Raw genomic sequence first — 72,089 nt, forward strand, 5'->3', positions numbered from 1 at the left:
CGATTTATCCTTTCCTCTAATGAAACCTTCCGTTCTGCCCCCCCCCCCCCCTTTTTTTTTTTCCGGTGCAGTAATGTGTAATTTGCGTGTTGGCGGTCGAGGAGTTCTGCCGCTCCATGTTAAATCACACAGCAGGTTATTCTGTTTTCCCAACGCCCGCACTATAATTTCGGCCGTAAAGAAAAAGTTTGACGGCAACGTCACGAGCGAGGGAATGTCGGGAGGCGGAAGCGCCCTAATCCTTTCAGCTAAAACAAATATCACATTTTTCTTTTGTTGTTTCACTTTAGCCCAAACAATCTCTGACAGGAAAAAAAAAAAAAAAAACCCGGCAAACGGCGGCGGCGCGGTTTCCCGAAGAACGAGCAAAAAAAAAAAAAGAAATTCCTCCACATCGCATCTCATTGGGGGGGGGGGGTGAAAATGGAAGTATTATTTGCCCGTAGTCCGAGCGGACCACTTAAACATTTATATTATTGATAGTGGCGATACCGTGGAAACCCCTGCTCCACGTCCTTCACTACGTCGTTAACCGCGGCTTCCAGCCTCCCACTCGGCTGGGAAATCCATTACCCACACAGAACGCAAAACGCATTAGCAGGACGGGGGGAGCGCAAGGAAAGGAAAGGAGAAAGGAAAGGAGGAAAGGGAGAGGGGTTGGGGGCAATCATTTTCCCTTTCGTCCGGGCCCATTACAACACCGACCCCGCCGGCTTCAAAGTAACGGCGACGGCGTCGGTGTCATCGCGGGGGCCCCGGGCCGCCCCCCCCCCGTCACCGCCGCCTCCCCACTAAGAGGGTCCTTGTTTGATCACGCAGGCGGCGGGCGGCACATGTCACGCCCGGTTATTCCCAAAGTTAATATTCTTTCATAACCCGCCACGCGCGCCGAACTTGATTATTTTGGCGCCCGGGCCAAAACAGCGTCGGCTTTTCAGGTGGCGCGCGCACTATCAGAGACCCCCGGTCACCAGGGTGATCTATTCGCTGAAAAGGCAGCGTTCTGGCAAAAGACTCAGCACCTCGGAGTAATGAAGCCAGAGCGCGGGCAGAGCGGGTTACATTAGAAATGCATGAGGGGCAATAGGTGGTTACCTCCGCTCCGCTCCAACCCATTTATATTCCATCAACCCATATCAAAGCTTTTTTTATATATATATATATATATATATATATATATATATATATATATAAATTTTTTATTTATTTATATTTTTGGGAGAGGGAGCAAAAAAAAAAAAAAGGAACGCGGAGTTAGGGGGGCGGCGAGGAGAGCTCCGTCGCAATTCCTCGGATATCGACAGAAAATGCAGAGGCGCTCGTCGAATATCAAAGCGCGGGAAAAACGTTCCTGACGGCGACGGCGGGAGGGGCGGGCGAGGGAGGGACGCCGGTCTTGGGACCGCTCCCGCCGCGGGCGGGGGCGTAATGGGACATAGCATGTATAATTCGGCTTTGGACGGATAATGAAGCCTTCCTTTTGACAACACTTAGGAAAATAAATAAATCTAATTAAAAGAGGTTCTTCTTCTTCTTCTTCTTCTCATTTTTTTCCCATTAATTTATTTATTTTTTTATTTTTTAACTACGCCGCCTCATTACCAGTGTCCAGTTGGCAGAAGAGAGAGAGCGCGCTGCCCAGAATGGAGGCTTGAACCTGGGCAACTTTCCTACTGTCTGCCCACCCACCCACGCACCCACCCATCCACCTAACCGCCCATCCACCCCTCTCGGCGGTTCGCTTCCTCTCCCTCAGACTTAGTTCTTACTTAATCATGATTAATCGCTGCCTGGATAATCAGATACAACATCAAAAGGTTGGAGATGACAGTCCAAGGACGCTAGGGAGGAAACAAGGTATACCAGGCATTCATTAGCTTTGGCGTGGCAGTCATACATTAGCCCATAACCCTTTATTGTCCTAATTAGGCTGGATAGGGGTTGCTCCATTAACACGACCGATATTATGCACATACATTGGTCCGGGATATTAGTTTCTCAACCTTCAACTGCGCCGCGCGGAGCACGCCGTTACCTCCCCTCCCCAAAAGGGTGCCTGTCTTCTTCTTCTTCTTCTTCTTCTTCTTCTTCTTCTTCTTCTCCTGGTCCATTACGTGTTCTCACATCCGGCTGCTGAGGCGCTTTTCGCTTTTGCGATTCGCCGCCGCTTACGGGGGGGACGGACATTAGAGGGGCTTCCCTGTCCTCCATTATCTTACTCATCTCACTTCACACCGTGAAGGTGTGACCCGTACTGTACATTTCATTTCTTTTTCTCCCCCTCCGCCACCGCCACCAGCACCACCACCACCCATCCCCCAACACCCACCCCCACCGCCCCCACCCCCGTTCCCCCTTCCTCTGTTTTTTAAGTCTCCCTGGATGGAAGCCTGGCTCGCGGTGAACCGTTTTCCCAGCTACAGTAGCAGCGGTGCTGGGCCCCGTTCAACCCCATTATTTCTCGGAGCCAAATTCCCATGGTCCCAGGAACAGGCGTGCCAGCTCTGCCGTCTTGGCTCCCTTCCCTCGTATTGTTTCCTTTGTTACATCCAGAGCTGCATTTCAGTCTGTTAATGTTTGCACTGGGAGGTCTAAATTCCCAGTGTGCAGCTTTAGAAAAAGGTAACTTGAAGTTCAGAACGCAACCGTTTCCTTCCCCCCTTTTTTATTTTTCATTGGGAAATTGTGATTTTTTTTTTTTTTTTTTTTTGGGGGGGGGGGGTTATTTATTTTCATTTTCTCACTTTTTTTTTTTTTGTCGTACGGGGTGCCGGTGCTAGTTGTGCCGTGAAAGTGTTCCAAATTCCGCTTACGATACGTAAATAACCGGAAACTAGCTCGAGCTCACGGCTGCACCATGTGTGGGGGTCGCTCGGTGAAGGGTTTTTGCGAATCTTCGTTGATTGGATTCCGTCGTTGTTTAACTATGAGTAGCACGTGAGAGGGGAAAGCTTCCTGGGGCCCAGCCGCTCCGGGGGGCCCATTCTGCGCGATCAGAGCGTCTCCTAATAAAAATAATGAAAGACTGTAAATAAAATAAAAACAGCGCATAAAAACAGTGTGTTTTTATTGTAGATGTATTTATTTTAATCCTTTCCCCAACTGAGTTAAACAAAACAAGCACTGTGACAACAGTGCCACCACCCCCGCTGGACCTTCTCAGGAGCCAAGCCATTTCTATGGGCAGGCCTGATTAGTAGGCCATATTAAAAGGGCGGTTCTGTATGTTTGGGATGTTTTTAGCGGTTAACGGGACATTGCGATCATTTCATTGTGAAGAGTGTGTTGTGGCAAAGAAAATGCTTGGGAAAAACCCCTGAGCACGAACTTGTTGGGGGTTAAAATCTTGCATACAGTACCCCTCATAAATCAGCTGCCTCCTAATTTACGGGCACTGTAAAAACATTGATTTCATTCTATGTGCGTTTAAACTCAATAATGAACCAAATATGAACGTATTGAAGATAACCGCCGGCATTACAGTGCGTGAGGCCGTGTTGTTAAAAACTCTTGGAAATCAGGTGATGAAGATACGTTCTGCTACGAACACGGCTGATCCAACGTCTATGGATTAACCCCACCCCCGCCCGCCCGAAAACGGCAACCGCCGAACAGATAGCACCACTCCTCACGACCCCTCCATTCAGCCGCGACGGCATTCCGCCATTAGTAATCCACTTTAGCAGCCGCCGCGCGCGGCCAGAGCCGCCGTAACTCCCTTTCTGTGATGTCAACCCGTGTCGCCGTCGCGGCGGCTCACACGTGGGATTAAACGCAGGGTTTGTTGGCTCAGCGCAGCGTGGAGGCGGCGCCTTCTGACTGATGTTGGCTGTTCCGCTCCGAAACCCCGGCGCTCGTCTCCCAGCGCGCCGACACGACGGTGTCAGGTAATTCTCTGAGGAAGAGCCACACGGCCCCCGCCGAGAGCGACGGGGGAGCCTGTATCACATCTCAGGAGTTGTAATAGCGGCTTTGAAGACTCCGGCCCCGCTAATCCCACATCATGCGATCATGTGTCTAATAGACCGGCTCCGAAATTCACAGCCTTGCGGGGTGGATTTTTTTCATATTCGTTGGCACCACCACCGGCGGCGGCGGCGGCGGCGGCGGCTTACAGTTTGAGAAGTGTTATATTTTGTTGGGGGGGGAAGGAAAAAAAAACTGCCACCACACACTCTCACTTTTCCAAAACTGTTCCTCAAGTGGTCTGAAACGAGGTCTTTGTCTGGAACAAAACGCATAGACTATGACAAAAAAGCGAGAGGAAAAAAAAAAAAAAAAAAAAAATGAAAAGTTTGAAGAGCCCGCATTAGGTATGATCAGTGGCGGCATCTCTGGTGAGGCCGCTTCCCCTCCTCGTTAGGAAATTCCGAAATCGGAGGCGTCAAGAGCTGTCAAAGCTCGGAGAGCGGGGAGGGGGAGGGAGAGGGGCCGTGTGTGATCGTCGCTCGGTGCCCAGGTCTGCCGAGGGGTGCTGCCGCATGTTCTTTCACTTCCCCCGATCATCTCCGAGGAAGGTGCTACGTGCACATTAAATGGCACCGAGTTAGCCTCAGCAGCCGGCGGTGTGTGTGCGGGTGTGCGCGGGTGTGTGTGTAATCCCGGTTTTCCAGTTTGATATTGACACTAGTGATCAAATGCTAAATCCTAAACTCTGATAGGTTGCCCCTCTGGGGGGGGGGGGGGGGCAACAAATGGGGGGGAACAAATGAAGCATCGCCAGATTGATGAGAAATGAGTGCTCTGTTAATTGTGTGTGTGTGTGTTTATGCATGCACGTGCGTCTGTCCGTCCGTCCGTGTGTGTGCGCGCGTGTGTGTACTTTGTTCTCTTGCAGGGGATACCGCAAAGCCAATCAATTAATACTTAAAGTGGAACCAATTCTTGTTCCACTTGGGAACTCAGCGAGGGCTTTGCCCCCTTCATTTTCATACCAGGGTCTGCATTCCTAATTACGAACAGCGCAAATGGATGTTAAGCCATGCCAAATTAAATCTTAGTTCATTAGATATAAGCTCTTTAAAGATTGAAGGAAAATATTTGAATTTTTAAAAAGTTTCAACGCGCCGGCGTCCCATTTTTAATGAGGACGTTTGCGAATGTGAAGTCGGGAGGGTGGGGTTGTGGGGGGGTGGGGGGGGGGGGGAATGGTCTTTGTGTGGATGAATAATCTAACCAATATGAAATATTAAGTCACTGTTTTACCCGCTGATTCTCCTCAGGCTGCAGTGTTAGGGCTGGATAATAGAAGATTTTCCTTTATGTGAGCGTCGGCTTTGAATAAAATACAGAGGTGCGCGAGAGGGGGGAGGGAGGGGAGGGAAGGGGGGGGGGGAGAGAGAGAGAGAGAGAGAGAGAGAGAGAGAGAGAGAGAGAGAGAGAGAGAGGGAGCTCAATCGTCTGGAGGCCGCCGGGGTTCTGAATTACATTGTAAATATATTCATTATTCCTGGAGAAAGAGAAGGGAGGATAAAAAAAAAAAAGAGGAAGAGGAGGAAAAAAGGGAAAACAGCGTTGTTGTTGACAGACGTCAGTTTCACCGCGAGACGTTGTTGTAAATAAGTAAACTCCCTTTGTTTTGGGTTTTTTTACGAGGTGGGGGGGGGGGCATTTGTTTTTTTCAACCGTGTTTGCTTAGTTACCCCAACGTGGGCCGCCGGGGAATCAAAAATGAAGGAACGCCGGTGATCCTAACGGGGGGGGGGGGGGGGGACCCGGTCGGCCCGCCGGAGTGCACCGGAGGGCCGACCGCGCCGCCCGCCGTTGGCCGCCCCCCGAAGGAGGGAGACCTTCCCCAACCGGTCCAGCGCGCGATTTACACCGGGTCCCAGTCTTCGAGAAAACGGTGAAAAGGTGAAAGGGTGGAGGGGTGAAAGGGTGGAGCCCAATCAATGCGTAGGAGATAAGGCAGCGGAGGGAAGCCACTTGGGCAAAAACATGCGTTTGAATTTGTCAAAACACACGTTTGGTTTGTGGTTTCGAGGTGCGTTTCTCACCGGGCTGTGAGAGTTTTCCAGAACCCCAACAAAACCGGAGACAATATCCCAAAAAAATCCAGAAATATATCTTGGAAAATGGTAAAGTAAAGCAAAATGGCTAAAACTCCATTGGACACCGATTGGTACCGCCCCTTAATTCAGGTCCTGTCCACGCGTACTGTACTGTATATGGATATTTTGGAAAACATAGTATTTTCTCTGCGTTTTGCCCCAAAAAAACAACAGCGCCTTTTTTACGTCACGTCTTCGAAGCAAAACTCATCGTCGCAAAAGGAACGTTCTCCCGGACGCCCCGGGAACGCTCTCCCGCGGCTGTTTTGAGTCTCATCATCTCAGTGCATCATCTCTCTTCTTCTTCTTTTTCCTCTTCTCCTTCTTCCTCTTCTTCTTCTTCTTCTTCTTCTTCCGTTTTTTTCGACGGGGGATCTCCGCGCTTTCCCCCTCTCGTAATTGGCTGCGGCGGAGGCTCCGAGGGTTTACACGGCGTCCATTGTGTAACATGTGTAAAACACACAGAGCAAAATGATGATTATTAACTCGGCACGCCGCTCCGCCGCCGCTGATTAAGCGGAGGAATCCCAGAACAACCTCTGGATTTTGGCCAATAACCTTGGAGCGAGATGGTTGATTGAAAACAGCGGCGCGAACCCAGGTCGGCCATTACGCCGGAACAAAGACAGACCGGAGCGGGTAATCTGACTGTGGATTCCAGCGCCATTTTTTTATTATTACTATTATTTTAACACGGAGAAGTGGGGGGGGAGACCTAATCCCCGCCGCCGAGCTCTTCAAACGCCGCTCCCGGCGAAAACCGCAAACCCAGTCAGTTTGCTTTCACCGTCACACCCGGATTGGGCTCATGAAAAGGAAAATAGTTGGCTTTGGATTTGCAACCTGCTGGAGAATCTTTATTATTGTTTATTTATTTTTCGTTCATGTTATTCGCACCTTTACCTGTTGGAAAATGTTGAATTTCCTCCGGTGCGTTTCAGAATGATATGACACCCAAAACCCTGGAGTGATGCGGTGTCTCTCTCTCTCTCTCTCTCTCTCTCTCTCTCTCTCTCTCTCTCTCTCTCTCTCTCTCTCTCTCCCCCCGCAGGAGAGACAGAGGAGACGATTTGTTGAGGAGCCCCCCTGGGGAGTTGCTTTGCCTTGAAAACAGGTGGCGCAACATCGCGCCGCGCCGCCGTGCCTTCGGGGAATATTTGTAGATATTCGGGGAAACTAAAAAAAGAAAAGAAATAAAAATAAAACAGCAAAAAAAAAATACAAATAATAACACCCCCCCCAAAAAAAACCAACAAAAAAACACCGCCGCCCCAGCCGGAGGACCCGGAGTGGGGCAATAAACTTTGCTCTCGATCTCTCACCGGCCTCCCTCCAAGTTTATTTGAGCGGGAGGTGGAAAAGGCAGAGGAAAAAGCGACGCCATGTTTCACGGGGCGTTTTTTTTTTTGACGAATGCCATATTATGGGGTTTAGCGCTAACGCGGTCGACGTGAGCGACGGCGAGGCGCGACTAATGTGTGTCTCTCTCTCTCTCTCCCCCACCGCGCCCCGTTCGCGCCGGACCCCGCCAATTGAGTCGCTCCGCCGCCGCCGCCGCCCGCCGCTGCCCGGCCCGCCGCCGCGACGGGTCAGCGAGCGCAATTTCTTCATTTTGACAAATCACTCGGAAATGTATTAGCGGAGGGAGCGGGAACTGTCAATCCGGGCCGCCCAGAGGTCCGTCCAGGGCCTTCTGGTGGCTCTGAAAAACGATGTAATCAGCCCGTCCTTCCTTCTTAGCGGGGCTCCATCCATCCTCTCTAAAGGCCCGGTCCCCTTGGCCTCGCTCTGGATCAAGTCCCCCCGTAAGGCCCCCGTGACCCCGTTAGAGAGGCGCATGATGGGCGGCCCTGTCACTTCAAATGGCCGCCGCGCTCCGGCTCCGGGAGCCGCCCCTCGCTGTGAGTAAACCTCGGCGTTATTTCTGTTTTATGGGCTGCGGGGCGGGGGTAACTGCGCGCGATGGATGCGGACAACTCAGTTATTGTCACTCAGCGCGGAGGGGGCGAATGTAGTTACCGGGTGGGGGGCGCGGGGAAGAAGAAAAAAAAAAAAAAAAGTTTAGGCGCCGTACTTTCTCGCCGCGACAAAAGTCGGCCCCGCTTTTTTTTTTTTTTTTTTTTTCTTTCTTCCTTCTTCCGGGTCGGACGCGCCGCTGCCACGCCGACGCGGCGTTGCATATTTGGCCGCAGCTTTGCCAAAGGCGATGTTCAAAGGAGTTATTTAAATTTCATGGAAGACGGAGGGGCTCGCGTACGATGTGAATTTTCACTTCTGGAGAGCCCTCCGCCTTTGATGGGGAAAAGGGGGGAAGACGTGGGTTTGTTATTGAAGTAAAGAATAATAAGGCCACTGCGTGTTGGCCGCCTCTCGCCGTCCACAGACCTTGATATGAATCCAATGCACTATGTATGGCCCCTCAGAACGGGCGGGGGGGATACAGGAAAGCATGTGGCTTTTGATCCTGTTTTCCGTCTGTTGTCTTTCATCTGACCCGTCCTCGCAAAAAAAAAGTTGTCACTCGAGCCCCGGCACAAGACAGAGAATACGAGGCGGCTAATGTGACCCTCAGGGGCCGCAATTGTTTCTCAACGTCCGTCTCCACTTTTTAAAATATACTTGAATGCCTTTTTTTTTTTTTTCTTTCCCCTCCCTCGTTAATCCTGCGAGAAGTTTGGTCGAGCCGCGGGGTTTTTCGCCCGAGTAGGCGGGCCGCCGAAAACCCTTAACGCGACTCCACTAACTTTCGATGTTTTGGACCTACAACGTTGGCTTTTTTTTTCCTCGATCGAGTTACCTCTTTTTGAAAAAAATAAATAAATAAAAAAGAAGGGGAAGGGGAAACATTTTTCCACCGGTAAGCTGATATCGCCCACTCTTCGAAAAAGGCTGCGGAGGTCGGCCACGGTGCCGGCTCTCGCGGCCTCGCCCTCGGAGGGAGGGGAAAGCGTCTTTCTGCTCTCGCCCATTAGTGCATCCGCGGCGAACGTGTCAGCAAATTACGCTGCGCGAGACACCTGATCGGGGCTACGGCGAGGAGGGCATACCCAAAGATAATATGTTTTGGTTTGGAGGCGATCCGCTGAACGTACGTTTTTTTTAATTTTTATTTTTTCCCTCCCACACAAATTTTCCACGGGTCCAGCCTTCGGCCGGCGGCAGATCTACCCCGCCGAAAGCCGTAGCGCCGCCTTAAATCTCCGGATTCAGCACTTCAACTGTACAAATGTTATCCCTCTCACCTAAGGGTAGCATTCATAATCAGGGACGCCGCTTTGCTTAGCTGTACTCTGTGTGTGTGTGTGTGTGTGTGTGTGTGTGTGTGTGTGTGTGTGTGTGTGCGCGCGCGGTAAATGATCCGTGCGGAAGTTTTTAGTGCTCGCCAACTGCGACCGCTGAAGGGGGGGGGGGCGGCGGGGAGAGGGGTTTCACTAGTTAGCGAGGGAGCCGCTCTGGACATTTATAATGTCGTGGGCGGCTTTGATTCCCTGCGATTTTGTCCGCCGGTACAAATCTTTATGAATAATCGGCCTCAAAGTTTGTCTCTGAAAGCGCAAGTTTTTGGGCTTCTTTGTTGTTTTTTTTTGCCGTACCTACCCAAGTTGTATTAATTTATTTATTTATTTTTGCATCCGCTTCAAATCTCCGCGTTTGCTTGTCCGTTCTGGCGAGGGCGCCGCGTCGCCCGGTGATTTATGTTATACATATAAAAAAGGGGCTTTTACTCTCCGATGCGGCACTCCAGAAAGGCTATTATGCCAGTCTTCCATATCGATTTATGGCAACCTCTCCACTTCCCGGGGTAACGGCATGGTATTCATATTATAATAATCATAATATGTCAAGTATCTCCAGACATCAGAGATGCTAGTCTCAGTTTAATGATTCTGGGAAATTGAGGATTACCTCGGATATGAGAGCGAGCCTACAGTTCTCATATAGTGTGGGAGGTTGCAGGGCTCTGTATTAGTAATCACAGGGGAGAGCTGAGAGGTGGGAGAGAAAATCTGCTTCTCCTCTCCTCCCATTCATCATAGCGGGTCCTCTGGTGAGGAAACATGGCAAATGGCCAAATGAATGCACTTCATAAAGCACAAATGTCTCCTCTGATGTGCCGCTCGCCGAGGATCCGGGAGAGTGGGGGTGGGGTGGGGGTGGGGGCGGGCGCGGGCGGGGGGAGGGGAGGGGGGAGATTTCCACAGATATATTATTGTCAAACTCTGCTGCCCCCGCTTCCAAGTGTTATTATGATATTGTCGGAGATTTTTTTACAATAAGATTTGGTGACTCCGCCCGAGCGGCTGCCGTAACCGCGTTACAACGTGGCAGTTCTCAACGACGGTCCAAAATTAAATGAAGCATATTGTCAGAATACATAATAAGTTTCCCTCCCTCCCTCCCTCCCTCCCAACCCCACCCTCCTCCAACCAGCTTTCTCTCCCTTTTTTTTTTTTTTTTTTCTCGCTCAAACTAACGGGTAGAGTTTCAAATCTTAGTCTAAAAATGCAAAGTGGATTTCCTCCCTCCGCACACGAGGCATGATGAGTGCTGCCGAGCGCACAATTAGATTGGCGGCGCCGCGGGGAGGTGCTATGGAACTGTAACCCCGTAGCAACGCCACCGTTATTCAAACACAACCAACACCTGGCTCCTGCAATACCAGCCCGGTTTGACCCTTCACAGATTGTTGGGATAATTTCACAAAAGTGTGAATAATTACCATCACGCCATTACTGTATAAATTACTGTATATGTATATATATATATATATATATATATATACATATATATTTAATAGTTGTATTGGTAACACTATGTTTGCTCTCTCACTTAATGATGAATTACATAACAATAATGAATATCATTTCCTTATTATAAATATTTGTAATTGGTAGTGCATCATTAGTAATTCCAGCACTGCAAACAGTAATGAACCCTGTGACGGCAAAGTAATTAGAATAAAGAGACTTCCACTAAAATTGGTTGGAGGGGGCGTGTGGGGGGGGGGGGGCGTAATGACAGTCAATTCTGATGCAAAAGTATGATTTTTATTAAATTAATGTGATCACTGATAAACTGCTACTCACAGATATTAATATAAAATATCACAAATGTTAATATAATACACAAATCTGTAGTGTAACCAAATCGATATTATTGTCAAATTTGTCATTAAGTATAATAGTATAATAGGTTGTTCGGTTATAGGTTCCAAAGATGAATAACCTTCAAGGGAGAGAAATGCTGATCAAAGTATTACACTCAATGAAACAGTTTTTTTTTTAGTTTAAAAAAAGCAAATAAAATAGCACAGACAATAAATTGGTAAATAAACTAAAATAAATAAATGAAAAACACAAAGATTGATAGTACAAAAAGAATGGGGTTTTCACACATGTCTGTTTTCTACAAATTTCTTGACATGAAGTATTTAAGCTGCAAATATTTGAATACTTAAATAATAAAATAAGCAATCCGTTTTGAAGGAAACATTTTTTATTTATTGAACTATTTAAAAAAAATGCAAAAAAAAACCTGACTGAAGGTAATTACAAATGATTGTTGTATTATTATTTATTTATTTATTTATTTACATTTTTTTTCTTTCATATTCCAAACATTCATTTTAAACATAGAGCAATATCACCGAACGTTGCTCGGCTAAATGCACAAATGTTTTGCTCAAACGAATTGCAAAGCGACTCGGGAGAAAGCCCGGGCTAATTGAGGAGAAGTCAATTTGAGTCAACTCAAAAAAAATAATAATAATAAATAAAAGTTTAGATAATGACACGACCAGGATACCGGGGGGAACGTCTTTACAAGTCTCTCGCGCTCGTGTGGTTGGAGCAATTATGTTGCTGTTGTTTTGGGTTTTTTTTGGTTTGTTTTTTTTTTTTTTTTTTGGCCCTTTTTGTATCACTGAATAAATTACAGCGTAGCATTCCCATGAAGCGCGGAACACATTTACCACTTAACCGTGGGTTTTGAAATAGTTTGATTGCTAAATAAAAAACGCTCCCCGTAACTCCTTTGAAGAATGGATATGAAGAAGAACAATAGGCGTGAAAACACTGTTCAGGAAACTTTTATTTCAGAGCCGTCGTTACAATTCTAAATCCAGAATAGAGTGTTTGTGAAATGCATATAGGCCATACTCTATTTTAATTATTAACAGTATAAATTTGATAATGCACGATATTGCATGTTAAAATGAGATTCGTTAATAGTCCTTAATAATACCAACTGCCAATAGTGAGTTCTGATAAATGTGTAATGTGATAATTTCCAAAAAACCCTTAATAAATACATAAATTAATAATGCATAATTAATGCCCATACCAATAACCTATCCTATGCATAGAATCGCATTTGTACATATATTCTGTATACTTTTATAGATTTTACTATCCCTGTTTTGTATTTTCCGGCTGTGTGTGTATTTGGCAATTTAAAAAACAAAAACGTTTACTCTACTTTTTTATTCAATTACACTTTATGAGATTGCATTTTTAAAATTATTTTCAAATTTCTCTCAGACCGTAAGGCTTTTTTTCAAAAATGCCAATCGTCTGTAGATACGCACCAGTGACAAGCGCCACGCGTTCCTGCTACATTGCATGTCAACGCACCTGGATCAACAATCCCAAATCTGACTGTGATTGTGTGACTCACACACGGTGTTTCCAGGCGGTGCGGCGCACGGCGGGCGTTGTGGGACGTCCGACATCTGGGCCGCGAGGGGAAGCGACCAGAAAAAAAAGGAGGAGGAGAAGGAGAAGAAGGAGAAGAAAAACAACAACAAGAACAAGAACAAGGAGAGCAAGAAGAAGAAGGAGAAGGGCATCGTATGTAATTACAGTTGTCAGGGCGCCATATTTACCGTTTGTGGCGGCGAGGTCGCGCCTTCTGTCGCGGCGGAGTACGAAAAGCCAATTACGGCTCACCGGGCGACCTTTTAACAACTATTACCACATCCTATCAACACATTATCATTACGGGGGCGGGGGGAGGCGGGGGAGCCGGGTGCGAGGGGGGGGGGGGCTGCGGCGATGAAACAGGGCTCTCACCGGGTCATTGAGGTGCTTGAAGCGCTTGAATTTTCGTCCTCATCAATGTAAGCACTGGAATACATTGGATATAGCCGCCTTTTTGTGCTGAAGTGCTTGAAAAGTCCTTGGAAAAATCATGGAAAAGGCGTGATATTCCCCCCCGGCTTTGTTGTTCAAATCGCAACGTAATAAAATGAAAAAAGCCAGGATTGCTTTTTTTTTTCCGACGTGGATGACGCAGGGAAACCTACAGTACGGCAGCAGATAAAAAGTAACAACGGTAATAGATATAGAGGTAAAACAATATAAAAAGTCGACAATGAGGGTTTAGATTTTAATTCAGGGAGATCGCGCGGAGAAAATGAACACCATGTGTCTGGCGTGAAGCCCTCGAAAATGAAAAAATAAATAGTGCTTGCACTTGAAAATCCTCGACTCGCATTCCGTCGCGCCGGGACGGACCCGGGCGACGCATCCCGGGGAAAAATCGTCGGAAAATGAAATCGAATTGTAATGATAATTAAAAAAAATAAAAATAAAAACAACGAGAGAGAGAGAGAGAGAGAGAGAGAGAGAGAGAGAGAGAGGGTGGAGGGGAGCGGGGGGCGGGGGCTGGTGGGTTGGGTGGGGGTGGGGGGGGGTGGCAGAACAATAGCCCGAGTACAGTACATTAGCCGTGGATGTCAAGCACCCCGGTCGTTCCCGATGAAAAGCACAACAAATAAGACGTCGGCCTGTTTGTATTCATTATCAGTCGGCGCATGCCCCGGCTCCTGCATTAAACATTAGACTGCCTCTGATGTCTGCTTAACAGTTTAATTCCCTCCCCGCCGCTCAGCCTGTCATAATAAACCCAGCGAAGCACACACAAAGTCAAATAAGAGTGCGAGGGGGTGTGTGCGCGTATTGTGTGTGTGTGTGTGTGTGTGTGTGTGTGTGTGTGTGTGTGTGTGTGTGTGTGTGTGTGTGTGTGTGTGTGTGTGTGTGTGTGTGTGTGTGTGTGTGTGTGTACGTCCTGGTGTTTGCTCTTACGGGGCGGTGTTGAGCGACAGACAGATCGTTCATTACGGTCCGCGCTCCTGCCTTTATCGTAGCTTATCTGATGGCAGATTAAGTAGATGGTCGATAAGGGGGTCTCTTCACACACACACACACACGCACGCACACACACACACACACACACACACACACACACACACACACACTCACGCTGCCCCACACCAAACACGTGTTTATGTTTTCTTACATCTATGTTACGTGCCTATTTTGTGGCGCGTGTGCATTTATTGTGTGTCTAATTCGTCCCACTCGCCCCGCTCTCCCTGTATATGTGTGTGTGTGTGTGTGTGTGTGTGTGTGTGTGTGTGTGTGTGTGCGTGTGTGTGTGCGTGCGCGTCTGCGTGCGTGCGTGCGCCCCTATCTCTGCCGCAGCAGCCAGAGGTTGGCACGCACGCCACATGGTCATAACAGTCTCCTTGAGAGAAGGGAGGGGGGGGGGGGGCGACCGGCCTCTTAGGCTGGCAGGCCCGGCCGCCTGGCACAAAGAGGGAAATCTTTATCAGAAAAAAAAAAAAAAAAAAAACGAGTGGAGAGGGAGAGAGCGAGAGAGAGAGAGGGGGAGAGAGGGAGAGGGAGCAACGGGCGCAGAAATCCCCGCCCTCCCCCACACACATTCAAAGGAGATGACGGGATTAATTAGATAAATCCACTGTATCCAATGCAATTGTGGGCCGTCCAGAAATATGTTCCTGTTATTGGTAAAGGTACGGCCCCCTGACACCGGCGTTCACACGCTAACGCTGGCATAAGGGTGACCATCTGCTTCCTAATCTGACGGGGGGGGCGGGTGGGGTGGGGTGGGGTGGGCGGGGGGTGTTGGGGGTGGAAAACACCAAGTCACTTCACTTCCAACGAGGCGGGCCGGGCGTTTTTAGTTGTTCTGTTGGTTATTTTTTTTTTTCGGTCATTTTTTTCTTTCCTTCCATTTCCTCAACTTTGATCGTTTTGGTTTTCGGTTTCGCCCCCGAAAAAAATCACTGCAACGAAAAAAGCCGTCTTCTGATATTTAATAAATCACAAGCGGCGGTGCGCTGTAAATGCATCAGCAGCAAACGCTATCAAAGAAAGGGGGAGGGTTTTTACTTATTTCCCCTCTCCCAGGGAAAATATTGTAATTACCCCTTGGCGTTGTAAGAAAGCAGAACAGTTTGAGGGTTTTTACTTTTTCATGACATTTGAACAAGGATCTAAAATTAGAAAAAAAAAAAAAAAAAAGGAGGCGGGGTGTTCAATGGTTGTCTATAATTCATATGCTAATGCTGTGTACTCCCCTGAAAAGGGTGCGACATTAGTAATTCAACACATTATTATTATTATTATTATTATTATTATCATCATAATAATTACAATAATAATAATAATAATAATAATAATAATAATAATTATTATTATTATTATTATTATTATTATTATTATTATTATTATCATTATTATTATTATTATTATTATTATTAATATTATTATTTTTCGGCTCGTCTTTCTTTCTTTTTTTTTTGTTCCTGGTGGAAAAGCTTTATTTGTCTAGTAAAGGAGAAAAGACTAATACAATGCTGGTATGTCTTTTAAAAGGCATGTTTAGCCAGCAGAATGTTAACTAAGGTGAGCGGCGCTGCCTCTGCCCCTCAGTAACCACGCCAATTATCTGTAAACTTCGGGGTTTTTTTTTCCTGCTTTCTTTTTTTTTTTTTTTTTTTTTTCCTTTCGACTTCCATGCATACTTAATGTATCCCCTGTTTCCCTCTTGCCATCTGCCCCCCCCCCCCATACTCCAGCCCCCCCCCCGCCCCTTCTCCAACATTCTGGAATTTTTATGAGATAGGACAAAAATGGGCACTTCCCTTATTAACATCTCACAGTGGAAATCAAATATGCAAGGAAAGTAGTGTATCTACTAATTAGGGCTGAATTCATAATTACTGTGCTCATTGATGGAGATACATTTGAATACGTTCATTTCCTCGGGGAGAGAGGGAGGCAGGCTGTCCGGGATAGACTGGGAGAGGGGTGGGGTTGGGGGGGGGTGGTGGGGAATAAAAAATAAATAAAAAAAGAAAGAGAAAGAAACCCCCCCCCCCCCACACACCCTGCCCCTGCCCTCCCTTCTTCTCTTTTGGAAATTAGGGATCCGTGGCACATGGCGATGCTACCAGACTAAGATCCGAAGTGCCCGCAATTTTCTTCAGATATAATTAATCAAGTGGAGCGTGTAACCTAATGAATGTGTTTGATATCCGCTGCTATTCAAATATGGGCTTTATCGCGATGTGGAGCCGGAGCCGCTCGGAGGCGAGGCGCAGACAGTGACATCGCCTGGAAATGTTCTCGAACACGTTCTCTTTGCGTGTAAACAATATCCATGCTTGTCAAGGCATGGAAAAAAAAAGGGTAAAAAAAAATGAAAAAAAAAAAAATAAGCGGAAAAAAATAAAAAAAACAGACAGACAGAGAGAGAGAGAGAGAGAGAGGGTGAGCGAGCGAGCAGGAGAGAGAGAGACACATTTTAATTGCAGTAAATTAATAACAATTAAGCCGCGGGATGCTGGGTGACTCTGACAGTAGCTTTTGTTGTTGCCCCGGAGATCATTTCACCGGCGTCTCCGGAGTCTGCCAGGCAGGTGAAGTGGCGGGAAAGAGACAAATTCACCCCGGTTATCAATGTCAAAGCCAAGATAAAAACCGCTGGCGCTTTAATTTGGTGGGGAAGATTGAAGAAATATTGACAAAGTGCGAAGAAAAAAAAAGGGAACGACTTTGGGAGAATCTTCCAAGAAAACCTGATGGATGGCTCTCACGCGGAATCGAAGAGCTGTCCGACGCGGGGACCGGGACGTGAAAAATGTGGCGCCGCGCGGAGGCAGACACAGCAGCGCCGGGCGGGTGGGGGCGGGCGGGGCGGGGCGGGGTGGGGCGGGGCGGGCGGGCGGGACGGACAGACAGAGGGAGGGAGGGACGGACGCCGCGGGAGACGGATCCATAAGTCCTCAGCGTGACCTCAGAGTGTCGGCGCGGGCCCAGTCACGTGGCGGACGGGTCTCTCTAATTAACAGCGAGGACTCTGGGAAGGCCCCCGCGCCGTAATGAGGCACCACGCCGAACGGTGCGGTGGGGGGGGGGGGGGGGGCCTCCAACGCGGCACTCGGGCCCATATGCGGGGCCGGCGTGGCAGGAATTTACATACCGCGGGTCAATTGAACATATGCACGCTCCAAACTGACTAATGACTTCCATGGCGCCCGTTCTATTCCGAAAAAGGAAGGGACGAAAAGAACTTAATGAGGATTACACAGTTGGAGGACGGAGGGACGGAGGGAAGGAACCGGCCCCACGACTTATTCTTCCTTCTTCCGTGTAACCGGTCCGGACCGATCCAGGGCCACGGCGGGGAGCAGGAGCGGGGGGGGGGGGGGGGGCATCTGTGTGTGGCCGCATGCGGGTGCGGTGGAGTGTGTGTGTGTGTGTGTGTGTGTGTGTGTGTGTGTGTGTGTGTGTGTGTGTGTGTGTGTGTGTGTATGTGTGTGTGTGCGTGCGTGTGTGCTCGCATGTCTGCGGTGGTGTGGGGCGGTGGTGGTTGGAGGGTGTTAAAAGTAGGAGTAGTTGTGGCTGCTGCGACTGCTGCTGGTAGTGGGTGGGTTAGTGGGTGGGGGTGGCGGGGGTGGTGGTGGGGTTGGGTGGGGTGGGGGTGGCGAGGGGGTTGGCTCTTATTTGGCTGGGTGTAAAAAAATGCCCCCAGGTCTCCTGATGGAAGAGACAGGTATTAGCTCTGAGACCTCCACAGTCCCAGCTTGCCATTAGTTTCCTCTCCAGCTGCACCAGGATCTGGACTATGAATCTGCCACGGCTGGTCATTCATCAGTTTCACAGTCCGCACCAGCACACACACACACACACACACACACACACACACACACACACACACACACACACACGCATTCCAATAACAACACTGTGAAATAGTGAGTGAGTGAGTGTGTGAGTGAGTAAGGGAAAGAGAGAGAGAGAGAGAGAGAGAGAGAGAGAGAGAGAGAGAGAGAGAGAGAGAGAGAGAGAGAGAGAGCTAGGGAGATAGAGAGGGGTGCGTGCGAAATATATCTTGTCACACTGAGACTCACTTCGGCCGCCATGTACTGCACCGCGCGCTCTCCCTCCGACGCCCGCCGCCGGTTCTCGGAGAGGGGCCCGCGCAGCCAGGCTGGAATATTTATCTCCGTCCGGCGGCGCTCTGACGGTGGTCGCGGCCTTTGACGGGGAGGTGATGAGACCCCGGCGATATAAATTAGGGCGGTCTGCTACGCGCCGCTGTTTCGCACGGTCGAACGCCGGCCCCCTCTCGGAGCCGCGGAGCGATGTGGAACTTCCCGTCCAACAGGAAGCGTTTTTTTTTTTTTTTTTTTTGTAATGTTGGGCCGGAGAGTCATGGAGCGAGCTGTGGAAACATGTGGGGGGCGGGGTTGGGGGGGGGTCAACTCCGTGGGACTTTTCGAATCCTCGCGATGCCTCCTCCTCCTACTCCTCCTCCTCCTCCACCTCCTCCTCTCCGCGGCGGGTCCTTCAGGGTGACCTCCGTCCACGTTGTTTTAACAGCAAATCATTTGAGAGCCAACCAAGGGGTTCCCAACCTTATTTTCTTCCCAAACCCCGCCCGATTGTGAAAAAATAAGTGATGTATTCCTTCCGTTTTTTTTATGGCAGAGGGACCAAGGTTTTCAGGCCGTACAATAAATGAGAACATATATAGTCACAGATTGAGACCCAATTTACATTTGAGCTGACAGTCACGTGGATCTTCGAGCCAATATTTGAATAAAAGGAAACAAAAAAAAAAAATCCTCAAAATCGTCCCCCCCGAGCGATCACGGGCGACCCCCTTCGGGGGGCCCAGCACCGCAGGTTGGGGACTGCGCGATTTCGGTTCCGGAAGAAAACATTCAAAAAAAGACGGCATTTGCATTTTTATTTTTTTCCCCCCTCCGCGTACTAAAATTGTAATTACATTCAAAGGACGGGAAAGCGAAAGGAGAAGATGATGACATCTGAAGCGGAGAACCCGGCGGAAAAAAACTAAAAAAAAACAACCCAAAAAAAAACCCCAAAAAAAAAACCACGAAACCCCGCTACCTCTTGTCCGGCCCCCGGGCGGGCGCCAAGGCCACCAGCTCTGTCATGTAGTGTATATGCTAACTCAAAAGGAAGGACAGGTCCGAGCGATTCGGTCGCTTGGGTTGATGTGACCGGGACACGGCCATGGCAGCAGTGAAAGCCCGGTTGAGCCGCGGTGACACGTCGTTTCCATCCATCTTCAGTCTGAAACATTTTACGCTAACTGACAGAGCGTGGCGCTTGCTTACCCACCTCCCAGAGGAAACGGTCCAGACTGGTGTCTTCCTGACATGCACTAAAGAGTGAGCAGTCCGGGGGTCCGGAGGGGCATTGTGTATTCAGCCCCGAGACAAAAGGTTAGATCTTCTGAGGAGGAGGAAAACCAGAGTTTGCCAAAGTGACAACAATGGCTGGGCTTTTTGTTTGTTTGTTTGTTTGTTTGGTTGTTTGGTTGTTTGTTTGTTGTGTGTCCTTTTCCCACTCTGATATTCCAGTAAATAAACAATACAGTCAGAGCTTGTGTTGATGGCCATGCCTCCGATTGCTGCTTTGTCTGTGTGCGTGCGTGTGCGCGTGCGTGTGTGTGTGTGTGTGTGTGTGTGTGTGTGTGTGTGTGTGTGTGTGTGTGTGTGTGTGTGTGTGTGTGTGTGTGTGTGCGTGCGTGTACGCGTGCGTGTGCGTGTGTGTGTGCGTGTGTGTGTGTGTGTGTGTGTGTGTGTGTGTGTGTGTGTGTGTGTGTGTGTGTGTGTGTGTAAGTGTTTGTGTGTGTGTGCGTGTGTGTGTGTGTGTCCAAGCATGCTATGTAAATATAGTATATAGTATTCAATATATACTGTGTATATATATAAATACATGAATAAATAATATAGGTATATGCATATATATGTATATATGTATATAGAGATATATTTATATACTGTATAGATGTATGTATAGTATATACATATATTCAGTACATATAAATTATTTATATTAATAATACATTATATTAATAATACATGATATATACAGTATATACATATGTACAGTCTATATAAATGATTTCTATTCATATACATTCTATACACAGTATATACAAATATAAACTATATAGAAATTATTTATATTAATATACATTATATATACTGTATATGCAAGCAAACACTGTTTTTAAAGACCTGGATATTATACCTCTTTATAAACTCATTCATCTTAATTACATAGTTTAATTAAAAAGGAAGATATTCGTTATAAAACACAAATGCAACAGAACACACACACACACACACACACACACACACACACGTGCTCATCTCTGCGCCTCACACTGTAATTCCTTTTCTGTTCTTCACGGAGGTCAATCCACGCAGGGTTTAAACATCCAAATGAAGCGGTAGCAGTATCGTCAAAACAGATGTACGCCGCCAAAAAACACCGACACGTGAGGAATTTCTCTCCCTTTCTTTTTTTTTTCCCCTCTTTTTTCCTTTTTTGTGTGCGTGTGTGTGTCGGCCGCACTGTTCACATCCCGTATCTCGGTCAGGTACCAAAAAGAAAAAGAGCAGGAGGGGGGAGGGTGGCGGTGAGATGAGGGGGGTGCGGGGGTGGTTCGGAAAAAGAGAATTGAGCAGTGGCTGTAGTAATAAATCACAGGATCGCTGGTGACATTCATACAATACGGATACAGTGTTAACTCAATGAGTCGGACAGCCCTAGCCTGTTCCTCCATCCTGACCTTGCCTCCCTGTCGTAATCAATCATGTTGGCACGGCACACACGCTCCTTATTTATTATTACTCCGGACCGGCATGTACAGTAAACAATGAGTAGAATACATTGGAAGGAGTAAGGGGCCGATGGGGCGGGGTCGCTTTTATAACAGGGGGGAGGAAGAGGTCCGACGGAATAACCACGGGGCTTATGTGTCCGGAGAACAAAAAAAACAAAACAAAAAAAAAAACAACCATCAACAGCCGCCGGGGCAGAGCGAGCGCTCGGAGGTCACGGAATTGTGTCTAGTTGAAATTTACAAGCACCGTCGGTCGTTTTTCGGCTACTGCTTCCGTGCCGCTGCACCGGGTGATCGTAACCGTTTACATCAGGACTCCTACGCCCGGCGAGAGATTGGAGGAGAGGGACGCGCTGTCAAAAAAAAAAAAAGAGCGAGAAGAAGAAGAAAAGGAAGAAGAAGAAGAAGAAGGGTTTATCTTTTTTTCCGGTGACCGGTGTTTAAACAGACTTGCGGCGACGCGGTGCTGGAAACGCCGTCGGGCCCTCGGGGGGGGGGGTTTGAGATTTTTTTTAACCTGTTTAACCGGACCAAAAGTAAATCAATTTTGAGGTTTGCGGGCGTATATTTGGAGTGGCATGTTATCCAAACAGCTTTTTTAAGGTGTGAGTGAATGAACGCCCCCGCCGCCCGACGGGGAAAGAAAGCACCGCCAACAGCGGCGCGGGAAACCCGGCCGAGCCAGACCGTAACACGGCCCCATATGTAGCGCATGCAGGGGGCCTGTCTTGGCAACGAAATAGGGCCCCCGATGTACAGCGGAGGGGCCCCTCAACTGCTCATGAAGGATGGCTGGCTCCGAGGAGGGCCGAGGGGGAGTCCGTTTTAAAACACATACCATATGCAGTTAGGAAGAGCCTCATTTATCAGCCGCTGAAATTCTTGGGTTTTTTTACACCTCGGACCCCCCAGCACCACACAGCCCTCCCCTCCCCTCCCCTCCCCTCCCCCAGGGGTTAGCCACCTCCTGGATGCACGGCGCACATGACAAGTCGCCAAGGCCCGGCTTCCACAGCCGGCCGCGGCCTCTTCTCATCGGATAAAGGTCTCCGAATTTGCGGGAAGTCGTCGAAAGAAAAAAGGAAACACCCGGCGAAAACGGCGTTTCTCGCCTTCTCTCGACCCAACGACCGGTTAACCGCCTTTTTTTTTTTTTTTTTTTTTTTTTTTTCTGAGGACATCCAGGCGCTCCTGTCTCTTTTGCCCTTCCGCTCACCTTCCTGTCCGAGCTCGTCTTCCTTCGCAGTTGGACGTCATCTGGCCCCGTTGAATGGCGCGTTGTTAAAGCGCGCCCCGCCCGCCTCGCCGCCACCTGCCCTCCGAGCAGATGCCCGGCGTCGGAGCTGGAGGACGGCTGCGCTTGCGTCGGGAAAAAAAAACAAAAAAAAAAAAAACGCAGGGCGGTAAATTACCTTTTTTTTTTTGTTGTTTTTGAGGAAACGGCAAACAACTTCTCCGCGCTCAACTACACCCGGGCAATTTAAAGGAGCGCTGCGTATCCTGAAGTTGTTTGGGTGGGGGTTGGGGGTGAGGTGGGGGGTGGGGGGGTCATGCATGGACAGCTGGGCTTTGAACTCCTTACCTCTGTGCTCCCGGGGTCAGCGGCACAGGGGGCAGAGGCGGCCTTCCGGTCAACTACCGCCGGGGTTGTTTGGGGGCGGGTCCCCGCGGCGCCGTTACCTCGTGGTGGCTGGGAGTTGGGGCTCGGTGGTGCCACCGGGGCTTGGAGAGTAACGTCATGACGACGACCCAGTCGCGCTGTTGTGTTTGAGCAGATTATCTCCCTCAACTTTAATAAAACAACAGTTGAAACCATCTCCGCCAGTCGGAGTGGAGCTGTAGCTGTGGTGTTTCCCTCAGGTAAACCCAATAAAACTCTGTGTTCCTGAAAAATAATATAAATAATAATATAAATAATAATAATAATAATAATAATAATAATAATAATAATAATAACAAATATTATGTAAAGAAGTTTCAATAAAAAATGTGGAAACTTAAATCGTTGTTGATTTTATGTATGTACGTATGTATGTTATGATTAACATTCTGTTTAACTCTTGTATTATGTTGGGAAAAAAAATTATGATTATGTACAATTTTACCTAAATAAACACCACAAAATATTTTATAATATGATGAATCTCATCCAAATTGACCCGCGACATAATAAAAGGGTTATTATCAATGGTACTGGGTATCCGTTCGTTTGAATGATGTGAAATATTATAAGATCACACTTTATTCATGCCTGGGGGGAGGAGGTTCAATATGTACCAAATTAAATAATAATAATAATAATAATTATTATTATTATTATTATTATTGGGAGTGACAAGGATGGACAGGATTGAGAATGAGTACGTTAGAGGGACAGCTCAGGTCGGACATTTTGGTGGAAAAGTGAGAGAGGCCAGACTAAGATGGACACGTGTGCAGGAGGGGAGAAGGAGGCTGAGGATGGAGCTGCCAGGCCAGAGGGAAGGAGGAAGCCAAAGAGAAGCTTTATGGATGTGGTGAGGGAGGACGTGCAGGCGGTCGGTGTCAGGGAGGAAGATGCGCAGAACAGAAGGTGTTGGAGGCGGAGGATCCGCTGTGGCCGCCCCCTAACGGGAGCAGCCCAAAGAAGAAAGAAGATTATTATTATGAATAACATGATTATCATGATTACTATTTAAACTGTCAACTTTCAGTATCTCGCTCGGTAAACTCCAGCATTATTTCACTGAGCCGTTCTGAGGCAGCATGACGTTAGGTAAGACCAAACTTAAACCTCTAAACTTTTCGACCTCACCCTGCGAGCAGAGTCGTCGCGCCTCGTCGAGATGCGGTAAATAGCACCGGCTAGATAACCCGATCTGAGGATGAGACACAATAAAATAAGGTTTTTCTTTTTTTTTTTTCCCGCGGTCTCGGGGAAATGCGTGGCTCGCAATCCAATCAAACATATCGCCAAAGCCTGTTTGAGGAAGAATCATCCTGGTTCCCCTCCGCCGTCGACAATATTTACACACTCAAATCCCACGTCTAGTCAACGAACGCATATCGGGGGCTCACTAAGATATATAGGTTACTTTATTCATCGCACTTCAATTACAAAATCATGTATTGGGGGGGCGGGGGGTGGGTGCGGGGGTTGGGAATAAATTAATAATAAAATCCCCCCTATCTGAACTTCTAATATTTTGCTTGGCGAAGGGAAACGAATTACCCTTTTCAGAACTGATGATGTATTACTAGCGTTTGATCCTTAGAGGTTTCGCCACGCTCACATTCATTACTTTCAAGTGCTGAGGTGTATCTGCAATTAGAAGCACCTTGCAGTGGATTTCTGACGCTCCCGCAGACTTGAAACACCAGATCATAGAATCATCACAGCATTATACTGACTGCAGGAGAGGGGACGGTGTCTCCTTCGCGTTGGAGGCGAGGCGAGGCGAGGCGGCGGGGGGGTTGGTGGTGGATGGGGTGGCAGGCTTAATTTAACCATGTGCCCGTAAGTGCGGGGAGCCGGTAAGCAAATGAGGACCTTTCATTAAATCAAAGGTGATTTTTGTTCTGCTAATGGGCGCCCCAAAAATCTAGTGCAGCGGCGAAACATGTGATCATTCTCGGCGGAGCCCGCTGCACCGCCACAGACCGGTCAGGGCTATTCTTATTACAGTATGCATAATGTAATGAGCGTGCTTGTTTAATTTAATCACACTGAGTGCACTGTATTAGTATTTCTTTGAAACGGCAAAGACATACAAGCGCCTGGTCCGATAAGAAAGGGAATAAATAATAAAATCACTTACCCGGCGTGTACAGTCAATGCACACAGTATTTCAGATCTGGTGGCCGTTTACATGCTGTGGTGGCTTTGTACTGATCTGGCCCTCTGCAACGTTTCCTTTTGTGTGTGCGTGCGTGCGTGCGTGCGTGTGTGTATGCGCGTGCTCTTCCTGCCATAGTGTTCAATTTCATTTTTGCATTTGAATGTCCACCCCTCTGACGTCCGCGGAGTGGTGGTCTTCAAGAAACGCTCCCGTCCTCGAGCCCCCCCACTGATTGGTCGTGACAGGGCCAGAAAAGGGCCGCCGCGGCGAAAGACCTCAGAGAAGCCAGGGAAGTTTAGCCAAAAACACGCTGAGCCATTATGTTAAAGTAAACGACAGCATTTCCTAATGTCATTTGGCAGTGCTGGCGCTCGGCAATTAGGGCCTCTCTTAATGCGACGCTGGGAGCATTTCTCCTCAAGGTTAGCGCCTCATTTCCCCACGATGGGTCTGCGGGGCTGCGGCAGATGCATTGTGGGAGCCGGGGCGGGTAGGGGGTTGGGTGCGGGGGGTGGTGCGCGAGTTAGGACAGGTGTCCGCCACCTTGGATATCTTCCCTCGCAGCTGGCACCAGCTGGCACCCCCGATGCCCCATCCGGACGGTCTGCTCTCCCATCTCCGCGGAGGAGGGGGGAGGGGGAGCGGGCAGGGAGCATGTCAAGGGCAGACCTGGTACAAGCTCACTCACAGGGCACCCATGCCGTGACATGACCTGGCCACTAGGGGAGCCGCCAGCAGAGAGGGGCAGGAGTAATGTGGTGCAGCCGCGGCTGCTCGGAGGCCCCGCTCCAGCATCCCTAATGGACCGGCAATGATGAGGCCCAGCAGTGCCAGAGGGTCAGAGGCAGCTTCTGCGGAGCACGCGGCTGTACCCGGCGGAGAGCGCGGGGGGTGGGGGTGGGGCTGGGGGTGGCATGTCGCGGTCTCGGCGGACGCAGGGTCGGAGAGGACGGGAGATGAATATTCAAATCCGCCGACTTGGAAGGGCTTTGATGGCGAAGCGATCGCGACTCAAAAACCGATCGTGTTTGAATATGCATATTTGCGGGGGACCGGATAAATTTGGTGACAAAAACCCTGCCGCACGCCGGATGAATTGTCTCGAGTCCGGGGGAATCGCTTTGCATTATAACCACATTATCTTCCACAGTAACCCCCCAACCGCCCCCCGATCATGATGCGCGTTAATTCACTTAATATATCTTTAATGGGGAAGGGGCTTTCGCCTGTGTCTCCACGCTGACCATTATCTGAAATCAAGCCTAATGATAGCCCGCGTCCGCCGGTAATGACCGCCATCACGTCTGCCGAAAACGACCGATCGCCTTTCCGACCCGCGCCTCGAAATTTCGCGGCCCCCCCGGTGAGGCTCGTCTTCCCTTTGCTCTTCTCTTCGCTCCCCGTTGCGTAACGTGCGCACACGCGCCGGATCCTCCGCTTTGCCGCGCCAGCCCTCGCGCTGAACCGCCGCTGCTTTTTGAAGTCATTAGCAGCGCACGGCGTCTAATCATTGCTCTCGTCAGTTTTTTAATGGGTAAAAACCACGCAGGGCTTTCATGGACTCCATAGTTAACATAGTCCTCAGCCCCACGTAGGTAATTGAGAGGCAGTCATAATAATTTGCAATAACACACACTGGCTCTCGATGTCTGATGCCACGCGGATCCTTTGAAGTGCAGACTGTTGATTACTGTAAATGAGAGCTTTTTTCAGGGTGGATTGTGGGTAATTATATGCAGTGCACCCCGGGGAGCAGTGCGTGGGACCCGGGGGACGGTGGTTCCACATGAGAGCGGAACGCAGGCAGAGCGACACATGCTGGGCCACCGACTCCCAGCATGGAACAAGTCAACAGACCTGTCTTTTATTTCTAATGTCTGTGATTTACATCAAAGAGCCGACGGTGCCCAACCGCAACAGAGTGTTGTGTACTGCACGATGATTGACAGGATTTCATATTTCATACGCCCGCTGTCCCCTCTGAGACACTTAGCGTAATTATAATGATCGCGACGTTACCGCGCAGAACATATTGCCATTTTATGTGCAACGTTATACCTTTTTTGTGTGTGTGTGTGTGTGTGTGTGTGTGTGTGTGTGTGATAATAGCGTCCTTGTAATTTTTTTACTTCCTTGGGTCTTTTGACAGGAAACATAATTTTGAAAATTTTACCATGGCCCTAAATAAATACATAACAACTTACATAGATAGACAGATAGAGAGATAGATAGATAGATAGATAGATGGATAGATCGATAGATAGATAGATAGATAGATAGATAGATAGATAGATAGATAGATAGATAGATAGATAGATAGATAGATAGATAGATAGATAGATAGATAGATAGATAGATAGATAGATAGATAGATGGATAGATAGATAGATAGATAGATAGATAGATAGATAGATAGATAGATAGATAGATAGATAGATAGATAGATAGATAGATAGATAGATAGATAGATAAATTAATGACATTTTGATGCCTAATGATTATATTTATTTGGAACAACCGTTTTAAATGTGTGATAAAATTGCGTGATAATTTCCCACGTTTGTTTTATAATTGTCTCGACGCGTGGCACATACATTGGAAATTGAATTTAAATTAGGATGCAATGTGTGGTAAAGTTTCCAATCACGCCGGGAGCCCGGCAATCTCCTCCGCCTCACTCGAGCTCATTTCTCCACTAATGACTTTGCCCTCTGATGCAAGCCAAGGGATCGTCAAAGGTCCTTGAAACAAAAAGGGAAATATAGCAATTACTGGGACTTTCATCGGCAAGAAAGAGATTAAAAACCCTGTGGTTGTATAAGCACCCGAGTTGCGAGCCCTGACTTGTTTCCCTATTAAAGCGCACATTCAAGCACCGCGGCCCGGGATTCTATTCGTCATAAATGTGCTCTTCCTTCTACCTACATTCACCCCCTCCTCCACCGCATGATAATAGAATCGAATGTATTATGCATTACTAATCACATGATAACAGCCTTTGGTGCTAGTAATACATGTAGATTCCAAAATGCAGCACATGTACCAGAAAAGCCATTGCCTTTTTAACAGCGGCCTGGGGGAACGGAATCGTCCCTTAGCCTCAATAACCATTGACACAAAAGGTCCCCGAACAATTTCAAATTACTACTTTATTTCTCTATCTTATATAATCCACACACATTATTAAATCTACCACCTTCTGGGACCCGCGCCGATACAATAACATTACAGTGCCGGGATGTTTACATTTGAAACCTCCAGCTTTACTTGTTCTAAACATGTATGCCCGCAGGACCGGTATACGCATGCATACTACTTAGCCCAAATGAGGCCCCGGGTCACTCGGCTTTTAAGAGGGGTCAGCATCACCTCCAGCAGTCGGGGGGCCGACGCCGACGCCAGAGCCTGACTGAGCAGAAAAATGGCTCCCGATTCCCCCGGCCAGGACGAGCCCCCGCCCCCCCCCCCCGTGATACATTAAACATGCTTGTAAATATTCACTCGTCAGACCATTCAAATGGAAAATATGGTTTCGGGTCAAAGGTCTATGAAAACGTTGTCGGCGGAGGAAGTCCCCGTAGGGTAGGAGCGATGATGATAACAGGGGGGGGGGGGCACCCAGAGGGGACCGGAGGGTGGTTGGGGGGGGGGGGGGGGGGACGACATTAAGAGTTGTTTTACATGTTTGACTGCGGGACGGGCGATGATGGAGGAGAGATAAACGACAGACGGGCGACCGCACCGGACCGACCACCCGGGGGGGGGGGTTCCGACGGAACGTCGCCCGGGGCTTAATTGGTTTATTGCAACGCGCGACGCAGGCCACGCCCTCCCGTTTGGCAAAAGTTATGGTTCAATTTATTTATTACATTTTTTTTATTCTTCCTAAATCACAGTTGGACCCCCCGACCCACCCCCCCCCCCCCCCCCCCCCAAACCCCAGCCCCGCCCCGCCCTGGCCCGCCGCCCTCCGTCGAAAACCGGAGGACAACGACGCGAGGGGGTGGAATGACGCACAAATGTCAATTTTATTAGCCGCTCGTCGCGCTGACAGGATTCCAGCCCCCCCCCCCGAAATTATTTCATCACGTCGCGGTCCGACCGCGGCACTGCGGCGCTATCTTTCTATTTCGGTCTCGCTCGGGCCGTATATTTCAGCGGCCGGGAACAATGCGGTCTGACAGACATATTCTTTATGAGGGGCTCGTGGTCTCTCTAATTTGACACAGTTGTCAGAGATAAAGCTCCTTAGAGAGCGTGGCCATGCTCTGGGTAAGAATGGGGATTAAATTAACACCCCCCACCTTCCACATCCTCTGACCCCAATACCGGGGAATAAAACATACATGGTGACTCACTCACTCTGGAGCCACGCGTCCTCCTCCTCCTCCTCCACCACCTCCTCCTCCTCCTCCTGGTAACTTCATCCCCCCCGGCCAGGACGTTTTTTGGGGAGTCTCCTTTGGAAGTTGCGATTTAGTGAAAAACGCGCCGATACACTCTGCACTGCATAGAGGCCCAGGTGAGATGTCACATGTGCGATGAAATTCAATGCGGAATAAAAAAACAAAAAACTGTGACATGCCCCTCAGCTCGGTTATTCGCAAAACTATTACCGACGCGCCATTTCGCCGGCAATGGCGAACCCATGGCGCACGATTCGGATGAAACCCCCCCCCCAAACAAAACAATTGCGTCAGGTGTACGAAATACGCCGCTTTGAATCGCAACGAACAACAACTAGAGCGACAAAAAACCCCCCCAAAAAAAAACCACTCCTTTGGCTTTTGCCGGTTCGGGCCCCCGCCCAAATGACCCACCCCCGAGCACGCGCAAAACCAAATCAGCGGCGGAATGGATCATATCAAATTCTAATGAAAACATAATGTGCTCTTAAAATGTGTGTGTCGGGGCCCCGGCAGCCAGTCATCCAGAGAGCCACCCCCACCCCCCCGCCCCGCCACCAAACCCCCCCCGGATGACGTGATGAATAGGGAACGCCGATGGAATATGCATCAAAGTCGGGCTCATGATTTATGTAATAGCAGTCACTTGGACACTGATTAGCTGCTCTGTCAAGCGTGTAATACGAGAGGCACAACCCCTGGTTTATCAGTCATTTATCTGAAGTGCGTCCTGATATTATCACTGGATCCTAATGTCATCATTATGCCGCACAGCATGTGCGGGCCAGTGTGTCACAGCGCCGGGGCGACGTAGCCTGTCAGGAGTTCAAGCCTCTTCATTTGCAAAGTGCTCAGACATTCATAGCACCGTGTCAACAGTAAAATAGGGGGGAAACGTCGCGCAGGGTACGGGAGGACGGGAGGAGGACGGAGGGACGCGGGGCGGCCGCTAAATAAGTGGGCGCTGGAGGGCCGCGGGAGGGGGATATTTTTTCCACCGATCGGGGTAATTCGGTGGAGGGGCCTGGAATAAGGTGAAGAAGAGAAGGGGTGGGGGTTGCGGGGGGCGGGGGACCCGCGGAGAAAACGGGTTTCCGCCATTCATTCCGTGTTACCGGTCCGCGGCTTGATTTAGTCTCACTGTATGGGCGAGAACAGCCCAGACCCTCTTCAACGGGCGACGCGAGGCCCTCGGAGCCGCTCCGTCTGATTAAAATGCACACTCACACACTCCCGCACGCACGCCCGCACACACACACACACACACACGCACACACAGCACAGCACTGTGCGAGGGAAACGGCGGTGGCTGCAGCCCGTCAGGACTTTTTCGGTTCTCCCGGAGCATATCTGATATCATAAATGACTTCAACTCCTCCCACACACATTACAGCGAGATTGTGAACACATGCGGGAAATGGGGGGAGCGAGGCGGGGAAAGGCGGCGTATGACTGAGTTATGGCAATCGTATAATAACGGATGGACAGAAATGGCCATAAACAATATCTGGGGTTACTAAAAAAAAAAAAGGGAAAAAAAAAGAAAAAAGATTGGAGTTGTTATTCTCACAAACATCTGGTGCTGTACACTGAGAGGAAGCCGCGCGCCGTATAACTCCGTCAACGCCTCCCACAAACAAAAATAGCGAGGGGAAACCGAAGAGAGGAGGAGGGGGAAAAAAAAGGAGATCTTGGAGTCTCGAAAACAAAAGATATCAACCTTGCTGCCGGCCACGGACAGGGGCGCCACACCTTGGCACCAATGCCGCGCACAATCAAAGGAACCGCTGTCGTCACCGTGTTTTTAAAGGATATCTCAAAAAGGTTAAATGCCGCGTGTCACTAACGTGGAAACAATTGTTTTGTGGAGCCTCCGCAATGGCACCGGCGTGCACGCCATTCACACTATTCACCCGATTCACTCGGTTCACCCACCCCACCCACCACCCGGCTGCGGCCAAAGTATTTCCTGTTATTTTACGTTTTTGAATGATCTGAAGGGGTGGGGTACAAAAAAAAATGTATTTCCGCATCTTGAACACAAAGTGCACCCAATAAATAAACAATGGAATAAAAGACGTGCAAAAACGGCATTTCCGTGTGTTTTATTGCAGATTTTGCAAAAGCTAACCATATGGGTATTTATTTTAATTCGTGTAAATTGCAACAACAACAACAAAAAAAAAAAGCCACCAGATGATATAGAAGCTGAACGTGTGGCCGGTGAAAATGCCCTATTTAAATGTCTTTTAACAGTATGACCCAGAAGATCCAGCAGAGGGGGCTGCACACTGCAATCATATGCTGATTAATTGAGCTTGATTCTCCCCATGCTGTGAACATAAGTCGCCCCACACTGTAGGCTGCATGTTGTCATGCGGGTAAAGGTTACAAGGCTTTACCTAAGTCACCTTTTAAGACAGGTAGCCCCGTCACGTCATTTTTTTGATAAATATTAAGAAAACAGTGATTTCCTGATTATCCCTCATCAAGCCTAAATCAAACTAGGTTATGTTCATTTTTATTAATTGTGCATGTTCCTCTCTAATTAGCTGATGAGAGACAACAAAAAAAAGCGGGTTTAGAGCGGCGGAATGCAAATGACTCTTAGAAAATAGCACAAAAAAAGTAAATGGCAAGGCTGAGAATCATCCTTCATTGAAATGTCAGAGATAAATGGCTCAAATGTCACATCAATTAAAACGGGGGACAGTTAGTAGTTCATTAAAGAGAGAGCCATATTGCACCGTCGGGTACCGCTGCCAACCCTTACTATCTGGGGCAGACTGGCAGCGGGTCCAGATGGCACGGAAATCCTCACAGATTTCAAAATGCTCTCTGCAGGGGTGGCGCTTTCTCCCCCCGCTCCCCGCCTCAGCGCGGAGACAGTGCGGCGGGCCCCGGGCCCGGGCTGGCCCCTCACCGTCCACACGGAGGCATGGAAAAAAAAAAAAGAAAAAGAAAAAGAAGAAACAAGAGTTAGTGGAAAAAAATAAAAATAAAAGTTCTGTAGGACAATGTTAACTTCTAAAAAGTAAATGAACTAAATGCATTTACTCAATTAACATGCGCTGTAAGTAGGGCTGCACAGCTTCACCGAAAGATATTATTATTATTATTATTATTATTATTATTATTATTATTTTTATTATTATTATTTTTATTTTTATTATTATTATTATTATGACTCTTGGTGTTTATTTCCTCGTGGTGGTGGCTGGTGACTGGTGAGGGATTCGTTCCTTGCGAACAAATGTTTTTTAAACGACTTGGGAGCCAAGTGGGCAAAATAACCTCAAGGTAATGTGCTGAGAGACAGGTCGATAATGGCAATTAGATCCTGAGTTGCAAGATCAAAACTGCAAAGCCGTCTTCATTAGTCAGTCCCGGCAAGAATACTGGTTCCGTGTCTGCCGAAACAATAGCGAATGCGACCGATGGGACTCGAGAAACCAAACCCGACTTGGAAACCGAAATAAATAATTTAGAAAAGCATGTGATTCAGTGACTCTAGCGAGGATTCCCTTCAAAACCCAGAGCCAGCCGACTCCTCTGACCTGTCAGTCGGCCACCGGCGAAAAGCGAGCGACTCTTCTGAACCGAATGATTCGGCGACAACCGGATCTCGAAAAAGGAGTCGAACCTTCCATCACCGCTATTTGACCAGTTGCTCCAACTCGCGCGTTAATTGTAAGTGGGCGTGGCGTTCGCCTGGAGCTGCAGTCCGATTGGCTGTTTGGGCAGGAACGGAGCGCGTGTGGATGAACGGCACAGTGTTGACGACTCCCCGCGAGGCTCTGGTGATTGATTCATAATGAGTTAAAAAAATAATAATAATCTGTAGGCCCCTATCATCAATAGAAATACCTCTAGGTCATAATATCGGCGCCAAGCTTAATTATATTTGTTGAGACATGGTCGTGTTCCTCTTCCAAGGTTTATTAGAATCACTTGAAGATGATCTAATATGTAATATGTCGACAAATTACACGTATTTTCCTGTTTTGTTATTATTATTATTAATATTATTATTATTATTATTATTATTATTATTATTATTTCTACATTTCAATCATTCCCCCAAACTCGCTGAAGGAGGGGCGAATAGCTGCATCGACCAATCGGTGAGCAGGAGCAGACTTTCGCCTGCTGTGATTGGTCGATCCGAGCACGTTGTCGACATAAACCGGAAATCATTTTCACTTGCGGTCGTTGGCGAAGCCAGAGCAGCGGCGGCCGCGCGATGGACGTACGTACCTGCGAAGGTTCTTAAAAACAGAACAAAACAAAACAAAACAGCACAACACAAAAAACAACCACGGCATTGACGTGGATGTCGATGGATGCAGTTGGAATTGAAGCCGTCCTGTGACGTTAGATAGCTGTTATATTGCTGTTAGCGTGTTGCACTACGTTCCTTGTTTGCGAGTTGAAGTTGTTTAGACATTTGTGTGGGTGTGTGTGCGTCTTATGTCTGTGAAGACGCTGAAAAAGCCAGGTACAACGATATCGATTGTTATTTATTGTTTATTAGCAACGATGCGTTTATTCAACACGTAGTCCTTCATGGGTTAAGCTGAAGTCAATATTCAGAGCCTCATAATAACACGATGTTCAACACCCCCCATCGCTCAGTGCGTTTTACCTCTATCCAACAATTAAATATATATTTTTTGAGAATCAAATGCGTCCACATTTCAGAGTTTCTCCCCCCCCCCCCCCCCCCCCCGTCAAAGGGGATTATAAGGGCTCTCACAATTAATAATTAATACTTTTTCGAAAAGATAGTAGTAAATAAATTTAAAATTAAACCCGTAGAGAGAGATGTACTATATAGCCGGACCTACTGTATACAGCCCTTTTTTTCAGGTCAGGGTTCCAAGAAGGAGTGTTTTCTTTGGTAGAAACCCTTACAATCAATGTGACCTTTATTTATTATAACCCCCATCTCTCAAAAACTCACATATAACATAGTCAATCATCTCTCCTTCCCTCAAAGTAAAAATAAAAAAGAAACTGCTGTCTGGTTATTGCCAGTATCCATCTCAGTCGTCAGAAAAGCTGCACGTTTTTGCTGTTGTTAAGGGCTGGAAACCAGAATCCCATTGGAGTTGCACCCTAAGGAACAAATTTAATGCTAGAAAAACATCCCGGCCATCAACCAAAAATGACGGATTGAAAATAATGTTGAGCTATCTAGGGAATCCCCCACCAGACAAGGGAACAGACTGCATTGTTTTTCTCATTTATGTGATATATAGAACAGAAAGGGGGGAAAAAATGGGCGATTTATTGGTTAGATAGGCGTATTCTTTTCCATGCATGAAAGAAATATTGGATAGTAATGTAGGGATCAAGTCAAATCATGACATTGTTTCGGGGCGAGGTGTTCAAATAGGTAACTCATCACATGCTGGTGGCCCACTAGATTTTCAATAGATCATGCGATGCAAATAGTGTGGGAAATTCTGAAAGTAACCGCATGAATATGTCAATGAACGCGGTGTAATTTGTGCTCCCCGAGCAGGGCAGAGCGACGAGGAAGCAGGGGGAGAGCCAGTGTACTCAGAAGACCATCTCATTGCTGAGCCCCCTGGGGAAGATCCGAGTCAGTGGATGTGAGAATGGTGTGCACACTATCCAGATCCTAATGGATGTCGCACCTGCTGAAAGGTACTGTACAACAGCCCAGGCTGGTGACGTGATAAACAAAGGTGTGATATTTACAGGCAGACAGAATCCACCGCTGTGATGGAGTGCCACTATTTCTCATCGGAAGCAGGGCATTTTTGTAGATCCCACAAGAAATATCCTGGAGAAAGTTGAGCAAATATGAGCAGGCGCGAGAAATATGAAGGGCACTAGAATACAGTTGGGCTCAAAATTAGATTTCAGATGGCATAGGGTTGTGGTTCTTCCTGTAGTATATTTGAAATTTGAAAGGAAAAAAATCTCCAAAACACCCCTGTTTATTATCCACAGGGGAGTCGATTGGAACCCTGGGTCCGTAGGGTCGGCTGAGGCCATGGGGAGCACGGTCCGTTCCATCCTGTTTCTTTTTTTAATATACCAAGCGGTATGCTGTGATTTTAACTGTCAGCCAGCACACGGAAATCTAATATTCAATGCCCCTCCCATTGCTCAAAATATGTCAGTCTTGACAAAACTTGACAGTCTTACTGGAGCGATTGGAACTGATTAAAATCAGCATTAATAAGTAGTTATTCCGGATTTTCACAGGTCCAAGTCCTACATCTCAGATTAGTTTTGATTAGATTGAAATTAAATATCCCATGTATCACAGATCCGCATTTGATAAACTTGATTGGTTTGGGAAATTAAACCATTTCCGAATGCACCCAGATAGGAAGTCATCCTTTTCAAAATGTATGGCAAACTCTAATTTATGGAAACCCATTAGCAGCCTTGTATATTATACCTCAACATGTGTTTCCTCCCTCACTGTCTGCCATTTCCTAAAATTCATCAAGCAGTAAAAACATTCGACTTGTTGTTAATGAGTTGAAGTGAGGAAATTAATAATATGGAATTTTGATTATGGAAGATGTCCTGTAACCATGCGCAAGCACCTTTCTCCGTCTCCTGAACAGGGTTTAATTTGTGTTTTCAGGTTCAGTAGGATTATGCAAATGAATTTAATGATTCGCATCAGTAGATCATTTCTCACTTTAATATCGTTTGCTATGTCGGCCATAAGTGTAGTTTTCGGTCATGTTGCTCCCGGTGTGTTCTGGAAAGTGGTGTGGCAATCTGAATCAACACGTTTTCATTACCGGCTGAATGCCATGTTTTCTGTAACAGAACGGGGCAACCGGAGAAGCCGGAGACACGGAGTAACACAGCGTAAACAGGTATTAAGCAAGGCGAGACAAAGTGACAAAATGTGGGATTGTCTTTGCAAGCGGCTTTACATGTAGATCTCTCAAAAGCCCGCCTGTAGCAGTAATGGTTCAGATCAGCCATTTCCATTGATTTATTTATGACATACTAAACAAGGTTCTTCCCAGCTTTGGATGCAGCGCGATGCGGGCTTAGGAAGTCAGTGTGATAAATGATCTTACGAGACCATATTTTGGATAAAGGAAATAACATCCATGCATATAACAGCAGCGGACCCCCGATACCTCAAAGTAAGTCAAAGCTTTTCAGGTCTTTTCACCTTTTTTTTTTTAAATTTGGCTGAGCAGCGCCAACAGTACCGCCGGTGCCTGTGACGTTGATAGATAGTTATTGATAAATGCCATGGCGGCGGCGGAAATGCTCTTGAAGCATTGCTTACGCACCAAGACAGACCGCCACCAGCTCCTCCTAATAGAAATGTCTCAAGCCCCTTTTACTTCCTAACTGATCTTAGGAACATTTCCCGAAAATCAACCTCCTCCGCCAGTCTAACGACAGCCCTGAAGGCACTATCAGATGAACAAATTCATTACATCTCAACAACCCCTGTTGGGGCCCTGCACCCCAGCCTGACTGCCCCCCCCCCTCGTCCCCTTTACTTTAGCATTCACAGAAAAAATGATCCACATTTTGTTTACAGGAGATTACTATGATCTGAAATATGGAGCCCGGTGCCTCATTCACACGGAGCACAGACACATAATGCAGGAGGAAATCATAGAGCTTTTTTTTTTTTTTTGTTTTATTATTATTAGGGTGAAAAATGGGAAAAGAAAGAAAGGGGAAAAAAAAGCAGCAAAGGGCTGGACTTCTGCCCCGAGACATTTTGTGAGCATATTATTTTACAATGCTTTGATCAATTTGTCTGTCAAGCCGGCAGAGATGTGGGGGAGCTGGGCAAAAAAAAAAAAAAAAAGCAATTTAGCTTGTGAGGTCCTCAATAGAAATGTAGTACAGGAGTCTGCGCGTGACATGTTGCATTAGAAGCAGAGCAGCCTTTATTGCTTGATAATGGAGCGAGGGCAACGCTGATATCAATGACTAACAACCAGTGTGATGTGCTTTGTAAAATAAAAAATGCAGTTTTGCGTTCCTTTTTTTTGTATTAAAAAAAAACGTTCTGCTTTTTTTATTAAAACACTGAAGTACATTTTCTGTGGGGATGTGTGCGTGGATTTGGGGGGGCGGGTGGTGGACTAGAAAGTTAGAATCCGTCAAGAATAACCTCTTTGCATATGCCACTATAGAAAATTCTAATTAATATTACACGGATAAACAATAAACATTCTGTCTCATTTGCATACAGATATAAACAATATATTTGTGCATGCAAATTCCCAGCGCACACGGGTCATGTGATCCGCCCAAAAATCCTAAGTGGCTCAAACCAAAAATTATCATTATACATCCCGAGCCATAAATCCGCCTTTTCTATTTTTTTTTCTTCTCCTAGACAAAGCCTTATAAATCTGTGTCTGATTTTTCACATTGCACATTGTTTTTAGTTAATGATTTTCATCTGTTTGTTGTTCCTGTGATAGCGCGGAAATGTACCATATGCTCCGGCAAAAGACAAATGATTAGCAAATGAAATTCTGGACAGCTGTCTGACTGAAAGCGTTTGGTTGATAGCATTCTGCTACCATAATTAGCTTAAGCTTTGGGTTAATTAACTTTCTACCTGGATATGCATAATAATAGCGTTCAGCAGAAAGCCAAGGAGCTTCCAGTATATCAGCAGGCAAAGGCTGGTGTTTTATTTTGTATTTCAGCGGCATATTTCAATTTCAAGAGGCGATTTAGCTCGGCATCGTCAAATATTGTAGATTTTACTCCCCAAGCAAGATAATTCTGAAACAATGGGGGTGTATTATGTAGCAGAAATGCCATTTCTGAATGTAATTAAAGTGGATGAAAGCAATCAGCGGTTTTTAAACGCTTTTGTCTAGCGTCAGGCCTACTTGTAAAAAAGAAAAAAAAAAAGAGGGAAGGAAGGAAAAATACCCATCGAGAGCAGAAAAGAGGCAGGAGAGACCCAAAGTCTTCATATAAGAGGGGCTGTCGAGATTGAAGTGGAGTATGACGGTAATTAGTCTTTTGTGTGAATTTGGTGGCCATGGCCATGATTAGTTAAGCATATGAGAGGATGGCATTTCTCTTAAGGAGGAGGGTGTTGAGGTCTATTTATCGGCAGTTACCCTCACAGCTTTCCATTTGCACTCACAACACTGGAGGGCGGCCTGAGAAGAGCCCTAATTGTTCCGAGGTGGAGTGGTGGTGTTTTTTTTTGGGGGGGGGGGGGTTTCTTCTTTTTCTTTTTGTTGTTGTTTGCGCGGAAAAACCCGTCACCCCCGCTCGCATTGGCATCCGTAAGCAGCCAGCCATTTCCCCATCCATCCTGCTCTAATACCCAAGCTGTCACAACAGCTTTTACACACCGTGCCGACACTGGTGTGAAATATCTGAGGTGATGCATTTATCGTTTTCTCACACTCGTGTAGTGTTGTGAATCAATGTCCTGGTTCACACTGAATAGCGCTGTGGTAAATGGCTTTCCTGTTTCGTTGGGGGTCTGTTTGCGTGATGTGCTCGCACGCCGGGAACAACATCAACAACTTCGGGCCTTCTGTCTACAGCCATTTATACATGTGGCGTCTTTTCTCTCTCTCTCGCTCTCTCTCTCTCACGCCCTCATGAACCACAATATATAATTCATATGTATTTATATGCCCTTAATTTTGTTAAATTTAATTCAGAAGTAAAGTGCTGACAAGTGTAACTTAAATGGAACGGTAGCAACTAAACTGCTGTGTCACACATATGTAGATCTACTTGAAAAAAATAAATGGAATGCAATCCCAGATAAAGTAAGTGGAGATATTTTGACACAGTCCCTTTAGAAAGGCTATGAATTATTCATTCTGCAATTATATTCAGATGATTTTTTTTTTTGTGTTTTTTTTTTTTTTGTTTTTTTGTTTTTTTTTTAGAGAATTGTGTTTTGCATGTTGTGAAGTGTAGTACTCAGCTGCGTATTCATTAAGGTGCTGTTCCCACCGGCCCTTGGACCCATCTGTGCACTATGTTTATGCCCCCGTCTCCCGGGGCCGGCCCCAATCAGGCTGCATGTGCCGTTTCCTGCGTAAACCAACACCTGTGTAACACAGTACCTGTAAACGGCCCCACGCGGACGAGACGCTCGCCGTTCACTCAACCCTCGCATGAAAAATGTTGCGGATGTTGTGATTTCTGAAGCGGCGCCTCCGGGGCGATGATCGCCGAGCGAGAGACCCTCGCCGCTAAAAAGCAGCTACTGCATATTTTTGTTTTACATGCCAGACTGTTTCTTTCCTTTTTTTTTTTTTTTTTCCCCGGCGTTTCGGGTCGCCGCATTTTTTTTTTTTGTTTTTTTTTTTCCCCAAGTCCCCAGAACTTGATTTGATTCTATATCTGCCACGCACAGAAGTGTGCGGCGTGTAACATTCGGAGGCAATATGCAGAGAGATGATTCTGACATCTTGGAGAGGAGTATGAGTCAATTATGCCCAAGTGTTGTTCTTGCTTATCTTCCTGCGGCACCAAACAAGGATTTAGTCAAGGATTTAGGGGTGAGGGGGCGGCGGTGGGGATCATGGTAAGCGGTTCACAACAAAACACTCAAAACTCCTGGGAGCGGGCACTGATTTAAAAATAAATTACAGAAGACGAAGCGCGAACACTCAAGGGCCCTCAGCAGTGCTGGCGTACACAGGTGAAGATTAGCCTCCTCGCTAATCAGAGGAACAAGGCAGTAATTTGCTCCGAACACAGACAATAATTAGGACTTGGTGACACTGGATTCCCATAATGCCTTTGTGCCTGACGTGGTCAAATTTTTGACAGGGGCTATCCATGCAGGGTCACTGTCCCCTTCGGTCTCCTGGCCCTCTTCAGCTGGGGCTCTAAAAGGTCCCTGCCGTTCCGGTGGGGGGGAGGGGGGAGGGGATCCCTAATGTACTTTGCTTCTCCCTCACATCCCGGTAATTGGAATCCCTTACTGTGGCACTTGAGAATAGAGGCTAAAAACGGTATTTGAAAGTACTCAGTAGTCTGTTGTAGATAAACATTGCAGTGTCGAGGTGTGGATACACTATATAATGGAGTAAGAGTTAGGGCTCCGGTAATACACGCCTTAACTGACTCTCGCGGCCGGCCGGTTGGGACGAAATCCAAATTGTCGTTTTGCTTTGTTGTGCGCGCCGCGGTATTTCACTGCTGCCCTGTACGTACCGGACCGAGCGCCAGGGCTTCTTTTGGCGGACGTTCCCTAATAAGAGTTGTTGGGATATCTGGAGAGGCGTTAATCTGGCCCCGGTCGCTTTTATTTTTTCAATTCGGAAATACCGGCGCGCAGAGGACTCAGTGCCACAGAATGGAATATAAAGCATTCCTCACCGCTTGCCGCTCGAACAGCCCTCGACTTTAGTGCTGCAGCGGCAAGATAGGCATCTGAATGATCTTCAGCTGGCTGAACGAGTTTCATTGAGCAAGTGGCTTACAATTGTATCACAGCCCCTGGCTCAGAGACCATCAGGATCTTGACATTCATAGAGACATGCTGTATTTTTTTCCCCCCTTTTTAGACAGTCATTTTAGGCTTTTTTCACGCTCTCTTGAGTCTTTGACGTCTCCGAGTTAAGTATCCGCGGCTATGAGGCTGAGGAAAATATTGGACCGGTCTTGGCCTTTTTCTATTTTATCTCCTGACCCGCTGTGTTACCCATGATCGGTGAAGGAGAACTCTGACAGGCGGTGTCAAAAGTGACAGGCGATCGAGTCAGGATGAGCGCCATCACGCTTCACAGGGCGGAGGCATGACTTCTGAGCCCCCCCCCCCCCCCCCCTTTTTTTTTTTTCCCTCCCCGCGCGAGATACCATTACGCCCTCTGCCAGATTGCTATGATTCCTTTCAATTAAATCTCGCGGTCGGGCCGTTTCATTCTTGTGTCCGTAGTCGATGGAGCAGTACACAGACGGAGACTGATTCCGGGAACTTGAGGCACAGAATGTGGCCAAATAAATTGACGCAGCACTTTTTTCAGGGTTTTATTTTTATTCATACGGTGGTTTGTTTTTTTCCCTCTAATGATGCACTTTTTCCCCCTCGTTTTCTTTTCTTCTCCCCTCCACGAATTGTCTATCTTTGGATAAATGTAATCTATAAGTGCTCAATTAATTCTTTATATTGGAGTTTGGGAAAGGGGTAGAACTCCAAATGACTTCCATTTTACACAGCAACGATTTATGGTAATTGGAAATTGATTGTGACAGGAGCACAATATTAGAAATTCTCTCAAATCACAATTTTCTATCAGGGGAAATATTATTTTAACAGCAGCATATCCTAGCTAGTTTCAAATTAGTTTTATATTTCCCTGTCGTTTATAAAGTAGAGAATGCCTACAGGATGTTAAAATACTAATATTCCACCCAGTCAAACGATAGGTTGATTGAAAGAAATCACATATGGATTCATCAAATTGTGCTTTGCCTCGTGAAGCTGAAATAGTTATTTAGAAAAAAATAAAATCAAAGTTAAATATATATATTTTTAAGGCAGCCAAGCGGGCGTGAAAAACACACACACGCAGCAATTATCTCAAGACAATTTGAAGATGGCCTCTCCTCGGAGAGTTTGCCACTAATTGGAATGACATTGATTTGACATGTGTAATCTCTCATTTGAAGGGCACAATTTCTAATCTTTCGAATCTGGTCTCCGGCAAGATCGCTCGGATGTTGCCGTTCGCTTTATGCTTCATGGAAACCTGGATGCTCTTTTAAGACCCCCACCCCCCACACCCCCCCGGCCTTGCCGCCGGTGCTGTGACGACAGACTCCAGCTTAGTGCCCGGCGTACTCTTTTGTTATTGTTTACCGGCTGCGCAGTGTACCGCATCGTATTAACGTGTTTCCAGTGTCGATGTTGCGTCATTCCGAAACACCTTTTAAGTTGACGCAGTGCTGGTTGAGGTTGGGGGGGTGTGTGTGTGTGTGTGTGTGTGTGTGTGTGTGTGTGTGTGTGTGTGTGTGTGTGTGTGTGTGTGTGTGTGTGTGTGTGTGTGTGTGTGTGTGTGTGTGTGTGTGTGTGTATGGTTGGGTTGGAATTAGCCAAAGTGACAGTTGAGTTGGAGGTCAAAGGTGCCGAGCCTTAAGCAAAGGTGCTCTACCCTTTGTCCGGTAGATTGTAAAGGGCCTGCGGGTCCAACAGGAACATTTCCACACACAATATCCCCGAGCTGTCAGTGTGCAGCGGCTGGAACATCCTCTCAGAGAGAAAGAGGGGTGGGTGTGGGGCGGCGGCGGCGGTGGTGGTGGTGAAGCAGAGTGGGGTTGCAGGGAGGGAACAGTGGCCTGAACATCCTCGCTGAGAAAAAAACGAGGTGTGTGTGTGTGTGTGTGTGTGTGTGTGTGTGTGTGTGTGTGTGTGTGTGTGTGTGTGTGTGTGTGTGTGTGTGTGTGTGTGTGTGTACGGGGGTTGGAGAGCCAAAAGAGCTGGAGTGGGAGGATAGAGAAATAGAGAGGGGTGGTGGGGGTGGTAGGGGTAGAAAGGAGAGACAATGACAAGTAGGGGCTGGCTGGGCACTCACCCATGCCGACAGAGATTGCCATGAGCCAGGGCCATTGTTTGAGCGGGTCCAGCACATAACCACCGCTGGGTTACCGACTTTTCGGCAAGTCGACTATAAACTGCCGCCCGGTTTATTTAGAAATGAGGGTATTTACACATTTTTTCTCTCTCTTTTTTTTTTTTTTTTGACTGTATTTACACTCGCGGTTAAATGGCACCCAGGAGATTTTCATCACACAAACACTAACTAGCGGGTCGAGCGGTTTTCTGAGGAAGGGAAAAAAAAAAACAATAACAAGGCCCTCCCAGTTATAACAAGTCCAGTAAAGCCACGGCTTCACATGTCCAATATAAAAAAGGTTGCTCAAACTGTGACCCGCAGAAGTGTAAAAACACTTAGGGGCCCGCGACTGGCGGACATATTAGGACGAGGAGGAGAGAGACGCCCTGTGTGTTTAACACAGTAAATGTCTATTATTAATACCGTACAGGATAAACCAATTTTGAAAAAAGGGGCACTTAAATGGCGATATTATTTATTTATAAGCCCTGTACACCAGTTAATGGAATTGGCGGCGTGCTTTAGATCCACAACACAGCTTGAGATCCACTTTGCAGCGGTGCACATGCTAAGAGAGGACCTTCCCAGAAGGGTCTTTAAGTGTCAAATATGGGTCAGTCTGCTTGCTTTGACCTGGGGGGTGGTCAGCAGCCGAGAGAAAATCAGCTGTTAAGTGATGCCAACTCAACCGTCGGCAAATTCCTCCGAGCGGCTACTCACGCCGAGATGCGTGTCCAAGTGCAGGCCGGCCAAAGATTCCATTTATTCCAGTCATGAACCGTAAACTAGACACGAGTGCAGTTGAAACTGCTGTGTTTTGCTTTGCTCCTAACTTTTCTTTTTTTTTTTTTCTTTTTTTTTGCCAAGAGCCGCGAGGCCTCGAAAAAGTTTTCTGAAGTAATGCGCATCGTAACGCCTGAAAATACCGCACTCGAGATAAATGTTGAGCTGCGCGTGACGAATTTCGGGATTATCGTTCCCACTTTTGAGTCGTGAACCTTGACGCCAGCCGCGCCTGGATGTACAACCGCCGGGAAGGGGTCGCGCTTAACGCCTCGTTGTTTCGCTCACGGGACGTCACCGTGCGCGTAGTCCACGTATCGTATTCTTTGACTCATCGTGACGCTTCATTTTCAGACGCCCTCCTCCCTGACCCCAACGCTCTGCTTTCTCCCCTCCCCCATGACAGGCACGACGAGCCCCGTCCGAGCTGCGTGGTCAGCGAGAGCCCGGGGGGAGCCGGTGGCGAGCTGCAGCGCTGCGTGGAATGGCTCCGGGCGTACTTCGGCGAGCTGCAGACCGCCGGGGGGCCCCCGCTCCCCGCCTTTCACCACCCCGCCCTGCAAGGAGGTCCGTCATGGATAAATATTTGCAGAGCCATGACTGGGATCGGGCTTTCACTCTTAATTGTCAGTTACATCACTTACGCTCACTGGCTCGCTGTGCGCCATAATGAAGTATTTTATGAGGGAGAGAGGGAAGGTGAGTGAAAGAAGGAGAAACATAACACGGAGCTGTAACTCGGTTTAGTAATCTGTGGCAGCTCTTACCATGCATGTTGGTCTTGGCAACCCTCCCATGATTCTTGGCACATTCTTTCAAACTGATCGAATTCCACTCTTGACATTTTCAGACAGGAAGCAGTTTTTTTTTTTGTTTTTGTTTTTTTTTTTTTGTCGTTTTTTTTTTTTTCCTCTTCTTTTTTTTAATGAGAACATGTGAATGGTAGTAAAAGATTGAATGGGCCTTTTTGTTAGCTTGACCGTCACCTACGGGAAAGGGAAAAGACCAAAAAAAAAAAAAACGCCCAGAGTGAACAATTAGCGTCTTTTTGTCCGGCGCTTGTGACACGACGCCATGATTTAGTGTCCATCGGCGGGAAAATCAGCCGCGTTATTTATTGGCCGGCCCCAGATTTTTCAGGGGTCAAGAAAACGTAATCGTCGAGAGCATTTACCCCCGGAGCGCTTCTGAAAGAGTTAGGGGCAAATTTTTTTTTTTTTTTACTCCGCTTGAAAGTGTGTTTTGCGGTTTCGACTTCAGAACATTCACAAGAAACTCCATTTAGGAGGGAAAAGCTACGCCCACACAAAAATAACCCTAATATATGCATTTAACAATTGTGCCCCCACCCGACCACCCACCCACCCACCCACCCACACACACACACACACACACACACACAAACACACACATACACACACACATACACACACACACGTGCCCCTGCAATCAGAGTTTTAGTTGCTCTGTAATTTCATGCAGATCCGCAGTGCTTGAGTGATGGCATTTTCAATGAGCAGGTACTCCGTCGAGACCCGGCGTACAGCTACGAGTCCCACGCTCCCTCCCGCGGAAGGCAATGCAGAAACACATCAGGACCAATTACGATATCAACTTTCAGCGCGATTCCCTGCCGCCACCAAGTGCTTGTGTACCGGCCCCGGGCTCTTTCAAATCGCATCTCATCTGAAGTCTTTGGGGTTTTAATTAAATTTCAGGATAGATGGAATTCTTCATTAGTACCTGATCTGAATAGGTGATTGTACTCCTGCTTTTCTCGAAGCCCCCGCCTCTCCGCCTTCGCCCGTTATGTGTCGGCGGGGGCGCGGTAAACGCGAGGTCAGATTGCTTTCTGTGGTCAAAGCGATAGGCCGTGTCAGTGCCGAGGAAATAGAAATAAAAATAAAAATAAAAAAGCCGAATGAGCGAGCGGAGCATCGACAGCCGTCGTGTTATGAGGGAAAGGAAATTCAGCTTCTTCTTTTTTTTCTTTTTTCTTCCATTGATTCACAAATGCTTAGGATGAAGATTTTTTTCCTTTTCCGGCTGAAGAAATCCTCACTCGGTTGAGTCACGCATCCGCCACTTGCATGGGAAGGAGGGGTTTTTGTGTGTGTGTGTGTGTGTGTGTGTGTGTGTGTGTGTGTGTGTGTGTGTGTGTGTGTGTGTGTGTGTGTGTGTGTGTGTGTGTTTTTTTCTCTGTCCTCCTTTCATTTTTCAAGGTCATTTCAATCTATGACAGCCGACTTTTTGTTTGCTCAGTTATCTTGCAGGAGAACCTGAGACGCCGTCGCTCGCTCAACACTTGTCATATAATATTGAGTTATGACCTTCGCTTGAAGTGTTGCCATGTTTATTTACATGTTTTTGACAAAACAAGCCACTTTTCATATTAGCTGTCACCGCGTAGCTGAGCAACAGAGGTGACATAAAAGGCAGTGCCAGGCGGGCTTCTCTATACTCCGACTGTCACATGTAACTCTGGTCGTCAGAGGTAACAAAGTCGTGTGTGTGTGTGTGTGGGGCTGTGAATGTGTACACACACGCGTGTGCGCACCTCCTCCGAAAAACACAGACGGTATCGCGGGTTCTTAAAGCGATGCATATTCTTATCTCATTAATTATACATCCATATGTAACAGACGGGGGGATCTTAGTCTCTGTAAGCGGCGCGGGGAATGTGCAGGGAGGGGGGAGGGGGGCGCTCTTCAAAGCCCAAATGACTGCGCTCCTGCAGGAGCCTGAACCTCCCTCTGTGCACAGCGCAGGCCAAGATGAGACACTCACCAGGACTCGCCCCTGTGATGTGGAGGGGAATTAGGGAAATGAACGTTTTCAGAATATCGAATAATCAGAGAATCATCAGCACCCCGTCAGCCTTCAAAAGTGCAGATCCCTCAAGACTCGAGAGACACTTTGACTGGGAGTCAAAGTCTTCCCTCCCATTAGACACAAAGAATAATGAGGGAGCCGCATTTCCACTATTGTCTTTTATATTCCCGCATATAAAGGTGACTGTCAGCTTCAGGTCGTCTTATCACAGCGTTCTTTTCATTAGGAAGGGTGATGAAATGTAATTTATTGTTTTGGGGTGGGCGGTTTCCCCCGGACTGTTCCTTTATTAAAAAAGAAAAATCATGAAAGCCATCCGTCAAATATGTCGATTCCGCCATAATTATATGATCCATCTCCGCCCATTGACTTCAATCAGGGTCAAGGCGGCCCCTCTCGCCGTCCCCGGCCACCGGCGCCTCATAGCGGGCAATGTCCTGTGACATAATTATGGGATGTCTGTAAACAAGTAAGTGGTTCCCCTCAACTTTTATTTAAACAATTGACACCGCAGCGCCCCAATCTAAAGAGGGTCCTGACCCCGGATACACCGTATTAAGCCGCGGTCCGGCGCAGCTCTCCAAATCATTGCCGGTCACCCCGAGTTGACCCCGCGTGCGGAATCCCTGTCGCTCGCGCCGCTGAGGACGGAGTTCTTTTAGCCCCGATGATGGAAGATAAAACCGCAGAGACTTGTTTAGATCCACTAGAGATCCGGGGGAGAAAACAGTGCTCCAGCTCTGCGAAAGGCTACGGGCTGTGGCTCGGCCTGCGTGCATGTCAAATTGCATCGTGCCTGTTGGTGTGACATTGGCTTTCGCTGTTTGTCAATAACATCGGCATCAACGGGGATTTGTCGTATCCATAGTCTGGGCGTCTTGTCATTCACCCACCAGCGTTACAGCGATATCAATATGTACCCCCACCCGCCTGCGCACCCCGCCCCCCCCACACACACAGGCACAGACACACACACACACACACACACCGTGTGGCCAAATCCACGCTTCATGAGGGAGAATAATGCATAAAAGAGATTTCAGGGGCGGATCCTATCTCCTCATAACATTAAGTCTGTCTGCGTGAGGACCCGTCGTCCCGTTGACAGCGTGATTATTACCTGAAAAATTATTAAACTGTACCTACGGGCCTTGTTCAAGACAAAGAACTCACATGGGTGCGCATCAATCAAATCTATCCCCTTTAGGTTTTACACTTATTCCCCCCAGTTTAGGCAAATTGCCTTGCGCACGCGGCTTTGTGTGGCGGAGAGTGACTATAAGGTAGCGACGGAGCCTGGGGATCCCGAGGATGTTCACTCTGTAGAAGAGAGACAGGGGTGTGACATGTTTTCACACAATGCCAATTTAGAGGGATTTCACATAGATCACTTGTCATGTGCTCTCTTAGACCATATAAATGAGAGAGAATGGGAGATCACTAATTGAATTTTCATGACTGAGTACATGTACTGTATATACTAGAAGGAACCCCCCTTGCACCCACCCCCCACCTCCACCACTCCACCTCCCGATAACGAGACTATTGTTCTCCGTCTTGTTTCGCCGTGCTTAAAGTGTCGCTCTCTTTTCCGCGCGCTCACTTCGCCGCCCGCCGAAGAGTTTGGGAAGCGTTGGCTTCAAATGGTATTTATTTTTTATTTTATTATATATATATTTTTTGCTTCGACATTCTCCGAGATGTAAGATGCTACGACATACAAACATGACCGTCGCCGTCTTCTAATCCCCCCACCCAAAAAAAGAGGAAAAATAGAAAAGATAATGCTACCGGTAAAGCGCTAATGAAATCAAAGCCGTTAATGTGGTCGGGTTAAGCTGTGGATGATTTGGAGAATTCCGCCGTTTAAGCGAAGATGATATAATGAATCTACTCTGAATAGAAAGCAATTAAAAAGGACAAATCGCTCTGATTAACCTCAAAGTCATCCCGCCGCCACGAATGGTGTGCAACATTGAAATTATTATTATTAAAAATCTGGAGCAGATTTGCCGTCTTTTTGGCCTCTCTTAATCCTTTTAAATGAAGGAGCCAACTTTTTTAATTTTAGCCGTGACCTTTCAATGCATAACCCAGATTTTTTTTTTTTTTTTTTTTCCCTGCCGCGGAAATAATTTGCTCCCGTCAGCTCCCACACCCGGTTTAATGCTGTTTCCGACATCTGATGGTTGCGTGTTGTGGTCTAAACGGGGGACAAAATAACGGGGGGATGCCCACAAATAGTTTATTTTTTAATTTTGTTCTCCTGTGATCGTTGTGAAAACACGCTCATCGTACGCTTGTCGTATTGTACAAATATTGATTTGTTGATGGTCCAACGTTTCACAGTCTTTCAATGTATTTCCTGTTCGCTGCGGCGTATTTCAGGAAGCCACTCAATCAGCTGTCTGGGGGGCTTGATTCAAATGAGGGTCCACCTCCCCCCAACTTTTATTTTTTCTTTCTCCTCCTCCTCCTCACCCCATCTGTCTCGCTCTCTCTCTCTCTCTCTCTCTCTCTCTGTGTCCGGCACAGACACCTTCTCCGGCCGCGTGCTGCGGACACTTCTGACGGAAGTGAAGTTCGGAGAGACGGTCTCCTACAAGCGGCTGGCGGAGATGGCGGGCAACCCCAGGGCGGTGCGGGCAGTGGGCGGAGCCATGAGGCGGAACCCGGTGAGTGCCGGGGGGGCAGGGTTCACGTTGATTGCCAGGCGTCTTCGCCATTAGAGCGCGGTCAGAGGTTGCCCACCGTTCACAGATCCGGACTCGCTCGCGCATCAACCTACCTGAGCGGACACAGGGTCACCTATTGGCTTCAGTTGAAAAATCAAAGAAAGTTTGCAGTGGGAAAATGTCATTTTTACATAGATTTATTCAGTTCTTGAATCAAGAACTGCAATACCTTGACTTTTGTATAGATAGATAGATACAGTAGACAGACAGACAGACCGATAAATAGATTGATGGATAGATAGATACTTCATCCACGGAGGGAAAATGCAGTGTCAGCAACAGTTCGGATCAAAAAACAGTAAAATAATAAAGCAACGGAATAAAAAAATAAAAGAAGAAAATGGCAACATATGGAAAATGCGGGAACATAAAATCGGTTGACTGTACACAATAAAATATAACAACAGACACCAAACCTAATGATAAACAACAAAATGTATGACCTAAAAAAACAATAAATCAAATATAAAGTGACGGAGAAAAAATGTTTTCATATACAATAACCAATGACATAAAGCTAGAAGTGAACCAGGAAGTTGAACTTAAGATGAGAACAACAAAAAACATTATTATTATAATAATTATTATTAGAGGTTAAATTGTAATTATGAGGTTGAATATTTGTGTTGCTTGTGTTTAATTTATATGTACTTTTTGCAAGCTGCATGCTTGAAGAAACCCTGTCTTTTATCACCCACTGAAGTGTGGGAGACGTCAAAATAAAAGCCCTTTGTGTGGAATCCCTCCTTTTATAGAAGATCATATTTCAGAAAAACTGAAAAAGTCGGAAATCAGCTCGCACCTTCTACGAGACGTTTTGCGGTCTTCCTGATGCAATACCGCCATAAAAAATAAAAATAAAAAGATGGCTCCGAAATCATCAACGTTTTCCTCTGCCATTCGTAGGGTGTGTACAAAATGGAGGGCTAGAGGGCAAGCAGCGCGTCTCCTTTTGATCAAACCCTTTGATCAAAGCGCGTTTAGCTCTGCCCATGTAGCGCTGTGGGCACCACCGGTGTGTGTGTGTGTGTGTGTGTGTGTGTGTGTGTGTGTGTGTGTGTGTGTGTGTGGGTGTGTGTGTGTGGGTGTGTGTGTGTGGGTGTGTGTGTGTGTGTGTGTTCTGTCTGAGCAGCGCCGCAGCACCTTCACGGAAATACAACCCCACACACACACACTCTTTAGTTTGAAGCAACTGTGTTGTGTATGTTTACCGAGGTGAATTAAAATGCATCCTCCTGCCATTGTTATTTCCTCTGACGCTTCCTTTGTTATTGTTGTGTCTGTATATGAGATATATGATAAAAATTTGATATAAAACGCTAAGTATATGAATAGATAGATAGGTAGGTAGATAGATTTTTTTTTATTAATAATGCATATAAAGAAATACATAAAGTCTATATTCTCTATATACATATTATAGTCTTCGATACTTCATCAAACTATATATCATAGTCGTAGTGGTCATGGTTGGACGTAGAACAGTTATTTTACAGATCTTTCTTTCCCATTTGCTGCCGGGAGGCTGGGAGCCCGACACACACACACACACACACACACACACACACACACACACACACACACACACACACGCACGCACGCACACACCCAGAGTGAGATTGTCAGTGTCAATTGCCTGTCAGTAGTTCTACTACACACAGGCTTCAGCCGCCAAAAGCTCAGTGCGCTCGATCGATCCCTCCTTCCCTCCCTCCCTCCACTCCTTCTCTGTGGCACTCCTTCTCCTCCTTCTTCTTCTTCTTCACCAGGATTTGAGTATTGATAAGCCTCAGTGTAGTCCCACCCCCCCAACCACCACCACCACCACCACCACCACTTCCCCCTCTCCCCCAATCCCCATCCGCCTCAAGTGAAGAGTCAGATCCGACTGGCCTTTAGGGTATCCCTCCGAATCGGGGGGGTGGGGGGGGGGGGGTGGGGGGACATTATCGATCTGAATACCGGAGCGGTATTTCTCCGTCTGTGAGGTTAATCCGGGGGGCTCGGAAAGTTTTATTGCCGTTGATGCCAGAGCGGGGTTTACTGACTGATTTGAACCGGCGAACGAAAACCGGACGCCCCAGCCCCACCGCCAAAAAAGAGCGGCTAAGGGTGTAGCCAGTCGAGTCGGGGCAGACAATCAATTCTGGGACCCGCGTACCAGGTCAAATTGACAGGGTTCTTGCCAGGTTCTTGAGGTGCTTGAAGGGCTTGAATTTCATCCTCAGAAAATGTTTGTACAGGAATACCTTTAAAAATGGCCTCTTTTTTGCAGAAGTGCTTGAAAAGTCCTTGAAGAAAAAAAACGCCATCATTAAAACCTGTGATATTCCCCCTGGTTTTCTTATTCAAATCATATCGTAATAAAATTTTCCCAGAATTTATTTTACAACATCGATGATGTAGGGTAATCCAGCATGGTTGGAAATAGATACTTATATCGGTAGATGATGGATAGGACGGCGAAACGCTCACGACAACCAGAGGCCGCCGTTCAGAACATTCCAGACAACATTCCAGAAAAGTAGGAAGGGCAGTCGCTCAAGCCTATTGCCGGCATCCTTGTCCGGGAATCAGCTGTGATCTAAGCGTCCCCGGCCTTTCTCGTTTTAATCCTCCTCATGCCATTTAGTAGTACAAAGAACCCTGGACCCCCATCCACCACCCCTGGTAGTCATCTATAGCAAGAGTAAACGCTCCACCGACTTCCTCTTTTTTTTTTTTTTTTTTTTAATGATCACAGCGTTATCAGATCTTAATGTTGACACCCTCTCGATTGAATATTCATCCTGCTGGTGTTTTTGCCCATTAATTTTTGATTGCGTCTTTGCTTTACGCTATTAAAGAGTGGAAAAAAAAAAACATGCTTACACCCAAAGACTGAGGAATCCACCCTGAATGAGGGTTTGTGCGTCAAATCAGAAACACTTCCAGCGTGGCAGTTGTTTTGTTTTTTTCCACATGCCGTCATTAAGGGAAGCCAAGAGAAAAGCGCGGATTCATACTTTCCGTCAGTGACTAGAAGACCCAGCAAGGAAAATGTATGTGAGGCTCGGAAGTTTTTTTTGTATTCGACTACATAAATGTGTTAAATGGATTGATCGATGGCTCATTCCAGCATTTTTATATACGCTTCATGGTTCAACTTTTCGATTGAGTATTGTCAAATGTTGCAAACAATGTAAAAAGTCAACTATTCTGTCTTTTTTTCCTGAGTTGTATGAAGCATTTCCATTGTTTAAACAAGAGGCATTCAAACTGTCGCGCGCGCCCCCCTAATGGGGCATGGAGGAATTACGCAGGGGGTGGGGGGGTGTAGGCTTTTAATTTATTATATTATTTATATTTCAAGCACTTATTTCACACGACATTCATGTTCATGAAATATGTTTATCTCTAAATAATATATTACAATTTGTTCATATTTTAATATATTTTTATTATTTGTCATTATTATTATTATTATTATTATTATTATTTTATGAGCTGTGCACCTTTCTGTCCCTGTTAGCCCGTGTGAACACGCATTAAAAGCCACAAATGAACGCGACTGCTCCACTACCTCTGTATATGTCTAACATTTATTGGTACTTTTGTGTGTGTGTGTGTGTGTGTGTGTGGGGGGGGGGGGGGTCCTTGAAATCCTTGGGAGGGAGGGAGGCTCGGCAAAAAAAGTTTGAGTACCACTGGGTTTACACTGAGGCCAAAGAACGGTCTGTTTTTAAGTCCCCATTTCTCGATTTAATAATTCGGGTCTTCCTTCCCCGCGCCAGGTCCCTCTGCTGATCCCCTGCCACAGGGTCATCACCAGTAGTGGACAGAGCGGCTCGTACATGGGCGGCAAGGGCAACCACCTCAAACAATGGCTGCTCAGCCATGAGAGACTCAGAGGCGACGGCTAAAAGCGGCTGCAGTCCACCCGCCCTCCTTCTTACAGCAGGCACAACGCTGTGTTTGTTTGTTATTCGCCAAACAAAGCAGCGTCCGTTAAGTTTATCGCGCTCGGCGCACATCGTCGCAACCCACCGGAGGTACTTGTAAATATTCTATGTTCCTTTTTAAATTTTATTTATTTTATTTTTTGTCTTTTCAAAAATCTAAGAATAGAGATGCCGCATTGTTAATGCAACACAGAGTTGTTGCGGAATTAGAATGTACAAAAATAACTTAAACAGAACAGTAGGAATTACAAACATATGCTCCCGTGGGCCCCATGTGCTGTTTGCCAGATATTGCTGGAATGGGTTTTCTAAAGAATTATTATTCCTTTAAAAATATGTCTCTTGCATTGTTGTTGTTGTTTTTTTTTTTCCCCCCTTCGTTATTATTTTTTAATTTTTTATTTTCCCAAGCAGAATTAGTCTTTGTACCTCTCGTCTGTTTTTTAATTTCCTGCCAAGTAAATGCTTTGTTCGACATCCAGTGATAAAGGCTCTGAATTTTACCGCTACAAAGCTTTGTTCCGAGGCATTTCTTTTGTCTTCATTTAGATCCCATTGTTTACTCTCGCCTTATAATCCCGTGCCGTATGGAATATGTATTTTTGTCATACAATAAATGCCGAAATGAAGCCATTTTCATGTCTTATGTTACTCTTTCAACCTCATCATTTGATCTTTTTTAATAATTATTATTAATATTATTATTATCATTATAATTATAGATTTTTTTATACTACTTTCATCTTTAATGTTGTTTTGTTTGTGCCGCGGTGCTGAAATGATTAACCGAGCCATGTCTCCTCTCCTTCGGCCGGGAACCCAGTGTGTCTGGCTGTCTGTGCTTCTTTCTGCGGGGTGCTTTCCATTAGAGGGCAGTGCAGAACGGGAAACAGAAATCAACATTTCAACCTTGAGTTCCTACCACATATTTAATCTATAACTTCAAACGCTCATATATTATTTCATTTTCATCGTAACCCCAGTTGATCCCTTTCAGATGAATTATTCTCACCTGGAAGGACCCGGCCGAAAGAGCGGCCAAAGCATGTTCCACACAAAAGAATATCCAGTTTTTGGGGTTTTTTTTAATTTAATGGTGTTATTTTCTTTTTTTTTCCCCCTCATTCCTCATAATAAATGACTTGAGTTGATTTCACATGTTATCACACTTTTTGTATTTTTTTATTTTTTTGGCGTCCTCGCTAAATCTGTGGCCTTTTAAAAGAATAACAATGGCTCAGTGATTCACCCTTGTCCGTCTCAGCGCCAGCCTAGGTAGCCTAATGATCCGCCCAGCCGAAAATAACCTTGATTCTAACCTTTTGCAGCGCCTAGTTCAATGGGCCGGCTCACTGCATACATTTGAATCGTGCCACATTTTCTTTTCTTTTTTTTTTCTCTCTCCCGAATTTCCAAGCCCATCAACTCTGTGCGGATGTCTGCTGCGCAGCCGGACTCACTTCCTCTGCCATCGGAGCACAATTCCAGCGTAGATGTTGAGGCAGCAGACAGGCAGATGAAGAATGGGACTCAGTCTGTGGTTTCACAGAGGGCTAATGATGCCTGTGGTGACTACAGGCTACAGTCAGCCCCCTAACGAAGGGAGCTGTGACACAGCCACAAGGGGTCCCATTTAAGATAGGCACACTCTGAAGTGCACTGTAAGCACCCTCCCTCACTCCCTCTCCTTCGCTCTCTCTCTCTCACCCTCTCTCTTCTTCTCCTCTTTTTTTTATTTAATTCTTTTTTTTTTACGCTCGTGGCAAAGTAAATTCCATCGAATTCCATGAATTTAGCAACTAAAGACACTGATGTCTTTGGTGTTGCTGTTGTTGTTGTGGTTGGTGTTGAAAGGCAAGTCCAGCATCAAAGATTCAAGCACATTGTCAGTAATTGGATGCACGACCTAACATGGGAACTCAAATTATTCAGGAGTCACTGCTTTCGACACATTTTACTGTTTTTATTACTATTATTATTTTTGGCATTGATACTTATATTTTTACCATTTTTGTGATTATTGTTAGTAGTAGTAGTAGTAGTAGTATTGGTTTTGTTTACATTGTTCCTGGATATGCTGGTATCCAAGCACCCTACTCCCGTCTGGCTCCCCCCGATGAAAGGGAATTCGATTAAAAGAGACTGAGAAGATCTCATCATCCGCACTGTTAATCTCTGTGAAACCTTTAATTTTGGCCTAATATCTGCTTCCACTCCAGAAAAAATGAGTGAGAGGCCGTGTGTGTGTGCGCGCCCGCGTGTGTGTGTGTGTGTGTCTGCGCACGTGCGCACGCACATGTGCGAGGGTGTGTGTATGTCCATATGTGTGTGGGTGAAGTGGATGATATTGAGTCTGACTTCATAAATCACCCAGACACTGATAAACTCCCCATGCACCCACACACCGCTAATGGGCAACCCTTAAGGAGTGTGAGTGTCTCGTGCGGCGTTTGATTCAACATTTATTAACCCCCTCACACACACACACACACACACACACACACGAACACACGAACACACTCTTACTCTTACATACGACAGAGCACTCAATTGAGCCCTAGAAAGAGTAAGGATCCAGTTGGCGGCGTTCACACGGTTAGTACGGAGCTTTAACCTGGCCAGGTGGATCACGGCGGATGGCGCTCCGATGTATTCGCGCTAATGCGGTTACCACACCAGCCACGCTCGGTGTTCGTCCCCCACTAAATTATATCCCGTTTCCCGTCTCAAATCCGGCCCGTGGTTATCGCCACCACATTAACACAACCCGCGCCCCTCGGCTCATTTCACAGACCCCCGGTCCCCTCGGAAGTCGCCCGACAACCGGCTGTGAGGCTTAAGTGGTTTCCCCTCCGTCGCAAGAACTTTTGACGCAGAAGTTTGTGCCGCGAAAAAGATGAGAAGAAGAGAGGGGGCGAGAAAAACCAAACAAACAACCACCAACACAACAGCACAGTGCAAACTTTTTGGACCGATTTAAAAACAGCCACAAGTCGAGTTATGCCGCTGTGAAGCCAGAGGAGCGTCCGCCATGCAGATCAGTCCAGCGTCCAGCTCCCGGGCAGACAGACATGCGGTGGGGGGGTTGCAGAGCGAGATAGACAGACACTCATTGGACTGGGGCTTGGCTGCGCTATCAAGTCCCCCCCCCCCCCCCCCCACCACCACCACCACCACCATCAACCCCCATCAACCCCCACCCTCTGTCTGTCTGTCTGCCGGGACAGCTCGGCCCTCGGAGGCCCTGACACCGAGGCTCCGGCTCCGCCAGCCTCGGCAGCTGCCACATCAGCATCTAATACCAGCGCACGCCACGCCGCGCCGCGCCGCGCCGCCACTACAAAGAGAAAATATCATTTCAAACATGGCATACTTTGATGCTCGCATAATGATCTTTGTGTTTTGAGAGAGGGCGGGGGGTGGGGGATACGGTGGATTCATATGGTGCCTTTTTGTTACTTTAGAACAAAGCGGGCCCCCTCCAAATGAGCACGTCCAGGACACCGATGGTGAGGGAGAGAGAACGAGAACGAGAACGATAAATGAAAACAAAAACGAAGCCCTGAGAGGTATCTGTGTGTGTGTGTGTAAGGGACTATGTGTTTACGTCTAAAGTTTCGGTGTAAACTCCTGAACTTAAAGTGAGCTCTCAAATAGGGGGGGGGTTTGAGTGAGAGGGGAGCGTGCGACGGCTCCCCTCGTATCAATCTGCGAGGCGGGGGCCCCGGATGACAGCGCGGCGAGGAGAGCGTCTGGTGCCGGGAGAAAGTGCAGGTCCAGAGCCCTCGGTCACGTTGACGAAAAGGGGCGGCACATCAGAGGCTCCGGGACCCCGTGGCACCAGTCTCTCCAGTCCCCCCCTTCCAGACGGACTGGGAGCATCTGGGCTCTGTCAGCGCCTCTGGCCTCCGCTAGACTCCGATCTATATGACGGGGGGTGGGAGTGGAGTGGATTGGATCAGGCCAAGGGAAAATATGAGCCACGCTTGCCAGATTCCTCAGCCCTGTGCAGAATGCATGCTTTTATAGTGAGGATAGCGCCTACCAGTGTGTGCGTGTGTGTGTGTGTGTGTGTGATCACACATAGGCCTGATAACATGGCAGAGGTATCTATATTTCTCAGAGGTTTGGTGGAGGGTCGGTGGTTGTTATTGATTATTGACGATGTAACAAAAAGAGTTATGGCACGGACACCGGGGAAAATTTGTCTCTGGAACCGTCAAGTTAGACATTAATCCAAAGGGTGCAGCTGAAAATAGACCATCTCTGCCGCCCTGAGCCAGGATTAATCCATATATATATATATATATCGTTTATATATATATATCGTTTATATATATATATATATATATATATATATATATATATATATGTATAAAAACAAGGTTTTTACCAGGTCCTTGAGGTGCTTGAAGTTCGTCCTCAGAAATTGAAGTACTGCAGTACCTAGAAAGTAGCCCCTTTTGTGCTGAAGTGCTTGAAAAGTCCTTAAAAAAATAGCCGTCAGTGAAAAGTTGTGATAGTCCCCCTGGTTTTGTTATTCAAAGAATCGCTTTTACGGCATAGGTTATGCCAGGGAAATTGAATCCATCATGGTTGGAAACAGACATTTAATAATATAAGATGACATTGAGATTAAAAAATACATTTATATGTAATAGATATACTAATATAAATAATAGACAATTAGATTGAGATTATATTATCACATTGAAAATTGATTATAATTGTTTTGCGTGAAGTCCTTGGAAATGAAAGAGACTGTGCTCGGGAAAAGTACTTGAAAGTCCCTGAATGTCATTTTGTCACACCAGAATGAACCCTGATTTAAGGCAATCCAAATGTGACATGGGTAAATTTGAACTGCTGCCTTTTTTCACGTTATTTAACAGAGCAGGGGTTACAAAAAAAATAAATAAATAACACCACCCCCCACCACCACCAAAAAAAAAAATCCTATCAATGCGCTTTGCTTATTATGATTGACGATTGATGATTAAGTCCTCCAGCCGACACACACCACCAAAGCCGGTGAGTTGGAATTGGATGTGACACGTACACAGTTCTGCATGTTAGGTAATTCGTTGACGAGGGGCCAAATTCATTTATGGAACAGCGGTATTGGCAGGCGCGGACGCTCTCTGCAAAAACAACGATAATCACAGAGGTTTGGCGCGGCGTGACAAGGACTCTTCAGGGAAAGGCCCTTACACGCTGCTTTGTTGGCCATTCCTCCCTAAGATGGAGGGAAACATCCGCCACTGTTCTCAAGATGAGAGAAGAAGTGGCTGGTGGCTGCTGCAGGCGAGAGGTGTGTGTGTGGGGTGTGCGTGCGTGCGTGCGTGCGTCGGTGGTGGTGGTGTTTGAAAGTGTCTAATTATAATTTGTTGTGGTGTGTTATCGTGGAAGAGCGGAACCGCGGAACGGCGCCCGATGATTTGTACAGGTTGGAACGCGATGTAAATAAAATAAGCGCTTGAAAGAAAACAAGATAGCTTGAACATAACCCTTGACCTTTTTCGTGACTTGAATTTATTTATTTTGGGGGTTTTTTCCAAGATGGTGAAAATAATCAGGTCCGGCCTGACGTTTGCATTCCCGGCGCGATAAGCAGAGTTCTAATGTGGAATTGATGAAATAAAGGCCGAAATAAATCCTCTGTAATGAAACATGAGGGTGGGGGAAGGGGGGGAGGGGGGGACCCCGTCTCCAGCCATTTAATCTCTTTTCCCATTCTCCATTTTTTTCTACTAATGAGCCTTATTGACAATCAAACAGGAGCTGTCATCCCCCAGGATGCAACACTCCCGGACCCTGCGTGTTTGTCATAGTGTCCTGGCAATCAGAGCCGCCTGCAAGACCGGGCTGGCAGTTAGCGCTTGTCACAGCGGCACTGCCTGCAAATGGCACACTTCCTGTAGAGTTGCAGCTGCCACCTCTGCTACTTCCATTACTTTCTATAGCATGCAGATGTTGTATCAACATTCCCCGCCAAGGGGACTGCAATAACTGTGAGACTCATGCCATGTTTCAGAGGCACGTCAATTTCTCAAGTGGCACAATTAAAGCGGGGAATACAGTACCAGGTTTTTTTTGGGGGGTGTTAAATTTCTTATACAGGCGCTGAAATTGGGAAAACGGCTTTTTTTTACAGGTTTTTTTTTTTTTTTTTTTTTTTTTTTTTATCCAAAAGAGGGGCCGTTTCATGAAGGTTCAGAAATCCGCCCGATTTTTACTACCCTTTTCCTGAGTGGAGCTGTTCTGTAAGCCTTTGTGCGGCAGGCCTGTCGCGACCCACAGCGGATATGGAAATGGGGCTAAGGTTTTTATGGGCCAAACGGATTGGACACAGTCAAGCTCAGGGGGCATGAATATTGGATGTTATTTCTGCTCTCTCTCTCTCTCTCTCTCTCTTTTTTTTTTTTTTTTTATGTAATCCATTGCCAATACATTATTAATAGATGATATCATATCCAGAACTACTGGACAAAGCACTACAGAGGGGCGCTATGAAAGGAGCTCTATTTGGTGGAGACTGCGGGCAGAAAATGCAGTTCGTGTGATATTATTTCAACGCTGCAGCCTGACGCTCTCTGACCCGGCGTTTCTCCACCGGCGCGGCGAGCGCAGGGCCGAGCGCGGTCCGTGGAAGGGGAAGCGCGGCGGCATCTCTTATCTTCCAGGGGTGAAATCCTACATTTGGCGGTTTGAAAAGCGCTGAAACATTGATGGTGTATCAAATGACACCCAAATACAAGTTTAATGGATTTCGGGAGCGCTGGGATACTTTGCTCATCCTACTTGACTGCGGCGAGTGAAGTGGAAATCTCGCTGAGGAGGAGGGGGAGGAGGAGGGGGAGGAGGGTGCGTTTCCCTCTCCAAAATAAAAGCCGAGTCCCAGTGTAGGGTAGCTGGGGGGGAACGGCGTCTTATCTGATGTACCCATTCACAGGCACCGGGCTGAGCGGAGCCGCGTTGAGAAAGGGACACCAAAAAAAAAAAAAGGGGGCTCAGAATCCCCCGTTTTTGATCCGTCGCCGTCTCAAAGTTACACCGGAGTTCTGCGGGTTCGTAACTCGGGCGGTCGCCCGCGTCTCCAACTCGGTGGAAAGTGCAAGCTGCTCGCTCGGCGCTCGAAACAGATCCTACCCGTCCCCGGGGTCAGGAGCGCCAGAGCACCGCGCAGCGCCGGCCGAGCAGCGGAGCATCCGAAAGTTATGTTTTTTTTTGTTTCTACGTGGCGCTCTGTCTTGACGCGGCACACACGAGGGGGGCTGGCCAAAGGCACCTCGTCAGTGGTGGAGGAGTGGGAGGTGGAGGGGGGTGGTGTGAACGTGCGAGCGCCTCAATGAGACGTGCATCGGGAGCGGGTGCGTAAGGTAATATTCTCCTTTTTAAGGTCAGTTTGAATTGTTTTTTCCCCCCGGGAAGCGGCCGAATGATAAAGAGCCCAAACAACACACACAAAAAAAAAAAACCTTCCTCTCCTGAATGCTCGTCCTCAGCGGCGAAGGTTTCATTCCTTTTTATATCGTCTGGCCCCAATTCCCAGCATGCACGGGCCATTGTGGCTCCTTTCAGCCGGAGCTCTGCATTGACTCGCCCATTGTCCGGTGCGCTCCCCCCCCCCCCCCCCCTCCCCCTTTTGTGTGCGGGCGGGCGGGCGCGCGCTATCGCCCGAGCGCGATCTTTCACCTGAGCAGCGACCGCAGCCGGGAGGACGGGGCGGCCGGCGTTTTAAAAAACAAAACTAAATAAATAAATGAAACGGCCGATCATCGCTATTTACGACGGTTAATCAGTCACGCCACGCCCCCCCCCCCCCCCTCCCAAAAACCAAGATGTTCAATATTGGCGTCGCGGCGTAATATCGCGGAGGGTAATTTTTTTCCTAACAATGCACCGGCGGATGTCGGAGGCCCGGCCCGGCCCTGGGCGGAGGCCGGCCGCTGGAGATCGATTTTGCTTCCGATATTTCTTTACTTTGACAGATAACCGGTGCTACAGGGGGCGGTCTTGATAAGAGTGGCAACATATGGACGTGCTGAGCGTCACTCTCCTTTGATTGCGTGACCCTGCCGACCTTTCGCCCGCATTCGAGGCGGACGTAGTCACATGGTAGGGTTGGGGGGTGGCGGGGGGTTCTGTCAGACCCCCTGGTTGTGGGGCGTTATTGACCCGGGATTTATAAATATTTAATGCACACATTAAGATCACGGTGGAGGGTGGCCATTAGAGTTCTCCAATAAAGAGGCTCTCAGGATGATTGAGCGCCGCGGCAGGGCTAGCGGCTGGTCACCGGGTACAGGGAGACCTAGTGAGATCATTTACCACCAGGCCCCGGTTCCTTCTTATCGGGGTTTGTGTGCGTGTGTGTGGGGCGGGGTTCTTTTTTTTTTTTTTTTTGGAGAGGGGGCAAGGTCAGTGATGACCGAGCACAATGGCCAACAGGCGGGGAAATGCGCATTTACCACGTCGGCTATCTCGTTTTCTCTGCCCCTCGGCCCCCTTTCGGAATGTGTCACGGCAGCTATCGGGGAAAAACACCCGACCCTCTCCTGAGGAAGGCGCGCGATAGCGAATTGACCCGAACAACAGCGTGCGTGTGCGTTTAGACCACACACACACACACACACACACACACACACAGCGGCAGGAAGCAAGACGTGCCAGGCTATTGTTATCCCACACATTTGATTATTGAGAAAATGATTTTTTTTTTTTTTTTTTTTTTTTTTCTTCGGGCACAAAGCGACGACAGCGGGAAATTGAATCGGCTCTTTCGGCCGACCCGACCCCGCGGCGCGGGCCGCTATCTCGCAGGGGCTGCACGCGCGCGCGTGCGCACGCTGACATAATAAGCCCCGATGCGCTGATTGCCACTCGACGCGCGCTCGCTTAATTGTGCATTAAAGGCGGAGGTGGCGGCGGACAATGTTGCCTTGATGAGAAATTGACATTCTGTGACCCGCTCCCCGCGTCCACTCAGGACGCCAGATAAGGCGTTTAGTTGTTTTTAGGGGGGAGAGAGAGAGAGAGAGAGAGAGAGAGAGATGCCATTCTATCCCTCCGTTTGACCCACTTGATGAGTATAGATTTCACGGCGGGCCCCCTTTCAGCTCTGAAACTATCGGAGGTTCAAAACGATACCAGCCCTTATAGACAAAGGATAACCTTGCTCTTTCAATGTATTGATTCTTTATTAACTAGGCGGCTTAATGCAATGAAATGAGGGATTTGAATGAGCCCCATTTGGGCTGCTTTGAATAAAAAAAATAAATAAAAAAAAAAAAAGCCGGCGCGGCTTTGTGAGAGACCGCGACGGGTCTCCCGAGGTGGCGATAGGAATTTGAAGCAGTGCACACAATATTCGGCTCAGAAATTATCAGTACGAGAAGTTTCCACCTTTTAATGGGCATTACACTTCCTGCAGTTTGCAAACAGTTATCTGCACGTTTTAAGTCTAAACACGGCTACTCGTAGACAAATCACAGCTCTGTCCTCGCCGGCCGCCGCCGTCGCCGCAGTCGCCCGCCGTCGCCCCCCCCCCCCCCCCCCCCCCCTGTCCCCCAGCCACCCCCACCCCACCCTCCGGGGGGGACGGAGGCGAGCGGCACACATGAGAACCGAAGAAGTCCACAGTGGAGGAGCTATCGTGTTTGTTTGTTGTTTTTTTTTTGTTTTTTTTACTGAAAACTTTAATAAAACATCACTTATTCATTTCTGTTTCCATTCCAAATGGTGACATGGTTCCGGTCGTTCCTCCCTGTAAACACATTAAGCTATGTGGCAGAGTCATAAGTGGTGAGTAAAAATGACCTCTAAACATTCTACAAAACAGATAGAAATCACAACCACGGACGGAGTGGTTTTTTTCTCCAAGGTTGCCCCTCATGCACATTAGTCTCTATTGTATCTTAACAACTATCATATGGGTCACAAACAATTTATTTTTTTTTTTTCGACAATACAACCAACAAAGTTTTTTTTCTCCAAAAATGGCCTGTATAGAGATAATTTAAAATCAATATAAAAATAAACAATGAAGTTTGACTTCCCCTTTAAAAATTGTGACAGAGAGTCTGGACAGGTCAACACAAATTTCGAGGATACACGCCAAATATATGGACATTGCAGTTCATCAAATACAAAAAGAAAACAAATGAAGGCAACAGTTCTTGGCTGAATTATCTGTGCTGCATCACTATATTAAGGGCATGACGATTAATACATACATAATGAAAAGCAATATACAAAATTTCAGAGATAAATACATTATTTATAGTTGATATGTTACAAAATTTCCCTCAGTGAGCGCAAGTGTGTATTTGAACAGAAATATGACAATGAACTACTATACTCCTACATTCTTAATGGGATTTTTAAATTTTTTTTTTTTTTTCAAATGTTTTTTTTTCGTCGATCTAAAAGAACATGGAAAAAGGACAGATGTATAAATATTTAGCACAAGTTTGGCAATATCACAATAGTCTACAATTTTATAACCACATATAAAACACATAAGGGATTTGGAGCTAGAAGGAGGGAGGCCGCTCCTCACCAACAAGAAACAGACTTCACAGTAGCCTAGGAATGCATTAATATACAGTGCTAGCAAAAAAGTGGAAAACATGGCAAAACACACTTGCTTAAAAGTAAGCTCTAGGCATGGAAGTACATCATTTTCATCAACAGAGCAAAGTGTTTTGTACACGTCAGTGTGCTCGTTGACGCAGAGATTATTATTTTTTTTTTTCCAAATTTTTTTTCTGCCGATACTTTTGAAGATGAACTCTAGCTACAATAAATTACAAAAATTTAATTTAAAATGCAGGAATGAAACATGATGCAACCTTACCCGCCCCTGACCGTCCCCGCCTCCCTTCACTCGCACGGGTTGCACTTTATGATCGTTTTTTTTTTTTTTTTTTTTTTTTTTTTCTTACATTATATATTTCATATATTTTCCAGTTGAGATTCCAACTTTCTTGGCCCCTGTGTTAATTTTTCTCACACGTAAAAATACAAAAAGGAAAAAAAAAAAAAAAAAAAGTCACATTATAAAGACGCACAACCGTTGTGAATCTATCCGAAGAGACTTGAAATGGAGAGAGAAAGGAAGGGGAAAAAAACAGTTTCCGTGGCGAACGAGTTCGTCGGCGGACGTACTGTACATCAGTGTTTACTTTACAAGCAGAGTGAGTCCACAGAGTTCCTCCCCGGCGCTGAATTCACGGCTGATTCGAACGGAGCCCGGGCAGAGGGCGCAACCCGACAGGTATACAAAATAAACACTTCATCATCCCGTGTCTTCTTCAAACGGACGAGAAAGGAAAGGCAACAAAAATGAAAAAAAAAACAAAAAAAAAACGGAAACTAATTTTTTTTTTTTTTTTTTCCCTCAGACAAAAATATTTCTCGGTTTGTCCCCAGAAAAAAAAAGAAAAAGAAAAATCGGTCCTTTCTTTACATCGTTTTTTTTTTTTTTTTTTCTTTTCTTTTTCCGTAGAGTTAAAAAGGGAATAAACCGCCGACTATACAAACGCAACAACAGCGTTTTTTTGTTTTTTTTTCGTTTGTTTTTTCTGTGGGGTGGGGTGTGGTGGGGTGGGTGGGGTGGGTGGGGTAGGGGGATGTGCTAAAGGGGTGTCCTGTGAAGTGGTGGCGGTGTGTAGACTGGTACTCGAGATGATAAAAGTGCATTTACATAGGAGGGACAACCAGGCCAGACATGGCTGGAAGAGAGAAAGAGAGAAGCAAAGGTTAGCACTGTTGAGTCAACACGAGCATGGCTATTCAAGAAGAAATTATTATTATTACACAAATGTGATCATTCTGTGTATGTGTGTGTGTGCGTGTATGTGCGTGCGTGTTGGCGTGCGCACCGCCCCCCCCCCCCGAATCCGTGCCTTAATACGCCTGTTTGCGTATGCGCCCCTGAGTATTTGCCCGGTTGCCTCACATCCCCCGGTTTGAAAAGCCTCCTCCCTCCTCGCTCTGACATTTCGCCCCCCCCCCCCACCGGCGCGCCAGTCTCGCTATGTGTGATATTTCTTCTGTCGTCGGCTAATGGCAAACATCGCCCCCCCCCCCCCGGCAGACTCCCCCGGGGGCGGGGACGGGGCGCGGCCACAGCGGTCACTTCGCACGATGTCGCGGTGCGAGGGCACTGCGCTAGGCCGCGGTTCCTCGGGCCTTACACCTGGTAGATGCTGCCGGGGTTTTTTTTGGGGGGGGGGGGGGTGTTTCGTCCCTATGTCGTCTCGGGGACATCAGACGCGATTCCAACGGTAAAGCTTCCGTTACTGCCCCCGCCTCCCCCACCCCCCGAAAAACCATCTGCTTAGGATAACCATTAGCGAGCGTACACTTTATGTTTATTCGGTCTTTTCGCACGTTTTAACAATTAGGCGACTGGCGAAGTGCCGCGATGATATATCATCCGAGCGTTCTGAGTATATTCGTAGAGTCATGGTTGGAATGCCTTTAAGTTTGCCAGCGCAGATGATGGCGAGGCATTGCTCATTAATTTCTGCACACAACATGTATTAATAAGTACGCACGTGTAGCAAGATGAACTTTAATTTCCCACTTCATTAAGCCCAATGTTATTAATCTTGGGGCGCGCGCGCCGCGGCTAAGCTTGTTTTCGAAGCAATCATGTCGGTCGTGACACATGCGCGCAAACCTAATAAACATAATTACTAAAACAATTCGTGGGTGGGGCGTTTTCCTCCCCGCGACCTCGGAGAAGATCATTTGTATGGAAGGGCAACGAGGTTGACGCCGGCGCCGCTGTCGGCGCGCGCAAAAACATGCTGCGGTGTGCGGCGTGCGAACATGTGGATGTGGGTGTGGGTGCGTGTGTGCGTGTGCGTGTGGGTGTGGTGTGGGTGTGGGTGTGTGTGTGTGAGCTGAATGTGTAAATTTGCCTGACAGAATATGCATATAGTGGTAATGATTAGTCCCTCACCAAACCGGACAGAGGCCTGAGCAGCGGTATCTGACCAGTAGTCCGTGGGGAAAGGATGAGGGGGTGAGGGGGGCTCACCTTGCAGTCCGTTGCCGTTGGCGCTGGTGCAGGAGGGGGGTGGGGAGGCCTGGGGTCGGACCACAGGGGCGAAGGCGCTCTTTTGTTTAACTGCAGAGAGCACAGGGAGGGAGGGAGGCAGGGAGGGAGGGGGAGAGGAAAGAGGGAGGGAGGGAAATGGGAGAGGGAGAGAGAGAGAGAGAGAGAGAGCGAGATAGAGAGCATGCTGTGAGTAGCGCCACAGAGGGAGAGGGCGGTTAAGGTAAGACTAGGATGGTATTACCGCCAGCGGGGTGAGGGGGGCAGGGGGTACACCATCAGTACTCACATCACATAACAAGCCCTGACCATCAACAGCCTGCGCTTGAACAAATACAGGCTGCATGTTGCAAAGTATACATCAAGGAAAGGAAAAAAAAAAGAAAAAGAATATATAAATATATTATTTTTCTCAGAATTTTTTTTACATTACTCAAATTGTGTAAAGTCTTTTTAATTAATATTATTTTGTGTCATAATCCTCCAATTTATTGTTATATTATATATATTAAATATTATTATATTTTTTAATTATTATTATTATTATTATTATTATTATTAAAAGAGGTCCAGCCCCTCGTAGATCAGCCGCACTCACAGACAAGTAAAATTTGTATTCAGGGCAGTTCAAGTTTTATCCAGATCGGCCCATTATTGTGTCATCAAATGACGGCTCACACAGGTAACATGATAGCAACGCAGTCCAGTGTTTGGTCAACAGCCGGGTCTGCACCAAGATGGCGGCACGTGTAGGTGAGACTGACGTCAGACTCCTATGGATATCATGGATTAGACTAACCCACAGACAACCCGAATAAGATATGTATTCGGGGCAGTTCCAACATGGCGTCATTTCGAGTTTCATCCAGATCGGTCCAGTATTGTGGAAGGAGTTTGTGATCAACAATTGCAACCTCACCAAGATTCTAACTGCTCCCCGGGCCCGGCGAGACGGCAGCTCACTGCCCCTACAGCTACTAGGATGGTCAAATGCAGAGAAATGCATTTCGTTGCCTCAGTACGTGTACTCTGTGCAATGACAATTCGTTGAATCTAATCCAATCTAAGATGGCGCCATGCATGCTACAACGGAGAAATCGTTGCGAGTTGACGGAGCTCCCAAATCACGTGAGTCAATAACTCAAACCTTACCAAAATACTGTCAAGCACAGATATATTCGCGATTGGAATTGAACTAAAGGCACATAAGATACAAACACTTAACCTTAAGAAGTTACAAAGTGACAGGTGTTGTTTTACCAGAAGACAATTTGATTTCACAAATCGGAGCGTAATAAACATCCTTAATATATACACTTCTAAGGACAACTGCAACACACCAGAGTAAATTCTACAAAATAAAAACCCAATAACATCACTGTCAGAATTTATAGAAATTGCGGAGATATCAATGTATACAAACTTCCTGAATTATAATTACTGGTAACAATAACCATAAGCAATTACATAATACAAGGGACATGTATTTATTGTGTATGTGTTCAGAATTTTTTAATTATTTATATTTTATACATATATTGCCACATTTATTTATGTATATATTTATTTATACATTTATTACTCAGTGCAGCCCAACCAAGATGCATTGCCCTGGGGGGCGTGTTGTGGCCCACATTTAATCCACATCGGTCTATATTTCAAGCATAAATTTGTGAAATACTGTGGAATTGTAGAATTGTGGAATAGTGGGAATTCGGAAATTTGTAACTGCCGTCGATACAAAATGATGGTGTGTTTTCTGGATAAATGGGAAAACTGTAATACGTACCTAACATGACTAAATTGGACCTCACGTAATGCTGCGTGCAGCTACATTTATTATTATTATTATTATTATTATTATTATTATTATTATTATTATTATTATTATTATTATAACCCATTTTAAACGGTTGTTTAAACGTTTTAAACGCTTGTGATGAAAAAGAAAGGAAACAAAAAGGAGACGCTGGAAGGGTTTCAGCTCTGAATCAGCGCACTACTGCTCTGGTGTGTGATCGTAACGAGCTACTCACTTCCATATGGGGAGTTGGCAGAGGATCCGTTGAGGAACCCGGGGGAGCTGGGCACTCCCAGGTTCATGCCGGCGTTGCCGTAGCCATTCATGCTGTTGCTAACCGCATTGTAGCTGGACTGCTGCGGGGTGCTGCTGGAGATGTAGCCCCGGGGAGACACGCTGCTGGTGTTCCGGCTGTAGCCCACTACAAGAGTGAGAAATTGGACATCAGGAATCATACGATGGGTTTGTTTTTGGTTTTTTTTTCGTTTCGTTTATTTTTTTATTTGCTTTGTGTCGCAAGATCAAAATTGCAAGGCTGCACTTGTTAATTTTACTCGTCAGTTCTGGACAGAATAGCACATCACAGTTATTACATGTTTCTGATGTTTGTCAGCGGTTAACAGGATAGCGGCGCGCCGCGGCAGAAAGCAGGTCAGGGGAACGCCGACGCGGCCCGCTTTGCCCACGTACCTTGGTCGTTCCCTTGTGACTCGGACACGTTGACCGCTAGCTGGCTGCTGAAGGAGTTGACTCCCATCATGCCGTGGGAAGCCGTGTTGGCGAGTGAGGGGATCTGGTTGTGGTTGCGGGGGACGCTGTAGAGGGCCTCGGCTATGTCAGCCGCCCGCTTCAGGATGATCTCCTGGGACGCGGACAAAAAAGCATATTTAGGCGCGTCGGTGTTATTCACGGCGATGGGGGTGGGGGTGAGGGGGGTGTACGGGGGCGCACTCTCCCTTTGTTTTTGATGTATGGTTCACAATCACAATCTCTCTCTTTTTATATATATATATATATATATATATATATATATGTATGTATAAATATATGTTTAAACAGCCGGGGTTGGGTCGAATACGTAGGTGTGCACGCACCTGATTGTTGTGGGGCATTCCGTACAGGGCTTCAACAAGGTCAGCAGCTCTCTTCAGCAAAACCTCCTGGTGACGCAAAGAAAAACAGTCCGTGTTGATAGCAAGAAGGATATCAACGACTATAACAAAGTCAATAATGTGAAGAAGAAGAAGAAGAAGAAGAAGAGGAAGTGGTCGTGGCGAGGTATCATCACAGCCAGGCGAGTCACGTCGGGGCCGTCTGCCCCGCATTCCGGGTCTGAAGACGGACGCTTCCACCCCCACCCCACCCCCCCAAAGAGGGGGGGGGGGGGGGACGGTCTTCCCGGCCGTGTGGTGAGTAATCTTCCCCCCCTATCTTAATTAAACCGGCGTGGTCCTTCAAAAAAAAAAAAAAAAAAAAAAACACAACACCTCAACCCCCTAATTCCGGGGCCTCACGTTTGCTCCGGAGTTCAGCGCCCCCCACCCGCCCCTCTCCCTCTCTCCCTCTCTCTCTCTCTCTCTCTCTCTCTCTCTCTCTTCTGTCTCTTCAGAACAATAAAGTAAATTAGCTCTGGGTTAATCTAGTTCTGTTGTAATGACATTAAGGAATTTTTCAATTAACCTCTTTTGACTGGCTGTTGCAAAGGACTTCACAAATGACTTCCCATCCGGGCGCAGAGCTGGGTGCCCGTGCCTCGGGGACACGGATGCTCGGGATGTGGTCTTATCCATGTCTGCATGCTTGCCCCTGCTTGACAATGCGGATTAGCCGTGTTGCTTTGGCTCAACGCTGAAAATGAGTTGGCCCTGGATCCTGCACACACACACACACACACACACACACACACACACACACACACACACACACACACACACACAATCACACACACACACACACACACACACACACACACACACACGCGAGCACCCCTGCACCCCCACACACACACTCAGGGCTTACAGCTAGGTGGGGTTTGGCCCCTGTTTGCGTGTCTTTATCTTCTCTTTGAATTGAGCACTTACAATTAAATCCCTCTCACGGAACCAAACTGCTCTTTTTTTAATCTTTTTTTTTTTTGGGGGGGGGGGGTGTGTCTTGGTCACCGTGCTACAGAAGGTGTACGATGACTGGAAAATAAACCCTCTCCCCCATTTGGAGTGCGTCTAATCTGACGAAAGCGGCCGCTTGTTGTCACCCGCCACCCGGTGAAAAGCCGGCGTAAGGAAAAAAACAACAATCTCAGATGGCGCTTGTTTTCCTCCCACATTCGCCCCTGTGTTTTCCTCTTTTTCGACGGCCCCCAGTAATTTGTCTGAAGTGTTCCTGTCGCTTGGCTTGGCAGCGGGCGGGCGCCCGGATTAAGACGGCAGCTGCGGTAAATGAATGTAAACACAGCCCCTCGCGCCTTCAAACAGCGGCCTCCAAGACTTGGCCTGCGTTGGCGCGAAGAGAGAAAGGAATAAGGAAGGGGAAGGAGAGAAAAAAGGAAAGAAAGAAAGAAAAAAAGACCCCCACCCTACCCCCACTCCATCCCTCCTCCTTTCATCCCAGATCCAGTGGAGTCCTCGATTTATCAAGATGAATGCGTCGCCCCCGCAGCCCGTCCCGCCGCACGCCACGCTCCCTTATAGAAACATATCGCTTAATCCACCCCAAGTTACCGGATGGGCGGCTCTTAGAATGGGCATTTACCTCTGAAATTGGTGTGTACGCTCAACGTCGCATGCATCTAGTTTGCATACAAATAAAGAATTACGGTGGCCGTGCGGCAGGTAGGGCTAAATGAGAGGAACCAGCTGTCTTGATGTGTTCTCATCAGGCAGAACAGATTTCTCCCCTCGCTCGCCGAGTGAGATAAAGTGGGGTTTTTTTTTTTTTCCTCCCCTTTCTCTTCCCTCTCTCCCCGTCTCCCCGCCGCAGTTAATAATTACCAATAATCTATTCTATCATATTTCAAGATCTCCTACATGGCTCTCAATTTTAAACAACAATTAAAGCAATTAAGACTGTCACATTCGCCAGCCGTGTTTCATTCTCCAAAGCGGAAAAGCGCTCCCGCGCCCCGCTCCCCTCCTCGTCCATATGGCGCTTTTTCCGGGGTGGCGGCAGCGGCGGCGACATAAGGACGGCTCGGGAGAAAAGGGGGAGAGGGAGAGAGAGAGAGAGAGAGAGAGAGAGAGAGCGAGAGAGAGAGGGAGAGAGAAAGCGATATCGCCTCTCATCCTTAATCTGTCGTTTACCGCGTGGTGTCTTAACTAACCGAGCCGACTGCCGGGGCTACGCTTAAGTGGCAGCCGAGTCATATCCGAGGGATGATGGGAAGCAAGCGCCCGGCGGGCCAATCAGAGGCCGGCGTTTGTTTTAGGGGGTTTTCTTTTTCTTTTTTTTTCCTTTTTTTTTTTTGTGCGCCGGCGAGACGCGAGACGCTGTCACGCGCGTCGGAGCTCACGCTGCGAATGCGATTAGCGCTGGGAATGGCGGGGTTTTTATATATATATATATATATATTTATTTTTTTCCGAGGGCATTTCCATGTAAATCTCGCCGCCACTGCCGCCGCGTAATGGTGTAATTGGCTTTCTCGTCATGGAGACGTATCGGGGACGCACCATGTTAAATCGAGACAATTAAAGCTCGCAGAGTGATCTCCGTTGTTCTGCGACAAAAGGCGTGACGGATCGCCGCCATTGTTTGTTTCGTTTCGTTCCTCCGGCGCCGCATAGAGGTTCCGGCGTCGCGCGACAGTTTTTGTTTTTTTTCCCGCCGGCTGATAAATCACCTTTGGATTTTTGGGATTTTGGTTTTAAGTGACAAATGATGGCGACATTAAAATGACGCGGTCCGAAACTGGCCCCGGATATGACTCTGGGAGCCGCAGATTAACATGAATGTTGTATTTATATTATCACAGTTAATAAAAGAGGTCCAGGTTATGTAGCTCCGAGTGCTAATGCCATTATAAAACTGTAAGGCAATTACTGTGTTAGCTCTAGCCTCAGGTAATGAACGCATTCAGAAGCACGGGGC

The 72,089-nt window shown here is 47.2% G+C and overlaps 2 protein-coding genes across 5 annotated transcripts in view; one reads left to right on the top strand and one right to left on the bottom strand.

The window, feature by feature from the left end:
- Window positions 1-33,451: 33,451 nt before the first annotated feature.
- LOC307242337 (methylated-DNA--protein-cysteine methyltransferase-like) lies at window positions 33,452-53,766 on the top strand. The gene is made up of 5 exons (XM_080016763.1): window positions 33,452-33,499; window positions 34,778-34,923; window positions 44,032-44,192; window positions 48,993-49,132; window positions 52,966-53,766. The coding sequence occupies exons 1-5, from the start codon at window positions 33,494-33,496 to the stop codon at window positions 53,092-53,094; spliced, it is 582 nt and encodes a 193-aa protein (XP_079872889.1). The 5' UTR covers window positions 33,452-33,493; the 3' UTR covers window positions 53,095-53,766.
- A 9,297-nt stretch (window positions 53,767-63,063) lies between these two features.
- LOC307242242 (transcription factor COE3) overlaps window positions 63,064-72,089 on the bottom strand; it is a 75,136-nt gene continuing 66,110 nt past the window's right edge. For 2 of the 4 annotated variants that reach the window (XM_080016623.1, XM_080016622.1), the window contains exons 12-16: window positions 69,098-69,163; window positions 68,694-68,865; window positions 68,239-68,424; window positions 66,185-66,274; window positions 63,064-64,868 (exon numbers count right to left, since the gene is read on the bottom strand). In XM_080016623.1, the coding sequence (XP_079872749.1) occupies window positions 64,837-64,868; window positions 66,185-66,274; window positions 68,239-68,424; window positions 68,694-68,865; window positions 69,098-69,163 (546 nt within the window). In that variant the 3' untranslated portion in view covers window positions 63,064-64,836. Of the gene's footprint in view, window positions 64,869-66,106; window positions 66,275-68,238; window positions 68,425-68,693; window positions 68,866-69,097; window positions 69,164-72,089 lie in introns of all 4 variants that reach the window. The other 2 variants (XM_080016621.1, XM_080016620.1) reach the window with 1 other exon arrangement.

This window comes from Zeus faber, assembly GCF_960531495.2.
Source record: "Zeus faber genome assembly, chromosome: 16".
NCBI classification, from domain to species: domain Eukaryota; kingdom Metazoa; phylum Chordata; class Actinopteri; order Zeiformes; family Zeidae; genus Zeus; species Zeus faber.

What these genes read in the sequence shown, in the direction of transcription:
- LOC307242337 (XM_080016763.1), top strand. An exon ending in GATGTCGCACCTGCTGAAAG is followed by an intron (nt 34,924 to 44,031) that starts GTACTGTACAAC and finishes CCCCCATGACAG; the next exon opens with GCACGACGAGCCCCGTCCGA. An exon ending in GAGCCATGAGGCGGAACCCG is followed by an intron (nt 49,133 to 52,965) that starts GTGAGTGCCGGG and finishes TCCCCGCGCCAG; the next exon opens with GTCCCTCTGCTGATCCCCTG.